General features: G+C 36.7%; 1 protein-coding gene across 1 annotated transcript; it reads right to left on the reverse strand.

Annotated features, from left to right (window-relative positions):
• Positions 1-6,305: 6,305 nt before the first annotated feature.
• Positions 6,306-60,368, reverse strand: DHX15 (DEAH-box helicase 15). Its single transcript, XM_004432317.3, has 14 exons — positions 60,194-60,368; positions 53,772-54,207; positions 48,651-48,844; positions 35,430-35,589; positions 33,226-33,444; positions 28,257-28,424; positions 20,881-20,967; positions 19,706-19,855; positions 19,194-19,302; positions 18,484-18,675; positions 15,490-15,612; positions 10,681-10,871; positions 8,118-8,287; positions 6,306-6,872 (listed from the first exon to the last, which is right to left on the reverse strand). Exons 1-14 carry the CDS (start codon positions 60,262-60,264, stop codon positions 6,755-6,757), a joined length of 2,388 nt encoding a protein of 795 aa, XP_004432374.1. The 5' UTR covers positions 60,265-60,368; the 3' UTR covers positions 6,306-6,754.
• Between the last annotated feature and the right edge of the window lie 11,721 nt (positions 60,369-72,089).

Below are 72,089 nucleotides of genomic sequence, written 5' to 3' on the forward strand. Positions count from 1 at the left end.
ACAAAAACTGGGGGAAATTTGGGCTTCAAAGACTGTTCTTATCCCTGACAAACAACACACCTTTTACCAAAATTGACATGAGCAAATCCAGATCATTACATTACTTTAAGGAGACATCTTTAAAGCATCATCACTTTCTATACAAACTCCTGTTTCTCTAAGGTAAATGTCTCTAAAAGGCAGGGGAAGTATAGACTCAGACATTCAAAGCTTAAAAATACCTTTAACGCCATCAGTCCAACCTCTCTTAAATGTAAAAAGGTAAACAATAACAAAATAAAATGTAAACTATATTTTAAATTACAAAAAATTCATTAATATAATTAATCTTGGAAAGCAATGATTACACAAAACAGCCAAATATAAAGCTTTAAGAATTCTTAAGTAAATATTTTACAAAAGTCTTCCGTATGTTTTTGTACTAAGCAGAACTGAAACTGTACAATAAAAAGCAAACATACTAATGTCATACACTCACTATTGCAATTCAGAGATGAAAAACTACTCATTTCTTTTACAAGTTACTGCACAAGTTTACCATTCCTTAAAAACTACAATGTTTCCCTTTTAAAGAAGAATGTAAGCACCGAGAAATCCTCTCTGTCTATCAAACACTAGGTTCTTTGATAAGGCACTAAATAATGCTAGTGCCATAAAGCCAAAATATTCCCCAGTGCATAATCTTAGCAATTCTACTTCTTTTTATAATCTAAAATAAAGCAACATACACTTCTGTAAGCATTAAAATAAATTTCCATTCATTAAGTCACTGCCTAAAACTGATCGCATGCTTCACTTCCCTCTGATCATGCCTCAGATTTCAGCTAAGTCAAAATTTCTTTCAACTGCCCAACAGTTCTTCATATAAATAACAAAACTATGAGCTGAAATGAAGACACTTCTCAGCAAAGATATCATATCTGTTACTGAGCATAGAATGTGTTCACCTATGCCACTAACCAAAACTCACAGGAGCACAAGGCATTAAGGAAAATTCACTGAGACTAGATGAGTTGATCCAAATCTAAATACACGAATGCATTAAACCTTAAGTATAAATAAAGAACATCTGCCTTGTCTAATGATTTTTTTAAATGGCAAGATCTTAAAGACTTCACCACTTTTCTCCATGCCTACTATACCCATCCTCAACCTGAGGTAACCTTCACCTTCTGTTTTCAGTTCCCAGGCTATAGAGATCACAGAAGAGGAACCTGAGGAAAGCCGATTCACTATCCAATTCCTAAGATCTAAACCCAACCCTGTGATGATCCCATGCTTATTCAAAATCAAACCACTTCCTAATTCTCTTTTGTACATTACTTCCCCTCCCTCAAGCCTTAACTTGATCCACCCTTACACTTAGATAAGCCAACAGACTGGGAAAACATTAGCAAAACACATATCTCATTAAGGACTAGGATCCAGAATACATAAAGAACTCTTAAACTCAACAATAAAACTAATTATAAAAAGGACTAAGGATATGACCAGTCACTTCACCAAAGAGATATGAACGGCTAATAGGCATATGAAAAGATGCTCAACACCACTGAAGATGAGTCATTAGTGAAACACAAATTAAAACCACAATGAGGTACACCTACATACCTACTAAAGTGGCTAAAATTTAAAATAAAAATGGATAATTACAAAATGTTGGCAATGAAGCAGAGCAAATGAAACACTTATACCTCGCTAGTGCGACAGCAAAGTGGTACAGCACTTTGAAAAACTGTTTGGCAATTTCTCATAAAATTAAACATGCACTTATCATACAGTCTTGCAATCTGATTCCTAGGTATTTACCCAAGAGAAAAAAAAACCTATATGCACACAAAGGCCCGTATGCAAACAGCTTTACTCATAATAGACAAAGGCTGGAAATAACCCAACTTTCTAGCAACTAGTGAATGCATGAACAAATACAGTACATACATAATGGACTACTATTCAGTAATAAAAAGGAACGTAATAACATATGCAATATGGATGAATCTTAAAAGCATTATGCCCAATGAAAGAAACCAGACACAAAACACTATACACAGTACAATTGCACTTATGACCCTCTGGAAAACGCAAAACTACAAGGACAGAAGATTCAGTGGTTGCCAAGCACTTGGAATGAGGGAAGAAGTTTAGCTACAAAGGGATGGGGGAAACCCTTTGGGGCAATGAAAATGTTGTGTGTCAACTGTGGTGATGACTACACAACTGTATAAATTTATCAAACTTCATCAAACTATAGACCTAAGAAGGTACAGTTTACTGTAAATTACACCTCAATTAAAGCAGAACTTTAAAACCTGTCTCTGAACCACGACTCTTGACCTGAAATGCTATTTATTAGCCATCCAAGAAATGCTTAGTGCCTGTTGAAATCCTAATATTTGTTTGAGGTCCAACTAAACCTCATCCACAAAATTTTCTCTGATTACTTAACCCAGAAGTTGCAAAGGGCTGCCCAGAATTTAAGAGTGAAGGAAAATATCTAAAATTTCTAATAGGGAGGTTTTACATATAAATTTGGATTTCCAGTGTTGTTTGAAATACCATCAGGCATTGTGACATAACAACTGGCGAGAGCCAGGGATGTGTGCTTCTCCCAGCCCTTAACCACCTCCAATGGCTCACACTTAGCCATTTAACTGATGTGGCTGCTTACTGACATCACTTTCCTCAATACTTGCCTGATTTTAACCCATCTCTCCTTTCTGATACCTATAGCTCTTTGAACTTTGTTACTACACCGTTATGCCTTGGTTTTATATTATAGATCTCTGTACACATTTTTTAAACCCCAATCAGACAATAATTCAAGACAGTCTCTGAATTATCAATCTATTTTTATAGCCTCACAAAATGCCTTCCAGAATTGGTGCTTAATAAAATGAAGAATGATCAGTGCCACTAAGCAATTTATACAGAAATTCTATAAAGGAACACCACTAACAAGTACAATAAAACTATCAGGGAGAAATGTTAAAAACAAGTTATATAAATGTGGTTTTCCAATGTTTGACTTCTCAATCGGGTTCCATTTACTACAGTCTATTAATCACAAATGAAGACTTTACAAAGAATAGCATATTTTCAAACAGAATAAAATATGCCCACATATTAATAAGAAAAATCTAAGACACTTGTCAAACATAAGTGACTCCCAGTTGAGCTAAACTAATAGAGGTGGCTAGAGAGAGCTGCTTTTGCTAGGTTAAGTTCATATACCCTAGAAATGAGCAATTATCTAGTCTAAACTAGAGAACTCACAGTAAGCGAAATAGGCAAGTTGCCATAATCTTGCCAGCGTATACCAATAGAAGTAATTAAAAAGTCACTGCAGCAAGAAATTCTCTAATAAACACGTTTGCCTCGGCAATGGCAAGACAGACTTGACCACTTGTGCGATGGTTAATCTACAAGGACATTTCATAGGTACTGGGGGCACCATTAAAAATGTCTGAGACCTGAACACAATCCTCTCCCCTACTTTATCTAACATAAAAAGAAACCGTAACATGCAAGTCAATGTTTAAGTAAGTATACGCCAAATCTGTTAACTTTATTTTTAAATTCAATATTGACAAAAACTGCATTTGAAAACAACGTATAGGTTAGTTCCTCAGTACAAGAATTCTGGAACTATTAGAAAACATGTATAATTAAGAGATTCCTATCCCAATTAGTTAAGAAGCAATTTTTAAAATGTCTCTAATTTTTAAAATGTTATTTGAAGAGCTATAGGTGCATTTAAATACATGAAGTCTCCAAAGATTAACAGGGCCCAAGGCCTGTAAGGGTTTTTTCTCAGCCCTGAGCCGCATCCAAACTATCACGTAATTGCATACCCTAAATGTACAGTAAGATTAATATGAGCCAAAAGTATGCTGGGGTTGCTTCCATGGTTAATGTATCATAAGTTGCATTAACAGAAGTGATGGCATGTCTGGTCCCCTGGGAAATACAAGTTCCAAGTTCCACTGTACTCTGCCCAATTTACACCATAGTATTGAATGCAATCCAAAGAATACCTGGGAGAAGTTAATCAGGAATGTGCAGCATATCTAGAAAGGATGTCAAAGAAGAAGGTCGAGGGGAAAACAGCCTATTTAGCCCAAATAAGAGTAAAGACAGATGACAGTTAACCCAAATGGCATCATGCAGTAGAACAAACAGCCTTATTTAACTAACTTTGCTCTAGAAGGAAGAATTAGAAACAATTAGTTACAAAGATAAGAGATTTTAGCTCAGCATTTCTAACACAACTATCAAGCTGTCTTCAAAAGTAATGGTTTTCTTTAAAGTATCTAAGTAGAGGGGATGCCTATTAAAATAATTCAGAAGAGAATCCCAGGTGCTTGTAGATACTTTATTAACCTAAAATTCAAGGACTAAGTCATATGCTATATAACACAGTTGAGTGTAGAACGCTTTCTGGTTTTTTGGATTCTGGCTAAATGGGTTGATTATAGAGTATATTTTATTCTGTCCTACGTCCCCTAAATTGTGTTCATTTCCTCAACTTTTACAGTCAAAGGTTCTACTTGCTGATGGCCTTCTTTCTGTATGCCACATTCACAACAAAAAGCAGCTCTACTATTTTAAGTGAGAGATAAAGAGACTTCTCCAGAAAACATTCAGAAAAGATTTTCTGAATATTATGGAGGGAATTTTAAATTTTAATTTTCTTGCTCTATACCTCAGAGGACTCATTTGATAGTTCTAACCACTTATGTAAACAAAGGAAATTGTAACCACTTTGATATTCAGTTGCCAAATCAATAAAATAAAGGGGTTGGAGAACACAAGTTTTAAAAGCCATACCTTTGTCAATAACATCAATGATTAAGAAACTCCCAGCTTTGGTCAGATGTGGCCAGCCTCCCAAAACTGTTGACAGTAGGGTAGGCAGAATAGTATGAAATAAAAACTCAGTTTGCTCTACTGTTTCCATGTAGCCACTCCCAATGCACACTCAACATTCACAAGATGGAAAGAGCACTTGTCATTCGAAACTGCCAAATACCAACCTTTGTTCTACATATCATGTTTCTCTCTAAGAAAACCTAACGGTCTAACTTCAGATTTTAAAAAGCACAAGATTAAACAACACATACACTACACTGGGACCTACATAAAATTGGATAGATGGTCAGATTATAAAGATACACAACTGATTTACAAACTGTATACTTGTGGCATAAATTTTAACAGGCAACATATTTCTTTGGCAAGAGCTGCCTTTTTAGTGAAAAGTCTGATCAAGTGCCTAGACTTTAACATAACCTAAAAAAATTCCAGCAGATAATGTTGCCAGTACTTAATGTACAATAAAATTTTAACCAATTTTAATGTAACCTGAAATATCAGCATGTAAATTATTTCATGGGAACGAAACTAGGCACTTAAGCAAGTATATTAACTCTTTCAAGCCACTAGGCATTATTTAGTAACAACAGCTACCTACACTAAAAGGTATCCCAGTAGCCTGAAAAACGCCTTAATTTGCCCAATTAACTCCCTTAAGCCACATACTAGAAATATGTTTCAAAGTATATTTAAACTCCAACTATGCAGGCCTATAAATTTCCTTTAACATTTAAATATTTTTAAAAGGGGGAGGGGGCAGAAGAGCAGAGTCCAGACATTAATGAATACAGTATTTAGTCTTCAAGTGAAAGGAAGTGATTTTTTTATAGACTCTTTAATGAGTTGCAACAAACACTTCATTTGTGGTTAAGAAAGGGCTATTAACTTGTCTACTGCCTGTTACAGGAAATGGAAAGTCAAATTCACATTTTAATACACTATACTAATTACTTGCTACACTGCCTACAACATCCAACTCTGAGAATTTAGTAAAACTGACCAAGATCTACAATACATTTCATTCCCTGTTTATAAACATTGGTTTCAAAGGCTAGAGTGCTTAGAGTGTTTCTCCAAGTGTAACAGAGATCTGCTAAAAATGTGGTAATAAAATAATCAGCCTTATGAAATAAACTTTAAGGTGAAAAGAAAGCTCTCCTTTCATCATTCTGTTTTTTGGGATCCAACTTTGAATAAAAACTATATACTTTATCCCATTAGATCACATCCTGATTAACCTAACAAAGTGCTAAGCTATGTTCTTAAAAATACTGCTGTAATGACTACTTTATCTGAGGAGTAGTCCTTGTGGAAAGATGCTAAATATGTAATCATAGTATACTTACAAAAAAAAAAAAAGCCCCACACCTGGGAACAGAAGCAGCCATACTTAAAGAGACTAGAACAAAGATATCAAAGTGCTTTGGCCGAAATTAGTATAAATAGACTTTATTGAAGTCAGTGCCTCTGTACTGAGACAGAAGATTGTGTCTACATAAGCACAAGTTGTAACATTTCACAACTTCTAAAAGGAATGTCAACAATTACAACGATCATGCATACCATGGTCGATAATCACATTTTAGAAGCATTTTCAACCATTTCTAAAGAAATGCTTATAACATTGTTATATATAGAACTACTTTCAATAAACTGCAAAACATTGATCGGCTTTTCCAGTATGAGCTACAGTGTCAACACAAAAGGGAGGCATAAATGTTTAATTTATGAAATCAGAATGGAATATTTACTGTAAAGAAAAATTAAAAAGCTTTCAAATAAAGGCCATTATTGAACCAACGTGAAGAGCACAACTTGAACTTTTGAGTTCATTCATCTTTTAAAGCTGTCCTCTGAATAACTTCAGTTCTAAGCATTGAATTCAGTACTGTGAATATTCCTTGGATTGAAGTTTGGCAATGATGCGGTCCAACTGTCTCTTTGCTTCACACTGAGGAAAATTGCTCATGTCATAATATTGAGGGGCAATTTTCACCAACCTGTCCAGAAGGGGGGGAAAAATTACCAAATTAACATTTAATTAAAGCACTGGAGTTGCTAACAGGATAGGCAGGCATTACTCAACATACCGATAAACAAAGGCAAATCTACAAATCCAAATCAATGTTAAAATTACAAATGCCTAATCCTTATAAATACAACTCTTAGAAACGTGTTATTCTAGTAAGCTGTGAATTTTCTCACATTGGACTTTCTATAAACTTAAAGAGAAAAAACCTTCAAAATAATTCTTTTAAAAACCCTTTCTTTACGTTAACATGATGATATTAACATAAGGTCCTTCATTTCTTCACTCTGAAACACTATTTTGACCAACTTCTCCAATGTTATAGTAAAACAGGTTCCATATAAGAAACATCTTGGTATTCAAATGATTAGATCTTCTCATTTCCAAAGTTTTAACAACTATAACTTCATACCCAAAAGAATACACTTGACTGAAATCGTCTATAATGTTTAGCCATACAATTTTTTCTCAACAAAGCATTTAAGATAAAATGGTAATGTCCTACACAATTTAAGTGTCAAAGTCATCAAGCAGTGTAGGAAAGAAGTCTCACAATACACAGCCAAGTGACATCAACTAAAATAAGTGCTTTCAGTCCTACCATTCTAGGCTGACGTTTCCTATCATAAGTTATAGAATGGACCCTGGTGCAAAAAAAAACAAAAAAAAAAACCCCACAAACACACATACAAAAAGGAGGGGAGGTAACTTTGCTTAAAATAACACAACCAATTTTGATTACATTTTCTAAGTCAAATTGCTAAGATACAAAGAGGTATAGTTTTTATGCTTTCTTAGTGCCTAAAGCACCAACTTACAAATAATAAATAGTTGAGAGCTAATTATAATGGGACAGATAAAATACAAAGACAGACTGACTGACTTCTGGAACCAGGGAAATTGAATTAATCACAACAGCAAGAGAAGGGCTCCAAAGACACTCTTGATGCTAGTCAATTGTAACCTTATCTTTGGCTCCAAATCCTGCCTATGCTCATACCAACAATCCCACTGTCCTCTTAGCAAAGCAAAGACTCTAAGAGATCAACCATATCCAAAGCCCCATATCTACACAATGGAGTATATATCCCTAGCTGATGAGAACACCAAGTTCCCCTATGAGTGAAAAGGAGGCTAGGACTTCTGTAACAAAGTCAGATTACATTCTGAGCAAAATGCTAATAAAAACTATTAGAAGAAAAAAGATGCTGCTTACCATTCTGGCTTGATATCTGTACACGTCCGGATGTAATTCTTTGTTGTAAGTACAAACTCATTATAAAGCACCCATTCAGGCTTGTGGTCAAGAACAGTGGAGGGATGCAACTGAACCACCTGGTTATCTTTCACAGTTAAGTAATGCCCTGTTCGCTCTAAATGTGCCACCTGAAACCAAAACCCAGCAAATTAATAAAACACTTCTGATGTACTAGTTACAAAAAAAAAAAGTGATGTAAAGCTACCTATATAATCAGGAATAGGCAGGTCTCACTTTTTGCTTTTTATTCCATGGCTATACTTATGTATCACTGCCTGATAAAGCAAGGATCAGCAAACTACTGCAGGCCAAATCTAACTCACTGCCTGTGTTTGCCAAGGCCTGTCAGCCAAAAATGGTTTATACATCTTTAAATGATTGGTGGGGAAAAATCAAAAGAAAAACATCCCGTGACAAGTAAAAATCATATGAAATGCAAATTTCAGTGTCCATAAGTGAAGTTCTACACGAACACAGAGATGACCATTTGTCCACGGCTGCTTCTGAGCTCTAGGAGCAGGCAGACTTGAGTAGTTGCACCAGGGACCTAATGGGCTCACAGAGCCTAATACCTACTATCAGCTCCTTCCATCGCCTTAGACCAACTAGAGTGGTTCTTTAGCACCAGGTGACAACTGTGCAGTAGATGAACAATCACTAGAAGATTCACATTTTAAGACAGAAAAATTTAAGAGAGCAAAAAGGGGTGAGAAGCAAAAGAGTAACCTACCAAGAAAAGGTAATAAAAGACTGGGGAAAAAGGAGAGAGAAAGTGCACGTGCTTCTTGGCTATTATTTCTTCTACCTATAATCAAACACACTGACTGGTGGCACTCATCTAATATTTAATTAGCAAATATTGAAGCAGATGATTATATGTCCTTTCAAATTCCAGAACTCTAGTAGCATAAAGAATGTGCACAAATAGAAATGAATAATTATTAATAAATAATAGAAAATGAACTCAATTTCAATTAATAAATATTTACTAAGCACCTACTAGGTGCCAGGTACTATACTGTAAACCCTGTTTCTAACAAATCTTTTTTTTTTTTTAAAGATTTTATTTATTTATTTTATTTCTCCCCAAAGCCCCAGTAGATAGTTGTATGTCACAGCTGCACATCCCTCCAGCTGCCGTATGTGGGACGCGGCCCCAGCACGGCCGGAGAAGCTGTGCGTCGGTGCACGCCCGGGATCGGAACCCGGGCTGCCAGCAGCGGAGCACACGCACTTAACCGCTAAGCCAAGGGGCCGGCCCTGTTTCTAACAAATCTTTATCTTAAGAGAGAATTAGGAATCCACAATGCTTGACTATGGCTTTGTTAATCTTTTTTGAATTATTAAAAGCAAATTTAAGAACACGTCAAAAAGAAGCTCGTGTACACTAGTACATATTAAATAAATATTAAGAATATAGTTAAGATTCTGGAGAAAGAATTTTCATACCTAACTCTATTATTCACCTAATTCTAATAAGTATAAGACCTTATAATAAGATGCCACAATAAATATTTTTACTGTTACTTTGATTTCACATACAGACAATGCACCAATCTACTTTTGTTTTGATTCAGTGCATTTAGGTCCATTCTATTTATTGAGCTTCCTTGGCCTCTAGGCAGGCCACATCTTGCTTAATAGACATAGCCAGGAGAAAGAATGAACAAACAAGCAAGAGATAGAAGAGAAAATTAAAATCAATCCCGAGTAATGGATTGATTCGCTTTCAATTTTATCACCAGAAATTTTTGAGTTTTTTTACAACATAATTTGTTTTAAATCCTTTAAAATAAAAGTTCACTATATTTACCTGACAAGTTTTACTTCAGTTTGTATAGCCTCCAAAACAACAAACTTAAAACTAAACGAAACAGTTTAAATTACTTTTCATCTTTATTACTTAACTCAAAAGACATTTTCGGTTTTTGCAGCACCAATGTGTCTTAGTTATAAATACCAATGATCTCCCATAGGAGATCACTGAATGAAATATAGTTGTTTGAATATCTGAATTTTGAGGTGATTAGTTTCTACATAAAGAGGAAAGTAAACTATACTTCTGGATCCATCCAGACAATTGCTTCCTTTCAGTACTCTGTTATGATTATGTGTCTCAAATGAAGACCTAGATTCAAAGAAACTTTTGAATACATTTATCAAAAGACAAGAGCTGAAATTTACATTGAAGAAATAGCTGCTAATCCTGCCTGAAAAATGGCTAGTATATCCATTTAGTATAAAAACCACTCCATTAATAAAAAAAAAGTAATTCTAAAACTGATTTCTACCCAACTGAACTACTAACTTTGCTATTTAGGGAATTAATTTGTTACTCATTAGACACACAAAATTTTTTAGCATATTAGTTCATTCGAGAATCTGGACATAACATTTAAGATCAATATTCATATGCATTCTTAAAATGACTTTTGTGTTTAAAGGGATTCAAAGGGCTATTATAGAAAGCAAACAACATTATGTAAAAATTTAATTACACATTCCCATATTAGCCACATACCTGCATAAAATACCCAGTAACCAAAGCTTTTCTTATATTAATATAATAGTCCCTGCTTGTAAAGTCAGTACTTCGACGAGGCAAATTAAATCTGTCCATAATTCGTGATAGCTGCTGGCGTACATTGTCTGCTGACATCAGGGACCTGTAGTTAATGAAGTTGTCATAACACCACTGAACTGATTCATGATCTACAAAGTTGGAAGGAGGGGAAAAAAAGAGGGGACATGAATCATCCAAACAGGTATATTATCTAATTAAAAAAGAAAACCATTATAAAGAGCAAGCTAAATAATCCAGAAAGGGAATTTACTCACATCATTTTTATAAATGAATCACAATGTTATCAATTTTCCTAAAAATCTGTAGTGAAGTTCAAAATCAGCAACAGCACTAAGGAATTTGGCAATGGGATGACAATGATTTGAATAAACTATTTTTAATGAACTATTTTACCCATGAACATCCACCTGGTTGTTTCTAATAGATGGTCTAACAGATAGGGGTGGGTTGAGGGGATCTGCTAAAATGCCATGTCTTTCTCATTTTCAAAGAAAAGACAGCCTTAGATTATCAAATACAATTTAAAATTTATAAAAGTGAACTTCAAATGACTATTGTGTATTTTTCTTTAATTATTCCTGAGCTAGAGCACCCTAAACCTAAAGTGTTTAAAGTTTTATTGTGATTAATGTGACCCTTAGCAGCAGACAAACAACGTTTAAAATAAAAGTGATACGGTTTTACAAGGATGTCTGGAACCGCCACTCATATGTTTAATAAATAAGGGTTATATCTAAGCAATTCAAGTAATTGCACTACAGGTATTTATTATCAAAGGGCTATTTCTCCACTGATGAATCTTTGACAAGCTTCCAACTAACCTAAGGTTGCTCATCTAAGAGCTCAAACTGCAGCATAATGTAAAATATTATAGTGACATCTTTTTTTTTTTTTTTTGCAAGGAAGGAGTCGCCCTGAGCCAACATCTGTGGCCAATCTTCCTCCTTTTTTTCTTCTTCTTCTCCCCAAAGCCCCAGTGCATGGTTATATATCCTGGTTCTAAGTCCTTCTAGCTCTTCTATCTGAGCCGCCACCACAGCATGGCAATTGACAGATGGGTGCCGTAGCTCCACGACCGCAAGGCAAACCCGGGCCGCCAAGGTAGAGAGTGCAGAACTTTTAACCACTAGACAATCTGGGCTGGCTCTACAGTGACATCTTTATATCCCAAAGACAGTCACAATGAGCCTCCCTTTTGATAAATAAACCTAAGAGGGTTATTGTGAAATAGGGGTAAAAAAATCTTAAAAAGTCAAACTGTGTTGATCCTTCTCCAGCTACTGTGATATACATTATTCTTTGGCATAGTCTTTTCTCCTTTAGTTCTAAGATTCTACCAATTAAAATATACAATCTTTTCTTAGTAGCTTTTCAGAGGAAAAACATATATTAATAAATGTTAACTTAATCATTAAAAAATGCAGCCACATTTCAGAAACAGTGTGGGTGGGCAGGTGGGGATCTTTAAATTGAAGAACTGATACGTTGTAACATCCATTAATTAACCCATTAATTAACCCATCTAGAAATAAAAGGTACCCATCTGAACTTACTGACATTTAAAACAAAGCATTGAATATCTTCAGGAGATGAAAGAGAGAGAAAGTATGCTTTAGAGGTATTTTTGCTTATGCTGATGCTCTGTAACAAGCTGAAAGGCGATGGAAATGTTGAAACCGAGATTAAAAAGGGCACTTTTGAAAAGGGTTGTTGATTTGCACTGATCTGGAACGTAGCTTTCTGAGGTTCTAAATTTTTTAAATTCATACACTAAAGAGTAACAAAATAGTTATTTAAGTTGTCAAGATAAACAATGTCTGATGGTTTTAATGAATATCTGAACTTGTGAGAAATAATTTGATAAATGGGAGGGACAGAATCTAAAAATGGGAACATCTGACTAAAATAATTCTAGCTATGTATTTCTCACCAATACAGTAAACTACTCTTAAGATCTAAAGCCAAACTATTTCAGAGTGAAATTACACATACACACACAGAAATTAAGGTGTTGCAAAATAATTTAAATCTAGTTTTGTTCCTCAAATAGTATTAAATTTTACCTTTACCATGTAATCAACCATTGTCTCTGATGAAATAGACTCTCGACTAATATTTGAAATACAGCTGCTATTTCTTCAAATATTCTTAGTGTTTCAACTAATAACACAGCATCCGTTAAAAATCATTCGATTCAATAAAAGGACATGAAATGTCCAAATATACGTGGAGGTCTGGAAGTTTAATAATATTTTTTAAATGGCTCTCCTTATTTGAAAAGGTGGCAGTCAGTGATGAAAGGCTAAATTCTTTGACTATTGGGGATAGTTCTATCAAGTCATTCTGTTCCCTTTGACTTCAGACAAGTGTAAAGAGCAAAAGGTCTAAAACCAACCAACAGCTTACCATTCCTATGGCAGTGAGAAGCATTTAGTAGAAAAGAATCATGCATCTAGTGAGTGAATGCTATCATTCTAACTCATGACACTCTCTCTAACTGCCAGTCCCATTTAGAAGGGGTAGGATTAAAGCTTTTGTAGATATCTACTGTTCAATATTTTCACAGAAAGGCCTTGACTATCAAATATGTGCATAAAGAACAAGCATCATTTAGCAATTTTATCATTTTTAAACCTTAAATTCCTTTAATTGCAAATATTGCATTTTTACATTTGTGTTTAAAATCAAAATACATAGTTCTAATAGCAATCCTAAATTTCATTTTCACAGCACAATTATGAAATCCAAATACGCTGCTGTGCTTAGTTATCAAAAGCTTAAATGACAACACAATCTCCTAATTTTTAAAGAATTATAATGTGAGAGTAATAGGGTAAAAAAAAAAAAAACCCATGCTGCTCCTTTAGAAATCTTTTAATTTCCACTTAAAATGATATCTTAATAATACCAAAGGATTTTGAGAACCAAGATGGACATGAACCTGTTCCTTCTCAAGGACTTCCCTTTACAGCAGTTATCACAGTCTGTTAATAGGTTATGTGTCTGGTGGTCACACAGTATCAACCGGTATGATACAGTTTGGCACACAACAGGAATACAGTAGATTTCTTGAACTGACCTATCCTATCAGGGATAAAGTCGGTAACATCATGCATTACCAATAATTTGGACACAAAAGAGAGATAAAATAAATGTTCTGAAGTAAACCATGTACTGGCCTTCATCTTTTGGTTTCTCAATCATTTTTCATTTACCTCCCTTATCTGCCCCAACTGTTAGACCTGGGCAAAGAAAAGTTCAATACTTTTTCTTAGCTGATAGACATCAGTTCTATTCAACTCATACCAGGGTTCATACGTATGACACATGTGCAGTACTTTGGCCGCTATGCTTTGTTCCATATACTGGCCCTCTAGCACTTGTAGACCCTGAGATGAATAAACTCACCCCCACCCCTACAGAGATGTGGCAAAGTCAGCAGACCGCTTTAGGAGTCTAAACAGAATTTCTATGAGATTGAGTTACAAATAAAACAAGACGTGCAAAATTTGAAAGTCAATGTCAGGAAACTAACTTCTTATTAGCAGAAACCACAAACAGAATGATTGAGAACCCCATATTTTTGATAAAGGGTAATGATGTGAGGCTATCAGTCTTTGATTACATATCATCCAACCTACTGACACGCAGAAATCAAACATTTTCAAAACCTGTTGCAGTTATTTCTGCATTTTTTCTCCTTTATTTAAATTTTCCTCTCATTTAGTTTTTAGAAACAGTGCATTCCAACAACAGCACCTGGCAATAACCTGATTATTATTACTTTGCTTCCTCATTTGCAAATAACTGAAAAATGTTTTCCATGTCACTAAATATTCTCTGAAAACATGATTTAAAGCTAGAACAATATTTCATCATTTGGCTGTAGCATAAATCACCAAACCATCTTTCTATTGGTGGACATTTAGGTAGTTTCTCTTTTTTTTCCAATATCATAAACAACTCTGGGAGGAAACCTTTAATCATGTCTGTGTTCACAGAATACTAAAAGATAATTTCATAGATTACTTCTGGGTTGAAGGGTATGAATTTGTTAAGGTTCTTGGTAACATAAAATCTACTGCTTTTCATAAAGACAACATCAATTTATTTTCCCACCTCTGGTGTATGATTGTTCCACTAAACCCTCTTCTACACAGCTAACGATTATTTAAAGTCTTTGCCAATTTTATAGGTGAGAAAATGGTACCTCTCAATAATAATGTATTTTTGAACTAAAAAGTAGAGTTGAATTTTCCCCCTCATGTTTACAGACCACTTTAGCCTGACTGAGAACAGCCATTCACATTCATTGCTCATTTTTCTATTTTAGTTTTATTTTTATGTTAAGAGCTATTAATTAGTAAAAATAATACAGTAATGATTCTATAAATGATACAGAACTATTCATAAAAAATAAAAAATGCAGAATGTATGGAAATAAATAGTAAAAGTAAGGAGATCAAAATCTGTATGTCAGTGGTAAATTTTATACATTTCATTTTATCGTCCTGTATTTTATAGCCTTCTATAATCGGTGCTTTCTCTCCGATTATAAAAGTAAACAACTTTGAAAAAGATCAGCAATTTCTATCTAAATGCTAGTCAGGAGTTTTCCCAAAAGTACCTCTGGGTTTCTAATGTAAAGTTGTCATGGATAATAAATGAAAGTGAGATGAAGAAACATCTTATATGCTGCGAGTGACATTTAGACAAAAGAGTGCCTTTAATCTAATTTACACTTACTTTGTTTAAAAGCGTGGTAGACATTCAGCAGTGTCAGATGATCTCCATCTATGTGGGCAAATCTCATCTTGGCCTCATCTGCGGCTTTCTTGGCCTCCGTGGGGCGAACAAAACACTGTGGGACTAAACAAGGTTGGTATGGGCCCAACACAAACGCCCATATCGATGAGTCACGCATTCACAGATAGAGGAACAAGGCCTAGCTAGGTCAGTTCACAGAGCATAGGGCAGGGCAGGATGGCCTCCAACTGCATCTTGGACTGTTTACTACCTTGATTTGGTACATCAACACCTAACCACATCTGTAAGACAAGAGGGTTTCAAAGCTACAGAGTACCTGATTATGTTAACTAGATCTAAAAGTAGGCATCAAAACAGCTATTCTGAAGGCCATCAAGATACTAGAAAGCTCAACTTATTTCAAAAACCAGTGCTGATAGCTCTACCAATAACCAGAATTATGGTGTCAACAGCCTTTTAGCTAAATGTAATTTTTCAAAAGGCCATTCACTAAATCCACTGAATGGCTATGAAAGTTATGAAGCTATACTTGCCACTCCAGGGCTAAAAACAACTTTCCAACCAGTCTACTGCCATAATTCTACAGTAATTTTTTCCCTAGTGCTGTGGCTATTACCAACTGGTGGGTATCACTATTAGCACCGGTGAGCAGAAGCAAATGAAACATAAAAAATATCATGAAATCTTGGGTTTTAAGGTAGCAGTAGTGGTGGAAGGTTAAACCGCCTTTGAATTAAGAAAATTCAAAAAGGCTGGGGATAGTCAGCCTAGTTTTCCAGCATTTTAAGAAAACGATCAGTAAAGTCTCAAGTTTTTTTTAAAAAACCTGTTATTTGAATCAAAATCTCAATATAAAAGCAAAATCCAATATTTAAAAAAGTTGACAATTAGTCTGAAACAGTCATTATTTCAAGGGTCATCAAAATATGTAACTATAGTATTTGTTTAGAGCCTGAATATTAATTCACATAAAACTTTAAGTTGTTACAAAGCATGCACTACATTTTTTGAAATACAACTTTCCTTAATTCACTTTAGCAATTCCATAGTCATAAAAGCAATATGAAAATAAAAATACTTAACAGCTTGGGACTTTGTTGACACATTTTTAAAGCTGTTAAAACCTTTTCAATTAAAAAATTATAAATTATCAGTTCAAATAGAAGATAATGGGAATAATTGACAATGAGATCAAATACAGTATCAAATTAGTCTTTCCCATACAGTTTCCCCTTTAAAAAGATGCCAAAGAAGCCAAATAGAGACAATGACACATGATCACAGTAAATATTAAAAGTCTTGCTTAATGTAATTGAAGCAAGGTAATTTATAAAAGTACAGAAACCTCTCATAGCTGTGAAAGTTAATGTGAACTAGCTACCAGAGTTCATAGTGGAAATAAGTAGCACTCCATAAGGCCCCTGATTTGCACTATTTATATCAGGACCTGAAAACTTTAGAAACTAAATGAAAAACATAGCATTACAAGCTTAGCAAACTGTTTTTGTTCCATGATTTCTTCCTCACCCTTTAACATTGTCCCCAACAAATACCATGCTTAATAACTGCTGCACACAAAAGTTCATTCTCTTGATATGCTAAAGATGACCAGTAAACCCTATGTTTTGCAGAACTCCTATTTAAACAAGACATGTAGTTGGAAGATTTTCAACTGCATCACAAAGACCAATTTTTTAAAGGGCTAATATTCTAAACTCAAACAATGGTAATTATATAGTATGCCTGATAAGAGAATCTGGAAGAATAAAAACTGGGCAAATAAATAAATACACAAATAATCTGTTAACTCTTGCCCTACAGTTTCTCTAAAAACCAAAATCTTAAAAGAATACAACTGGGAGAATCTAACAAAAACAACACATAAGAAAGGCAGACAACAACCTACCACCACCTCCGCAAGTGAGACTACAATTTAATTAAAATGATTCAATACTGCCCTGCCCATCTGCTCTGAGTCTGATCAGTCATAACTCTGCAAAAAACATTTTAGCTAGTTCTTAAATAAAAATTCACACCATTAAAATATATATCTACACTAAGCCAAAATTTTTATATTTATTATCCTTTAATTCTGTAAGATCCTGAATTATTTTGAGGCATTAAGTTATAATTAAGACCAATAAACCACTCTGCAACTAGAAGTCAATTCTCCCCAATACTGAAATTAGTATTACAGAGTACTCTGATGGTCAGTCAAAATTTAAGATGTCCTCTACAGTTAGCTACAATAATCAGTGTATATTTGTATGTTAACAATATTTCTTCTTTTTGGAAAATCTAATTTCCAACTTACTATTCATTTGTGGATTACATTTTACTGCTACTAAAAACAGTACTGTTTGTTTATTTTAATGTCTCAATTTTCAAAATTAGCAATTTTATCTATTAGATTTATTTCTTTTATCAAGTGTTTTTCTGCCATTGTAAAAGAATTATCATCAGATTAGATTTTAAGCCTAAAATTATACATTACTATTTCTATTTATTTGACACTAAGTTTGAAATTCATCTTTGTTTGACTGCGACTGGAATCTATATATATAGATAGAAGAAGCTCACTTGAAATGATAGTTTGGGTTTGTCTCAGGCTCACTTAATAGTGCCAAGTACTAGAACAAGTTCTTCTTGTACTTTCAGTAATAAACCGCAAAACTAAGGGACCTACTAGAGAACTCAGTTACAATTGTGTTCAAACTTATTCTTCTCTTATTGCAATTTTTATCTGCACTCAAGAGAGCCAATATTTTTACTATATTTTGTGCACAATAACTTACTTTACATAATACTATGTGATTATGAAGCTATTTACAAGATATTTAGAAAACAAAATGAATTCCTTAAAACCATCTATAAAATCCACTATCATACTAAACATTAAAAAACAAAACCATAAGTGAAGTCCACCCAAATTTTGAAGCGCGGGGCTTTTTTTAGTTCCTTTCCCTCTATTACCTGACAACATAGCAGTAATAGATAGGACCTCATTAGAACAGTTGTAGTCACAACTTGCAATAACCATTTTAGCGAGCTGTGGATCTAGAGGAAACTCGGCCATCATGGATCCCAATTCAGTCAGATCTCCATCATCATTTAAAGCAGCCAGATAATTCAAAAGTTCTAGGGCTCTCATCAGAGTTTCAGGAGCTAGGGGGAAAAGGCAATCTATTAGACAAGCTGACTTTAGCAAGCAAAAATATGACAAAGTACAAACTATTATAAGCAATCTCATTTTTCATTCTACAGTGGACCAAACTCAGGACTCAAACTGTCATCAAATTCAATTACAGAGATCTAGCAAACAATGAATCATACAAAACTGTGAAATTTTTCTGTACAGTAGTTAAAATTGTCATCTTCCTAAGTAAATTAATTGTTAACTCAACGTGTTTGTCAAACAATTTTTTCCTAAAAAATAAGGAAATTTCTCACATTTTCATGCCCAGTCAGTAATTGCCAGAATAATCTATTCTGAAGGGGAAAAAAAAAGCATTTGCTCATATAATTGTCACTCTTTTAGTTTTAATGCTAAGACACAGGACTTATCTTGATGTATACTGGAAAAAAAGGTAAAATGTACTTAATATATAAACTGAATAGGATGCAGAGAAAAAGAGTCAATTTTGGTTAAAAGGTTTGATAAAATACGCTTTGAGAATTCATACCTGGTGGATCCATAAAATCAAAATGCACCAAATCATCAATACCAAGTTTCTTCAACTGTAACACAACTGATCCTAAATTAGAACGTAAAATCTCAGGATAGGTGTTATCCTAGGAAAAAACAAAATTGTTTGCTCTGTTAAACATTCTTTAATCCTCTTGCTCCAGAAAATAAAACATATCTGTTCTCTGCCTCCTTAGCTGTTTACTTTGGCATTACTTCTATATTACTGACTCTGATAAGAAAAATACTTGTGGAATAGCCTAAAAAGCAATCAGATACTTTCTTCCAACTACCTTTATAGGATCTGAAGTGTTGCTGCTGCTATCCACCTTGACTTAGAACCGTAACAAAGAGTTGTATTGATAGATTACACCATAAATCTCACTCAAGGAAAAACTAAGGAGGTTATGGTGCCAAAAGGCAAGATGAAGTAAATGAAGCAATTTTCTTCTGGTAACAAATTCAACTTAACCTTCCAAACACACAGGACCGTACAGCAAAACCTCTTACCTGCATTTCTGTTTTATAAGCTTTCTCTGTGTAAAGTCTGAAGCATTTCCCAGGTCTGGTACGTCCAGCTCGACCAGCCCTTTGTTGAGCTGAAGCTTTACTAATAGCTGTCACCAAAAGGGACTCAACTCTGATTCGAGGATTGTACACCTATTAGAATGGAAATAAAATAAGGATGATTCTTTCTTCAGTTAAACACAATATTGCCATCCAAGAGAAGTACCCAACCCCCGCAGATAATGCCCAAATAAACATAGTAGTATCGATGACCACCTAAATCATGTTGCCAAAAAAAACACAGAATCGGGTCATCCTTTTGCCGTAACTTTCTTTCAGGTATTCTGAATCTATTGTTCTGAAAGACTCCAGCTATAACATGAAAAAGCTATTACCTAACATATAGATAGCTTCATCATCTTTACTCTTCCTAATTCAAAATAATTTCAGTTCTACCAGTTTCACCTTGCTTTTATATAGTGGATAGTGCTGACGGCTTTTGCCTGAAAAGAGTCTGTCAATTTCAACACCTGATGTTCACAGTGGGCATCAAGAAAAATATTTTGAACTTGGTCCAGAAGTCAGTTACATGCTTTCAGTTTAATGAAAAATTTTTCCATAAAAAAACATGTACTGTGCACAACAAATTCTCTCCATTATACCTATAAAATGTAATCAAAGATCTTTGAATAATAAAACATACACTGTATTTATTGAGTAGTCACTTCATTTGGCCAAAGTGCTTGGTATTCAGTATTAAACGAGAACTTAACATAATACCTTTCCTCAAATGCTATGCCTGGCACATAACAGAAACTCTAATTTAGTTGGATAACTGACTGATCTGCAGAGATGACAACCTTGTACTCTTATTACTATCCCTATATTCCTTAAATGAACATACAAACCAAAACACTCACCATCACTACATAGAAACAAAGAAACCAATGCAACCTTAAAAGAAAAAAAGCCTAGGATCAGACATTCAACACAGGCTTAATATGTGAGAGCCAGCTATATCACAAAGGGCTCATATCACAGAAGTCAGAAAATGAGGCACAAGAAAAAAGGAAAATAATTCTAAAAAGTAAATTTCAGCCATTAAATGATTAGGCAGTAAGTACTGTTAAGCTAACAGTAATTTATAAAGTATACAACTAAAGTACTAAAATATGTACCTTTTGTTTCGCAAATCCAGGATCAATCACAAATACCACACCATCTATTGTCAAAGATGTCTCTGCAATGTTAGTTGACACAACTACCTGTTCAGAAATAAAAAATATATAAATTATATTACAAGTCAAGTAAAATTCAAATGACAATAAGATTAGCCATTAACTTTCACTAACAAATCTAGTAAATAAACTAGAAATAAGGTTTGATTTTCAATGGCCAATGCTATAAAAAGACAGTATTTAAGAATTCAATATTTCATTTACCTCATCGTAACAACTTCCTTTTTCAACAAAAGCTATTACTTCAGGTTATCACTCAACCACATTACATTCTGATTATTCAAACAGAAGGGTAACATCAAAAGAAAAATATCGATAAAGCAGTATAAAGCTTACCTTACAGAGTGTCTCCCTAATAGAATACTCCTTGGTTAACATCCAAACTCCACACAACACGTACATCTTTCAATATTTTCAGGCAATATTTTACAAGGGAAAACTTTATATCACCAAAACTCAAAATTTTAACAAAATGGCACATGGGGGGAAAAAAATCTCAAGTTATAATCCAAGAGGAATTGGCAGATCATCAGAATCAAATGTAGATGTTTTGCAAAGTGTGCAGTCTCAAAAAGGATGACATGTAATATGTCACTGCATACAAAATAACTGTTGAGAATCAACTGAACTTTTTATTGACAGGGAATAATGTTTAAAGCATTTACAAACTAACATGATAGCTTTTTTTTTTTATGTAGTGTTTTACTGTATTTTAAAGGGTATGTTTTAGGAAATTGGTTAGGAGCTCGACAATGACATGTTCATTTCTCCTTTTTTATTTAAACAATGGGAAAATGGCATCCTTATTAGTATTTTTACCCAGAACACCTGATTTTCAAGAACAGATTATTGCCAATAAGTGGGAGATGCCTGTATATGAAGCAGTTGACACAGAAGATGAATCAGATACAGAGTGTGCTCTTATAGCTTTTACAGTTCATAAAGGAAAAGATTAGACATGGATAGAAAGTGTAATGACACCAAAGATGTGCTGTGAGATTTAAAAAGGGTTTACTTCCACAGCAAAGACAAGGAAAGCTTACTGAGAAAATGGCATTTAGGAGAGTAGCTGAAGCTAAGATGGGTACTACCCACAAGACAGAAGGGAAGAGCACCAGCAATAGAAGATTCAGCTTAAACAAGGGCATGCAGGCAAGAATGCTCATAAGCACAGATAAGAAACGAAAGGACTCATGCTGACAGGAAATCCTGGACTAGAATTACAGGATAATACTTTAGAATCATTTACATGTCTAAAACCAAAATACTTTCTTTTTGCACTGGCCACTTAAAAAGACTGCTAACCAGCAAATGGATAAGAAAACCACAGGTGGCTTGACATTACTGAAATACATTTTTCAGGATACTTAGATGATACTCACGTTCAATACTTAGAACGAAAGCAAACATAAACAAGGTATACAAGGTTGACAAGTGAACTTAAATAAATACAATGTTGAGTTTAATATTATTCTAGAAAGTCAGTGTATTGTAGTGGAAGTCGTCATGAATTTGGGGGTAAGTGGCAGAGCTAAAAAAAATCAAAGCTAAGTAGCTAAGCAATGGTGCAAAGGTTTTAACACCCTAAGCTTCAATTTCCTTTCATAACTCTTGTTTATTTGTCTAGCCAAGATGGGGGTTGTAAGAAATGAAATTAGGTAATGGATGTGGAACTGACTATAATGCTTGTGATTATATAAGAGGTTTTCTGGTTTTCCAAAATTCTGGGGTGAAAATTATCGTAGTTTTCTGGTTTTCCAAAATTCTGGGGTGAAAATTATTGTAGTTCTGGATAGATATTTAGGACATTGGAGGAAATTATTTTTAAAAAAGTTATTTTGGAAAAAAACACATTTCACATATTTCTTCTAGAACAGAATACAGTCAAGGTGATAAAAATGTGATGTGATCAGCTCTTTACAGAATTATTTAAAAATAGTTAATTTTTCTCCACAAAATAATTTCACTTGATGTGCATGTGGTTTTCTGTGTTTGTGTGACAAATTACAATACTTATACAGAGATGTGGATGTGTGATTCCACAAGTGTTTAAGAATCAGTGGCTACACCAACTTGGCAAGTCCCATGTCATTACTGATAGAGTCTACTGCCATCCAAAAGTCAAACTATAAAATAATGAGTGTTTAAAAAGACCTTAAAGCAACACGATTTTCGAGCTTTTTCCAAAGATTAAAAGTAAACTGGTTAAAAAGCTTTAAGGTAATAAAAACTTTTTTTGACTAGGACCTATCTACCAAACTGATTTAACAATTACTGAAATGTCCATCACCGTGAGAAAAAGGGCAGGGTTCTGAAACCATGAGCGGTAGGTTTGGGGACAAAAAGGGGGAAAATTCATGTAACAAACCGTACAACACTGAAGGTACTTCTACTGACTCTACCACTGAAGCTGGAGAAACAATACTAGCTAAGGCTAAATAAAACACACACACACAGATAATGCAAAAGAACAGACAAATAAATGAGATGATAAAAGTTATCTAGCTGCCTTGGAACCTTAGCAATGGGGATGAGGCAAGTACTAAGTATGTTCTAGATATAAGCGGCACATGATATAATTAGGAATTGGTCAGAACACAAAGTGATCCTGAATTTGTCAAGGGACTTGCATATGATCAATGGGAATATATATAAACGGTACAAGCTTTCTAGACTACATTTTGGCAATAAGTGTTCAAAGAGCCTTAAAAAGTGTTCAAACCTCATTGACCAAGTACCTATTCCAGGTAAATAACCACAAATACTATACAGAATTAACCCTATGATAAAAAGTTTGACATTACTGCCACTTTATGTTTTTTATATTTAGTGTGCTAAGAGTAAACTTTCATCTTCCCCTTCCCCCTCAATACTATGTCTTCTAATGAAATCCACTTTGATTTATTCCAATAATTCCACTTCAAAATAGTAAAACTCAGAGTACTGGAGTTGCTCTACCTGAATTCTATTTGGACACAATAATGCATTTAAGTTCAACTAGTTTGGAATTTTAGTCCCCAGGGAACTGTGTGGGTCTCCAATTCAGTAAGGACATTAACTTATTTGTTTGTAAACATCCCAGCAGCACCACACTAAGTTATCTTCAGATAGTGTATCATTAAGCCTCTCTTTCAAACTATACAATCATCTCCACAAGGGCCATTTCTCTTTTTTACTGAGCAATGTATGCTCTGAGCCATGTTAATCAGTAACATGTAAGATGAACTACAGAAAAATCAGTTATTTGTATGGACAAAAGTAATGAAAACTAAATAAAATCAAAGAATAGTTGCTGAATTTTAATAACAAAATCTATAAAACAGTAATTATATGTCTTAGTCAAAAGATGCACAGAAGTCACTTATTATGAGTAAACCTTAATGTATATACAAAAATACTGCTTTTGCTTAAAGTCAAATCCTTGAATAAACAGCAAGCATTGTCAAAACAGGTAAAAATATCTACCTTCACATAAATACATGTATTGCATTCGCAACCTTTCTTGATCATTAAAAACTTGAAATAGTTCACAAGCGGTACTATCAGAAGTCCACATAAAAGGAACTAAATAACTACTTGTAAAAGGAATGCTAGTTAAGTCCCCAGGTGCCTAAAGCTTGACCTTCAATATAGCCTACATTAAAAAAATTTAATACTGAAAAGCTTTTTTGTTAATTTTACCACAAATTATAAACTCTATTTTGCATAAATTAATACAAGGAGGAATAAGATAACAAATAAGGCACTACCTTACAAAAAGTACCCAAATATAAAGTAACGCAGAATTATAATTATTTTGGTGGAATTCTAAAAATTGTATTAAATATTCTTTGTTCTAAATCTTTCAATACTTATCATATTCTACTCTATGCTAGCTATTATCCTTATAGTAGAACAAAGTAAACAGTTTAACAAAAAATGAATCAAACTGTACTTTGTTTTACACAACTGGAAGCAGAGAATAAATCCCTAAGTGTTCCTATGTAGTTTTAAATTATTTGTGAATATCAGCGACAGTCACCCTTGAATGAAAGTTCCATTCTAGTAACTGGCACAGCAATGTTTAATGAATTCAGGACGTAAAAATCAAGCTTTGGCCTCTAATCCTTTATTTTATGAGGTAAACAGGATTTTACCAAAGTTGTGGCATTTTTTAAAGAGAATAGGAAAATAGCAACTTAACGTCAATTCTTCCTGTTCCAGTACCCACTCGTTTCCCATCTTAAAACCTGTGTGTGCCTTAATTCTTACCCTTCCTCCTTCCCCACAATCCCACCAATGCTCTCTCCCACTTACAGGGCGTGACAGGCCCTGGGTCTGATGGTCACCTACTCATCCTGCCTGCAAGTCAGTGCTTCGCCAGAGTGTATTTCAGCTATCTCACGTTTTCAGCTGGCACTCCTACCTCCTTCCAGGCAGCTTCCCTGCCCAGCATCAAAAATATTTGACTTGATAAGTGAATCTTTCTGTATAAACTAGCCTTCTATAGAAATTTTTCATTTTCCCTTAAACATGCTGGGCTTCAAAGTGTTTTTCCTCAAAATGAGAATGATGCATCAACTGCCAAGGAAGTCCTTCCTCCCTCCCAACGGGATCATCCAGGGAGACTATTACAGTGCTCTTCCCAACCTCTAAGATGAAGCTGACTCATGCCAAGAGATATCATGAATTCCCAGGAGAGGTCCTATAGCATTAGCTACATGAAACACCATCAATGGATGATGAAGGGGCATTATGATGGCCCTTAGTTGTAATTTTGAATTAAAAGTTCAGGATTGGATGCCAAGGTGAGCCCAATTCTTGGGGACCCCAATGGTCCCTCATAATCTGTGGCCATCATCACACATACATCCAACTGCAGCTCAATCACTCTTTTCAGTAAGACAAAATTCTCAATGTCCTTACAATTTACAAGAACACAAAAAGCAATAGTTAAAAAAAAGAATTATTTATACTCCATGGGCTTAAGCTGTAGATTCTACCAAATGTATCATGTATTGGATTGGCATCAGACTAATACTAATAGTTAACAGAACAAAGAAGGGCTCAGATGTAAGGTAAGTTTTAATAAATGTGGGCCCAATACTTCTCAAAGTAACTCAAAATGGAATGAAGAGAACTTCATGAAAAGACAGACAAACACGGTAAATCTTGCATACGCCAATTTTACTCAATGGCAAATAAACACACTTTTAAAATTAAAACAAATGCAGATATACAAAACGCACATGATTTCAAGAAAAATTAAATCCTCTGCCTGGAGGATGCATTAACTCCTCTTTACTATAGAAATGCTTCAGAAATAGCTATTTTATTATATACATCTGCTGATATACAATCAGTTAAAAACTCCACAGAGAATAAGTACTTTTAAAAGTCACCAAATCAACTTCAAAATTATATACTAAAGATAACACTTAAAACTTCCAAGTTTTCCCCTGAAGTTCACAATGCACACAAAGTAACAAGAGAAAAATGTTTTAACATGTTCTAGAGATAGCACTATGACAAAAATGATTGGAAAGTTCAATATAATGAAGTTATGATCAGACTATTTTTTAAGTCATATTCACTACTCTTGCTGATCTATGAAAAACTCAAAAGCTGATATTTTTCCCTATCAATCTCCTGTTAATTTATATTACACTAGGCTGGTGTTGCATACCCACTGACAAGTTCTCTCAATTTGAAAAATGTATCTGGTTCTTTTAACTTTTACACAGCCATGTAAAGAAATAATTAGCCATCATATATTAAATATCTTTATAATCTGTAATTTTTCAACAACCATCAAAAATACTGGTAAACAGATTGAAAAAATATAGCAAAAAAAGTTTTGAATCTGTTAGTCCTGAATATGGAAATAAAAAAGCAATAGATTCCAAATTTGACAAGTAAATCATAAGTGGGTAGTATTTCAGGTAAGACTTTTTTCTACAAATGAACTCAAGAAATTTCTATCGGCTACCATGACAGCCTAGTTTGTTCTAGATGTTAGTACTCTGTATACACCATGCTTAAATCCTTGAAAATCATCTCTCAAGGTGATAAAGGTAATAAATTATTTGTTGTTAGTGCCATCAAGTCGATTCTGACTCCTAGTGACCCTGTGTACAGTAGAGCAGAACTCTGCCAGGTCTTCTTGCGCCATCCTTTCACCTTCAGGCACTATAGTCGACAATGCTCCACCGCTGTTCATAGTGTTTTCAGGGCCAATTTTTTCAGAAGTGAGCGGCCAAGCCCTTCTTCTCAGTCCGTCTTAATCTGGAAGCTCCACTGAAACCTGCCCACCACAGGTGACCCTGCTGGTATTTGAAATACTGGTAGCACAGCTTTCAGCATCACGGCAACACACAGTCACCACAGTATGACAATCAACAGACAGGTAGTATGGTTCCCTGACAGGGAAATGAAACCTGGCCACGGTGGTGAGAGCACCGAATCTTAACCACCAGACCACCAAGGACAGGGAATAAATTATAACCATTTTAAAAAATGAAAACTTTTAAAACTAGAAATTAAGAATCTCACCAAAATTCACATGCAGCTATTATATTACCTAATAAATGGCTAGGCTTTAAAAAAAAAAGTCATGTTGGCTCCACTGTTCTAGTGGTTTTCAAACTTTTTCCAAAAAAATGCAATCTTATTTTCAAAGAATCTATTAGAACCCCCATCTCTTAAAAAACAAAAGCATAGCTGCTCTGTTTCAAACTGGAACTCAGATCCCCTATCCCATTCCCCCAACAAAGTGCCCAGAAACAGGGTTGGAAAACCCTTCCTCCCTTCCTGCACCAGGCACACATCCACACCAAAAGGACCCACAGCTCCTGCCCTCAGAAACCCATGTATTTACACAGTGACTAGTGCTGCTGTTATTAAAGATCTGTGCAGTCAACATTTCATACCTAATAAACATGACATTTGTTAGGTCTTGAAGAAAACTCTAAAGAGAAGTCAAGACACTGAAGAAAAAAATGCTTAGTTTTTGCCAAATGATTTAACGGAAAGAAAGACAGCAGGTGCCCATCTTCCACTTTTCTTAACCCACCCAAATCAACCTTTCATTTGCTAAGGAGGGACCTCTAGTGTGGGGTGTAAGCAGAACCTGCTCTTTCTCTAAGGTCAAAAGATATGCAAAACTCCACCCAAAATACATTTTTTCTATTTACTTTTGAAATGCAGATTATTTCGTAGCGTACAATCCAGTTCACAACCACCCATAACTTAGTCCTTTTTAATTCAATATAGTTTGATATCTCAAAGACAATTTTTCAGCATTAATGAAATGTTTATAGAGAACATGTCTATGCTACCTTTCTTCCAATTGCTCCATTCTGTTTTTTTGGAGGCGGAGGTTCAAAAATGCGTTGCTGCTGCTGAGGTGGGAGTGTAGAGTACAATGGAATGATTTTAATGTCACCAACTTCAGGGCCCAAATCATCAACCTCACGCTTTATTCTCTTACAGGCTTCATCAATTTCCTACAAAATAAAAGTTTGCGTCTGAAAACAAAACGAATACACACTGAAATATTTTAAGTATTTATCATAATTCTAGTGCTATGAGGCTTAGCAAATTTCACTGGGATTTCCAAAATAATCCAAGAAACTTTAATTTCTGTAGTCAAATAAACACACAACTGCTTTATTGGCATTCCACATCTTTCTTCTTACAGTCGGATGTCCCAATTAATTCTCAATAAATTGTACTAAAACTGAAGTTTCTCACCCAGGAATATTTTAACGGTAATCATAACCTTTTCAATTTTCACAATCTAAAAGAAATTCATGTGCCAGATATTTTACATAAGCCAATTAGGCTTTAATGTCACATATCAGTAAGGCAATTATATGGAAGATTTGCTTCATTGTGCCTAATGAGAACAAACACCTTTATACTATCAACATAGATATTTAAAACTAGGTTAACCCAAATATCTTAAGCATCTTCAAAAATTTCCCTACCACTGAAAATTGCTTCAATGCATCTGCATTCAACCCCAGGTTTAAAGAGAGGACACACACAATGAATACCGAAAGAGTGAGAGGGAGGTAGGTGGAGGCTCTAGGGGGTGGCAAAGGGACTTAAAAAATGAGAAGGGGGACATATTTTAAATATTTCTGAAGCATTAATTCAGTTAAACTCTGAAGTATGTTAAACAATGACTTGGCAACCTGTCCAATGAACAACCCAATCAGAGGCTATTCTTATCAATACAAATTTTGTTTTATTCAAACGACAGAATGATTTAAAAAAAAAAAAAGGAAAAAATTTATCAGGTAAACTAGAATAAATTTCCTTGAAATGTTAAGTCAAAGTGCTTTGTTTCTGTGTTACAGAATACAAAGTTCTTGGATACTCAAGAACAAAAATTTTTTTTCCATCTATTTCAAACATACTAGTTTACTTAAATAACAGATAACGTCTTAAAAATTGTAACAGAAAATTACTACTAAGGATTGGATCTTAATAGTTCCCTTTGAGACCTCAAGTTTCTAAAAGAAAACGAAAGAATGCTATTCATTGAAAGAAAAAAAATATAACAAACGAAAATATTTTTAGAAAAAAACTGCTTTCAAATGCTGTATCTAGATTAGAATGCCCCCTGCTGGTATGCAAATACAAAATGGGATCTCTTCCAAATAAAAAACAAAAGACAAATATAAATCCAAAACAAGATTTTTCTAAAGTAAAAAAATAAGGGAAAATTGACACCAATATTCAGAATACTTGAATTTTGTTAATTAACCATATATTTGACTAGAAAATAAATGGTCAGAAGTCATTTAACCTCCATATTTCACTTACTAGAAAATATAAGTGCCCAAAATCATACACTTGCAAATTCCAGAATGTTAACAAGATTCCACCTTTACTTGGGACTAGAATATCCAATCTGCTAAGCACATGTGGAACTAAAATAAAATCACTACTGCATGGGCTATAAAGACATCTCTAAAGAGGGGAGGAAAAAAACCCACACCACTAATGTTTTTATATAAACAAGGTTCTGAAACAGTAAGTTGTAAAACTCTGCAACAAAATTTTTCCCTAAAATTTACCAAACTGTCATAAAATCAACACTGTCAGTTTAAAAGACCACGAAACTCACTGATATTCATCAACACAAAGCAACCATCAGCTTAGTTATGAGCAATACTGAGAACTGAGACAGACGTTCAGGAGTTTCTGATTTGAGGAAAGACTTTCAGGTCCAATGTTAGGAATTAATTTCAACCGTAATAATTTAAATAGGCTGAACTCACTGAATGTGGAAAAGACATTTTACTCAGCAAAATTAAAGATAAAAGAACGTGCAGCTTACAGAATGAAGAGTTTTAACATTTTCAAGTATCCATTTACAAACAACTGATATTTCAAATATAATCATTCTTATCTAATTCAGTAGTATAGCTCCACTAAGGAAGCTCCATTAAGGACTTCTACTAGGCAACATTTAATTTTAATCATAGGTCCAGACTTTATGCATTAACATAAAAAACATTCTAGAATTCAAATTTTCCCCAACCTTCACCAATTAAAACTAGTCTCTCCCACTCTCTAACTCAGATGACTACAGAAGCACTATTGTTTAAGTGGTCAAAACAGCAATACTAAAATTTCAAGATAACTAAATTTTATGGATGCTATTCATACGAAGACAAGAGTATTTAATTCCCAGAATCTACCATTTAACTGACCAAATAAAAATAACAAAGGTTCACAGACATGATAAATAATAATATTTTACATATCTTTAAATCAGCTCTACTAAATACAACCAATGAAACAAAATACATTAGGTATTCTGCTACCTTCTCCCTAGGTCTTCAAATTCAAGACTAGTCATCTAAAGGAAGCTTAAAAATCTAACAGGACACATTTAAATCCAGTTCACAACTACAGGAACACTTTATTCAAAGGCATAAACTCCCACCAGCATACATTTGAAAACCACAGGGCTTACTCCCCTTTTCTCCTCAGATAGGAGATAGTTGCCAAAATATGAATTGAATGAAATAAACTCATAGGAAAAAAAAGCCTTTTAGTCCTCACCATGAGGCCATCTGATATATATGATAGAATTTTAATATGCTTGGTTATTTGAACATAATGACTATTTTAAATAGTCATTTAAGAAAATGTGCTACGTACTTTGGAGGAAGTGAGAAACTATAAAGACCAGACACAAAGGACAAAATGCATACCTCAACAGCCTCAACACTGTATTACAGAATAAATACTGTTTATATGCCATCAAAAAAGCATTTGGTACTCTTGCTTATAAAATAGATAGACATTCTTCCATTCCATTCAAAATGCATAAAAAGGAAGACTAATACCAACAAAGGTTTATCTGTAAAACTGAATTTGCAACACATCTTATTTCCCAAAAGAACGAGCATGATTCTCTACTGGGAATGATTTCACATCCCTCAGGGGACATTTGGCAATATCTGCAGACATTTTTGGGTAGAGGCCAGAGATAATACTAAACATCCTGCAACCCACAACAAAGAATTAATCAGCCTACAAGGAAAATAGTGCTGAGGTTAAAAAACTCTGCTCTACAGAAAAGAAACTATGACCAATGGGGCACAAATCATAAACCATATGGACAATAAAAGAAATGCAAGGATTTTAAAAAATTACTAGCCATTTATAGTTCTTAACGCAATAGCATTTGCTCAAATATTAGATATCAAGCATCCCTGTAGAAACAGAAGACAAATAAGATAGTTCACATTCTAGTGGAGGCAGGTGGTCACATAGGAGACCTCCAATTTTGGTATCTAAGAGAACTAGGGCAATTTCCCACACTGTTTAGGCTGGTCTCATTAATGTACCACAGGCATTATACTAGCTAAAACCTTCCTCTGGAGCAGTGACCTTTAAACCTAAGGGAATATAAAAATGGCCTAAGGAGCTGGTTGAAGATGCAGATTCCTATATTTCACTCTCAAATTTCACCATTTCAGCAAGTCTGGGACAGAGCCAAGAACCTGCTTTGTTTTAACAAACTCTCCTCCCCTAGGCAGGTAATCCACTGACCACACTTGAGAAAAAACGTTCTGGAGCAGGGGTCAGATCTTCTACTATAAAAGGCCAAAATATTTTGGGTTTTGCATCCACATACCATCTCTATTGCATATTTTTTGTTTTTATTTACCACCCTTTAAAAATGTAAAAACAATTCTTAACTAATGGGCCATACAAAAACTAAAACAAGAGGGTCAGCCCATGTAGCTATTTAAATTTAAATTAATCAAAATTCTGTAAAATCAAAATTTAGTCCCTCCTCTCACTAGCCACATTTCAAATACCCAAAAGCCACATGTTGCTGGTAGCCACCATACTGAACAGCAGAGACAGCACATTTCCAGCATTGAAGAAAGTTCTAACGAGACAGCACTGCTTTAGAACCTTGCTACTCAACCCTTGAAAGCTTCAGCATTACTTGAAAGCTTGTTCGAAATACAGAATCTCAGAACCCACCTGACCTACTAAATCAGAATCTACAAGTTTTCTAAATGATCTGCATGTATGTTAGTTTGAGAAGCACAATCTACAAAATTCACAAAGCCTATTAGAGCAAATAATAAGCTCTAAGAAAACCTCTAGTAAATAGCTTTTTCTAAAACTGTTTTATCCAGATAACTTTTCCTGAACTTATTTAGCCACTCAAGAAGTTTACAGCACACCTATAAAAATCCTGTCGGAAACAAGTTTAGAAAATGCTGCACCTGAGAATAAAATTCGTATCTTAAAACAAGGTAAAAATTCTAACTAAGGAATTTCGGTGATTCCTTCCAATCCCTGGTGAGCACGTGGAAGAAGACAAAAACAAAATACAAACATTCATTTTGATGGTGGATGGGCACCCGAGTTCACTCACAAGCTAAATAACTGACTATAACCTGATTTCACAGCAGCTATGATTCAAATTCATGCCTCAGCAAAACTGTAAATTACCACACACCACTCACCACGCAGGTCTCTCCAAGGCTGGGACTACAACTGCTAAATCTTGAAATTCTAAAAGCATTCAACATTCTTAAGATAATTAACTAGAACACAAACACTAGTGGTATAAAAGCTATTTCCAGATAAGATAAAGGAAGTTATATAGTTCATACATAAATATAATCAGGTTGAAGAAAAACTTTAAACATTGGGATAAGAAATATATGGTTAATATATGCCAAGTTCTTAAGTTTAAAGTTGTTGCATAATAAAAATAATATGCCAAAGGTTAAATAATGAAGCAAATAATAACCATACCTCTTGACCAGTTAAGAAAAGTAAAAGATCTCCTTCTTCCTCTTCACACATATGAATTTGGATCACTGTTCGAATTGCTGCTTCAAGATAATCTCTCTCTGGTTCGGGAGTATAAAAGATCTCAACAGGATGCGTGCGCCCAGGAATAGTTAAGAGAGGACAGTTATCAAAGTAAATCTGGAATTTTCCTGCATCTAGAGTAGCGCTCATAACTATAACCTGAAAAGAAAATAGTCAATTATCTGAAACTGTCTTCAAGGATTCTTAAAACAGACAAGTACAGTAATGTTTACTATTCTAAATTTATTAGTTATAAAGAAGCCTGCAAAAATCTTCATACAAGTGTGATTAAAAAATCAAATACAGAAAGACTGAGCTATAGGAAGAGCTTTTTATATTTTAAAAATTAGAAATAAACCTGACATCCAATAAATAAATAAACTACAATATATCTTCATGAAATAATACTTTAAAAACCAAAGTTTAGGGGGCCAGCCCAGTGGTGCAAGTGGTTAAGTGCACACGCTCCGCTGCTGTGGCCCAGGGTCCGCAGGTTCGGATCCTGGGTGCGCACCACCACACCGCTTGTCAAGCCATGCTGTGGCGGTGTCCCATATAAAGTGGAGGAAGATGGGTATGGATGTTAGCCCAGGGCCAGTCTTCCTCAGCAAAAAGAGGAGGATTGGCAGATGTTAGCTCAGGGCCAGTCTTCCTCAAAAAACAAACAAACAACCAAAGTTTATAACGGATTGGTAAACAACAACATCAATATGTAGGATGATTACTGCTGTTTATTAAAACACAACATGACAACCTTGTACATAGGGAAAAACAGGAAGAAAGTGCAAAAAAAAAAAAAAAAAGAAAAATCGATGTCCAATATAAATTTCTTCCCTTCTTCCAAATCATCTTTAATAAGCATGACTTGACAACAATTTCTAAAATAAGCACGGGTTTTCTGTAATGTTGTAAAAAGCCACAGCTACAAAAGTTTGCTCAGGTGCAGGGCTGCATGATTGTGTAGTCACCCTCCCTCTATGTAAATCATACATTATATAACCCATTAAAAATTTACTTAAGGGGCCGGCCCTGTGGCGTACTGGTTAAGTTCATGTGCTCTGCTTTGGCAGCCCAGGGTTTGTGGGTTTGGATCCCAGGCGTGGACCTACACACCGCTCATCAAGCCATGCTGTGGCAGCATCCCACATCCAAAATAGAGGAAAATGAGCACAGATGGTAGCTCAGGGACAGTCGTCCTCACCAAAAAAAAAAAAAAAAAAAAATTTACTTAAATAGAAGGCTCACCCATAAAACATTCTACCACAGAGTTCTTAATTTCTACTTTGAGTTTCTCCCTAAAACTTCAATAGCTCATAAGGTTTAATCAATAATGATAGTACTCATATAGTTCGTCAAATATAGTCTTTAAAAATATAAACTTTTATAAGCAAAAACATATCAATTTTTTGAAGACCCAGAATCTTTCTGTCCAGTGTACAACCACTCTGTAACAGATATACTACTAACACAGGATAATGAGTCTAAGGTCCAATGAATCAATGGTAAGCAAACACACAAACAATACAAAAAGGGGAACTTCATAAACTTTAGGAGACAAAAATGGCAGAATATTCCGTCAGTTTTAAGCCCTTATCAACACAGTAACACTGGCCAGGGTATAAGTGGTACAACAGACAGAAAAATAAACCAAGACACTAGCCTAAGTTTGCGTTCTGGGTACAGTTATTCTCACTGTTAGGAGCAGTTTGCGTTCTGGGTACAGTTATTCTCAACCTCCGGCATTAGGAGTTATAACAGGTGTGTTTGTGTTGGGACAAGGACAAAGATTTGATGGCTCAAGGAGGCATCTGTACTTTATAAAGGGTAGGGTGAGCAGCAGGGTTACAAAAATACCATGCCAACAGATCATTAAAAAAAACAAAACTGGGTTAGTTAGAAATTGAAAAGATTTGGCTTAAAAATACATTACTAAAAGGTGGAAGTATACTTAAGTCTAAAACAAAGACACGGCAAAGTAGCTTAGAAAGAAAGAAAAACACCAATGTAGGTACTTGTCGGTAGCTTCTTTTACAGCTGACTATTTTTTATAGTTCATTACAGTGATCAGCATATGTTCCTGGGTTTTTATATATACATACATATATATATTTTATGAACTAAATGAGTAAAGGAAATTACTTCACCTTTAAATCTGATCTCTGTCTTACAACTTCCTTCAGAACACCCATGAGAATATCTGTAGCCAATGTCCTTTCATGAGCCTCATCAAGAATTATTACACCATAACGCTCCAGAAGGGGATCATTCATAGCTTCACGAAGTAACATCCCATCAGTCATATACCTGCGTTCACAAAGAACACACTAGTCAAGGTTCATTTTAGGGCATTTTAAAACTAAACTTCATGACCTAAAAATGAGATGCAAAGACATCGGGTAAACTGAAATTAAACCTTTGCCCAAAACAAATATACTATTGTTTCATAAATCAATTACAAAATTAAGCTTCAAGAAAAATTTTTTAAGAGTATATACCAAACAAGTTGCACATTATCAAATCTTGTCAAGTGTGACCGTAATACTGAAAATGCACTGAGAAAATAAGGCTGATCACGGAATGTAACCATCACATGGTTTCACACAAATGCCAAAGCAAAATTTGTCACTTAAATAAATGAATTCCTCAAAAACAAAATTTAAAACATACAAATATTCAACCTCTAACATAAAACTAAGAAACCATTTTAAATTGCTTCATAATATCACTTCACTAAAATGTTACCACATGCAAATATACATTTCTTTAAAGTCTTAATAATTCCCCACTTAAGCTAACAGGCTTCCTCCTGGTTCAAAGGGAGAGCATCTACCATCTTTTCCCCCCACCCCACCCAATTCAGTGAAGTGATCTTAAAGAAGCACAAAAAGGAATACATTAATGGAATGAGGGGTGACATTAGCACTATAGAAATGCTGATAAATATACATTGAAGAGAAAAGGCAAATGACGTCAGCTTGATCAACGAACCAAAAAGAGAGGGAAACCAGGCTTAGGTATGGCTCAAGAGAAGACAGCTAATAGGAATCCAGGCACTCAGATAAACGGTGGCTGCAGAATGGTTGTAGGGATCAGTCATCTCCTGTCCATTCCATTCTAGCTGCTGCTGTCACTAATACAAAACAATTATCCTCAGTTTGGCAGCTGGACAAAACAAAGTCTGCTGGCAAATGCTGAAGTCACAGCTCATTCAGTTAAATACAAATTTATGATTTTATTTACAGATTTAAAATCGGTACAAAAGTCTGAAGTCATCATTTATGACTTCACAGTTTTGGCTCTGTTTTTCACGAATGAGCCTAACCTAATCTTTCATGGACCAACTTGATATTTTTAGCTAATGCCATCTGTTGGAGCAATAAGTTCAGCAAATTGACAGCACACAACAGAAGTGAATCCTTCTCTTTATTTCACTTGAACTTAATTCTAAATTTATCAAGACTTTTGGCAAATAACTCCCTGTATATATTTTATGCTTCTTTCTTCTTTGGTCATATTTTTTAAAGTAAGCTACCACATTTCTGGAATCAACACAGAATAACCTGCAAGATTATTTTATATTAAGATCATGAAACAAAAAACAGTACCAATTAAATTATGACTCAATACCTTAACAACAGTGCAGCACAGTGCATGAATCAGCTGCAGTATAGCCTCTAGTTGCTTTGAGCTATCTTTGATCTGAGGACATTTGGTAATTTCTCCTGCCTTCAGATGTCATTACTGACATGATAGGCAATCCTTTTGCACGTTATCTCAGCAGCAAAACAAGTTTCATCTACTTGTGGGTAACTTCCTTAGATTCAACAAAGCTCGTCTGTTGCCTCGTGAGGCAAAAAAACTAAACTGATCACTCTTCCAACAACAAATATTTACTTCAATACTATCAAATTTATACCCTACTGCTCAGTTTCCAAGTCTACTCATTTCAACATGGAATTCTAGTGTAATATTTCTGAAGGCATTTTAATTAGCAAATAAACTCAAGACACGTAGTTCAAACAATGCACAGTATTTATTTCAAGTGACAAGATGTACAGCTAGATCAAGTTCAAGCATTCATAGGCAATGCCAAACTGCCACCAGTTTATAAGACCTTCACAGATTGAAGGATACATCCCAATTTCACATACTAAAAATGAGAAAAAAAGTCACAGAACTGATAAAGTATCAGAATTTAACTGGAAAATTCCTTAAAACTCATTTTAAAAAACCACCTTATTCTGCTCTTTTTCCTTCTCACATTCAAGCTTCAGACAACCACAACATCATGGGGATTCAAAAGCAGAGCTGACCCAAATACTCATTCATTTATATTTTTCTGAGAAGAGGAGAAATGTTACAAATAATTATAAATATTGCCAATTAGATTAATGGAACTATTATTTGCCTTGTTTTATTAACAACTATGCATATTACATGTACTAAGTTAAATGGTCAACTAAACCTGAATCTCTGACTTCCAGAATCCAGAGACAGACTCCAAATAGTTCCTCAATATTAATTAGATCACCCCCCAGTGATCAAATGTCATGAGATGCTACAGTTACATATCTCCTGCACCACCAGTTAATATGGGAAGTTTGCCGTTTGTACAACAGACAGACACAGCTTCAGGAAAACCGACATTTTTAAAATTGGAAGGCCTCTTAAAGATACAGTCAAATTTGCTGCTTTTCCAGTGATGAAAACTGAATATCAGCAGCTAACTTTTCCACGGTCTCAAAACCAGTTAAATAGCTTACGAAGACTAGGTTTCAGCGTACTGATTCCCAATCCTGGGCTTCTCCTACACTAACACACTCTCCTTAAAGTCCCAGATAAATACATGTATATTTATCATAGCAAACAGCTACCTGACAATTTGCTGTACTCCTAGACGTATGCCCTTTGCTTAAAAAATAAACTAATGAGACACAGAGCACAGAAAAGGCAGAACCAGGTCTGATGGTCCTATAAAAACCATAGCATTTTCCTTTACCCTAAGTCAAATTTTACTACCTTTCATAGTAGTAATGAAATATTTACCCAGCCTAAGGGGTGAGTCACAAGAATATGGTATCACAATAATTAAACTGTGATTACATAATTTTGAAGTTTTAATAATGGACTAGTAAACAAAACTTACATATGACAATCAAACTCTACATTTTACTAGGTACCCCATAATCCACAATGTTTTTCTGTTTTGGGTCAAAGATTCACTTAAGTCATCCACATCACCTGGGAACTGGTTAGAAATAAACAACTGTGGCCTCACCCCACATCTACTTAATCAGAAATTTTGAAAGTTGAGGCATAGCAATCTGTGTTCTAACAAGCTTTCATATGAATCTGATGCTTGCTAAAGTGTGAGAAGCGCTAGTCTAAATTAATTAAGTTAAACAAGAGAAAGATTAAGCAAAGTAGATGCCTAAAGCAGCAAAAACATCCTTGGAGTGAGTCAGAAACAGTTCATATTCCCAACCATGACTGTTTAATTAATAAAGTAAAATAAACCAAAAAAACCCAGAGTGCTGAGTAGTACCAACTTAGCTTAAGTATTTTTTTCCACAGGGCACACGTAGACGGCTTATAACTAACTACAAGCCAACTGTCAACTTTGATCTCAGCCATTGTCACCAATTCTGAGTGAATAAAGTATGGTAAAATATTACACACTGCAAGAGTAGTATTTGTTTCTAGTTTTGTGTTTACATACATTTATAATTTTTTGAAACATCTCAAGTTGTATGCTTCAAATAAAAATCATGAACAGAGAAAGGAAAAAAGATCCACAGAAAGATGAAAACTGTTTTCCAAAATGAACACCAGAAATTTTTAAATTGTTAGCAATATAATATATATGAAATTATTCATAACTTTAATGAATGTCAATGACTAATGCTCAAGTTATTAGTAACGAAAAAACTGTGTCTACGGTGGGGAAGCAGTCCCCAACAACTTCATGTCACGTTATTTGGTACAAGGGTGTATGCGTATGCGTAAGAGAGAGGGGGAGAGAAAAAGAAAGAGAAACTTCCTGAATCCCTAGGTTGAACCTTACAACCCCCTAAAAAAATTTCAATTGATCGAAGATGTTTAAAACAATAACTAAATACTAGAATACATAGATTAAATTATTTAAAACAATCCTGGGCAGGGTATGATGCAAACTCCAATGTTAAAAAAGAAGTGGTTACTTAAATAGTTGTATAAAATTCAAGTTTCTGCATGGCAGGAAGTGTCTAAACAAAGTAAAGAAACAAACAGCAAACTGGGCAAAAACTCTAACTTAGATCCAGAGTGTCAATTTTGTTAAAGCTCCTACAAATCAATAAGAAAAAGGCTAACCAACCATAGAAAGATGGGCAAAGAACACGGATCTCAAATTTCATCAATACTGTACATTTTCTCAAATTTAACTTCTCTATGATTGGGATGCATTTCAAAATAGCAACTTAACAAATGACTGTCAACCGGTAGCAATACTTCAGGAAAGATGGGAAAAGCACCAGTCCCAGATTCCAAAAAGAAATACAAATGGCTAATACATGTAAAGATGCTCAATTTCTTACAAAAGAAATGTAAATTAAAACCATAATGAGATTCAATTTTTCACTTACAATATTGACAAGATAAAAAAAAAAAAAAAAGTTCCACAACACAGTGTTGGCAAGGGTAGAGAAACAGACACTCATTTTGCTCATTCCTTATTGGTCAGAGTAAATAAAATCTCTACAGGTAAAATGCCCTACAGAGGGCAATCTGGCGACAGCTAATAAAATCCACACACACCCTTTGACCCAACTAATTTCACTTGTAGAGAATTCATTTCACAGATATACATCTGTGCATGTGTGCAAAACACGTGTACAAGTGTAAAAAAGTAGTAAGGGCAGCAATTGTTTGTTTTTCTTTTTAATTGATATCTTAATAGTTTATAACTGTGAAATTGTGGTCGTACATGTTTGTTTGTCAATCACCATACACGTCTCCCTTCACCCCTTGTGCCCACCTCCCCCCACTGCCCCTGGTAACCACAATACAGTTTTCTCTGTCCATGTGTTGGTTTATATTCCACAGGAGAGAGAGATCATACAGTGTTTGTCTTTCTCTTTCTGGCTTATTTCACTTAACACAACACCCTCCAGGTCCATCTATGTTGTTGCAAATGGGACAATTTTGTCCTTTTTTTATGGCTGAGTAGTATTCCATCAGCAATTTTTTTTAATAGCAAAAACTGCAAATGTGAGTGCCCATCAACAGAATTAGTGAAATAAACTATGCAGCCATTAAAAGAAATAAGGCAACTTGGTATTTACTATTCTAGAACATTATGTCCAAGACACAATGTAAATGAAATCAGCAGCCATGTCTTGAACCAGCCCTACTATAAACACTGAAGAAGTTAATCTGCTCTGAAAATCCTAGTTACGTAGTGCTATTCCAATACTGTTAGGATCTGGTTACCTTTCAAAGCATAGGCTTTATCCTGGCATAACTAAATATGCAGACAAATCAAAACTGTCTCTAAAGAATGCAAAACTTGACTCAGCATAATCCAAAGAAATTCTTGGTATCTGCTTCAAAGGGAATCTATTAGAAATGACTGGCATTGTTTAATCTGAGTAATTAGATTTACTGCTTTCCATATTACCTAGGAAAACTTTACAAATACACATAGAGAATTATGTGGAGATGTGGAATGAGGATGGAGAACAGTAATAACACATACAGTGGTTATGAACACATCCTTGTTGCAAGACAAACTTAGGTCCAAGTCCCTGCTTTCTTATTAGTGTCTGAATTTGAACAAGTTCAACCTCTCTAATGCTCCATTTGTAAAATGACAATACAGTGGCAACTGTTTTAATTAAACAAAACAATGTATAAAGCACCTAGTACATCAACTGCCTGGCACTTGTTAAGTATTCAACACAGAACTCTACACTACACTCTTAACTAACCTGTATTTAACTAATAAACCCTTGAGATAACCTTACCCTCTATAAAACATACTGTATAGTATGTTTTATACAGTATAGCCACATTTCTGTCTCTACCAGTCGGGTCAACATAATCATATATGACATGAAATGATAAACTCAGCACAGAAAAGAGAATTGTATATACATACCCTAGGTTGTATGCTTCAGAAAAGCTTGGAAAAAGATGAGTCACACACACAAAAACCTATCAAATGTGTGAGAGAACTGTAGAAGAGTGAAACGGGTCTGGAGTTGAATTCCAGAAAAGCAACACCTGTGAATTTTGCAAGTATTTGAAGTTTAAATCCCACCTTTGGAAGCAAACATTTTATTGCATAACGGAACTCCAAACAAAAGGCCCATATTCAAGGAAATGGTGTTGATCTTACATTAACAGATTGATAAATGAATACACAGGTTTTAAGTTAAAATAAAATGTTTAAGGTTTGTAAAAATTTTCTATTTACCACTAAGTTTTTAGACTGACTCACTACAATTCAGTCAAGTCACATGAGTGCCTCTATTAAAGAAAAGTGAATTATATTAAAATGCCTACACAAACAGGTTTGTCTGTGGTAATTTCTTTCAAGTTTTAATGGATCAAGACTTCTGAAAGAGACAATGACCAAAAGAAATATTTACTCATTTTTATTTTCCCTAACATATAATTCATTTTTATTTAAAGCCCCTAACAGTAGAATACTCTTTTTGAATGACAAAAGTAAGGAATAGAAGAATGACAAAGAGAAAACAGTTTTCACTTATCAGGAACTATATTAGAAGACAAAACTATACTATACTATATTAGTGATTTTTAAAATATAGTTCTTTTCACTACTAAATATGGTGAGACTGAACACCTACCCATTCTTCACGCCAACACTATGAAATGCTCAATTATCAAAAAAGCAATTTTTAAACAAACTCACAGTGAATGCTATTATACTTATTCAATAGCCACTGATAAAAAGTCATCAAATTACCTTCTTCCATCAAAACAACTTCTTCCAATATCAGTTATTTCTGTATGCCATGGGTAAAAAAAAAAGAATTAATCATCTATTCTAAGTATATGTCTCCTTAAAATGAAGTTAGTTACATTTTTTAAGTGATCTAGCTATTTTTGGACTCATCACTAACTTAAGAACGTCTCCTATGCCTGTCCAAAACAGCTAGAACTTTATTTCTCAATTTATACAGTACTTATTAAGTTGTTAGGACTGAACTACTAAATAAATGGAATTCCAAGTTATTTCTTTAGGCCTAGGGTGCCCTGAAAAAATTACTGAGACATTAAGCATGCTGTGAACCAAGGCAGCATGGGAACTTCCTCTACTCTACTTAAAACCTAGCTCATTTATCTAGTTAATTTGCCTAAGTCTCTCCATCCGTCTCAGCTCAGAAGAAATATCTCTCCCTCTGTGAAATCATCCACAGAATTCATGTGATACTCAAACAACCTACCTTCTTAATTGTGTCACAGCTTACCTCCCCAACCAACTCAGAGCACGGCTCCTTTATATACTTAATGTTCTTTTCATTGGTAAAGGGATAAACAAAGATTTATATAGACTCAAGTTCAACGATACATTCTTAGCAAAAACATCACAAAGTATGAACAACACTAATCTTACTATAATCACAACAGCACTCTAGCATATTAGGTACAATGAAAACAAACTACCAGATGTAAACAGTCACATGGAAAGGCACTGTATAGTAAATTGTAAAAGGGACAAAAAGAAAGCAAAAAGAAAACATCAAACCCCATTTGTAACATGTGTAGTTTCATACTTCTTAGCTGAAATGCTTAAGATCAGCAGCCAAACTATACAGTTTTATTCTGGCTAACAGCTAAAACACATTTGGTATGTGTTTCCGAGTTAGATATGTAATCAAGCAAAAGAAATGCCTAAAATATTAACAGGGGAAAAAAATGCAACTAAATCATTCTTTCAAGGTATAGTGCCCATTCCTCAAATTTTCACAAGCTTTGAAGGAAATGCTTTACCATCCTCAACAGAATTCAGAGAAAGCTAGAACGAAAATGTAGGTCCTATTTAACATTTTGTAAGATGTTGGCATTGTAAACAAAGAGAGCCTTCTACAACCAATCCCAAGCAAATGCTTAAGTATACACACAAAGGTCAAATGTAATAACATATGTTGACCTTTAAGAAATCAAGTTAGCTTTCTATGAATTAACAAAAGCCAACAGAATTCTAATTCTAGGATTAATCAGTTTTTAGTCTCTCTGGTAGGAACTGCTTAAATGGTAAATAACCCACATTTATTCTTTATTCCCACTCCTTTCTAAAGGTCCACTAAAACTACCTTCCTAACTTCAGTGCTACACTTGAATTAGAACAAAGCCTATCACATAATAAATGTCCACTAAATTATAGCTTATAATTAATGTTTGTATAATTAATGGTCTTTAAAGTACCAGACCCTTTATCTAGATCTTACCTCCAGCCCTAAATGAATATTTGGATTCACCCATTCATTTCACAGTGACAAGTAATGTCAAGGTTTAATTCAAGTTAAAACTCCCAAATTGTAATTCAACTGTTGTGTTAGAAGGAAGTTTATTAAATTGGTTTTATAAGTCCCTTTTTAATTGGTTAACTGGTTAATAAGATCCAATAATTTCTCAAACTACCACCACTATCAGCAACAGCAAGAGTAGCAGTGCTGACTTAGCACTTGCTGGGTGCCAAGAATTACTCTAAGGGTTGTATACAAATTAATGTACTTGATCTCAGAGCAATCCTATGAGTTAGCTGTTATTATCAGATCCATCTTCTGAAAAAGCAATAAGCGCAGGGAGGTTAATTAATGTAGCCAAGATCATCGCTACTAAGTGGCAGAGCTAGGACACAACTCAGGCACTGTGATCCTAGAGTCTGTGCTCTTGGACCCAGTTCCTTTTGATTCTCTTCTCAAGTCATTTATTTTAAAATGAGGCTGCCTTGTTGGAAACCCACTTTGGAATCTCCAAGTAGTCCTTGTGCAGTTGTTGCTTCAAACTTGTTTTCAGGAGCCCCAAAGAATCTGCTACAGGAATCTGCTATGGCAATACTTGGTAATTCTCCCCAGTGTCAACTTTAAAAAGTTCCTTCCGTACCAGCCAGCTCCTTATTGTAGCAGTGTTTGTACTGGGCTCTTTTATTTGTTAAATATTTTTGGATTCTCCTTCATCTTCTTGCCTTTCGGAGATTAAAAAATTCTACAAGTTTCTGATCCATATCGTGTGGAGTGGTACATCTTTGGCAGATTTGTTCAAAACTTCTCTCCCTCAAGCCTTACAGGGGGCTTATCACACCTTGAAACCCAAGACTGTTCATTTCTCCCTGTCGCTCAATTACAGATTTCAACCACATCCTCTGTCTTTAATCGTTCTTGATTTTCTAGTAGATTGCCCTGAAGTTATATAGAAGATAAACCTCTCAGGATGGTGCAGTCTTACGGAACTAACAAACATATGTCCTCCAAGAAAGAGCTACAACCCTTTCCGCTTCATAAACATTACTTCAGATTGGGTCCTCAGCTTTGACAGATTCCAAAAGTGAAAGGAATCTGATACCCAAAAGTGAAAGATTCAGAATAAAAGACAAATTACGTACACCAAATCACTCTATCACTATACTCTCTCCGCCAAGAGAAGTTTTAACAAATCAGGGAAAATGTCTTCCCCTGAAAAAAATCTACCTCCTTTTCATGATGTTGAAGATTCACCCACAGTCCACACTGTAGCAACAAATTTCACACTCCTCTGTTGCCCCTTCCACCTCCCTCATATTAAAAAGATTCCAAGCACAAGGCAAGTATACAGTTACAGATACAAACTCTGTCCCCAAAGAGTTTATGCTCCAATTAGCCAAGACAGAGCAACCAATGTTTGATCATCCATACTTTTGGCCATAAACCAGTCCTGTAACATCTTAAAAGTGATGTGGCATGGAAACACTGACCTACACAAATCAGTTGGCTACTTAAAGAATATACAGACTATAGCGCCTTCTCAAGGATAATATTTTTCCCTGTAGAAAAGAAATCTGAAAAAAATGCTATTCTATCTGCCTAGAAAGCTAAGTTCCCTGTGCCCCAATCTCTACTCTAGCAAACCACTACTTTCAATTCAGGACTTAACTTAAATTTCACCTTCTCTTTTCCATTCTAAATTGAATTCTCAAATCAGGCTTTCACATAAACCCTAATATTCTCTTTCAGAAGCCTAATCACAATTTGAAATTTTATATTTACATTTTTATTTGCTTTATGGGGACAGGGACCAGATTTACTTTTTATTACTATACCTAGCACTGCCCAATACATAGAAAGGACTCAATTATTAGCTGACGGAATGACTAAGCATTACTTGTGTAAATTACTGGATTCTCTCAAAATCAAAATATCTCAGTAATTTTGCAGCTTTGGGGAAAAAAACCAAAAGAAACCTTATCACCTAAAATAATAGTGAAACTGGCTACCAAATTAACAACTTCAAATATAATGATGTTTTCCCAAAGGTTCAAGACTATCAAACTGTCTTATTCCCTAAAAAATTATCAGCTTCCTCAAAAAAATGGATTTCTTAAAATGTTATAACTCCAACTACAAAATCTTTCTTAAAATCCACTGCAAAAGTATATCAACCTCTTCTTTCTTACATTAAAATGAATTAAGATATTTTTCACTGACTAGTCATAAATTTGGCAACATATCGCTCACTGACTGGTCTGCTCTTTAGCTACCTACCTCATTGGTTCTTTGTTTCTTCCTAACTCCCACTCCAAGACGGCAAAAGGAACAAATATATTGCAAAGGGACTACTTCAGGAAAGACAAGATGGGGGCAGGCAAAGACACAATAAATGAAATATAAAAACCAGCGGTAGTTTTGAAAACTAACTTGCCTACTAGGACAGGATAGCTATTTAAGGCTAGTCTAACAGAGTGTGCACTAATTTATGCTAGATCCAACCCTCTGAAAATAGCACAATATTAAACCTAGAACCTAGAATTTATGCACATGTCCCAAACACTAAAGAAACTATATTTGAACACTTAATCTGTATAGAGACGATTTAAAGATACACTAATTTAGCTAAAATACTCTCAAACTTATTGAACTAGTAAACAAGTATCTGTTTAGAGCTAACATTCAATCAGGAAGTATCAATATGGTTCAATTCTGAGTCCCTCAAGCAGAATCTGCAGAAGTTAGTCTTCTTTACCCTTCCTTCTATGGTGAAAATTAAAGGTTTCTTCTGGTTACACAATGGATACATAGTCATTTTATTTCTATATATGAAAGTAGCTAATGGAGACTACTGAGAGTTATCTGATGTATTTCACTCTTCCTACTCAGTTAACTATGTAACTGATCCTCATTAAGTTAAGGCTTTAGCTCTTTTTAACATCTGGGTTCTCAAGAAATCAGTTGATAGATGACTACACAAAATGTATTCAGGGATTCATAAAACACTGCATTTAATAAAGCATTCCCATTAGTCAAAACTACCACTAGTCCCGTACTATAAAATAGGATTTAATATCACTTAAATATAACTCTAGGTTGGCTTCTAGCGCTTCAAAAGATTCTAGAAGAAATCTCAACAAGCTTACCCTGTCCGGAGTAAGATTTTTTTAAAAAGTTGTTACAGCCTCTGCAAACTATTCCACAAGAAAACACGGCAATGAAAAAACACTTTCACTTTGAGCTATTAAATCTATTTATGTTGTCACTCCCTATTAATTGAACCAAAATCTTTCAGAAACATACATCTTTTGAAAGCCTATCACTTCCTACTACATACACACACACACCTGCCCTAAGTGCATACAACTTGCTCATCTCCCAATTTCCAAATACTGTTCTCTCTGATCAACTGTAGCTTACCAAGAAAAATTTAACGTGTAGTGAATCAAATGTCAGAATATTATTCCTCCTAAATGAGTAAAATTTGCCCTTCATTAAATCCTCAAGTCCTTGATATTATCTGCATTTTAAAGTAGTATAAAATGGCAAGTTACGATTTTGCTTATGTAATTGTTTTGTCAATTACAACATAATTACAAGTGATCAATAAAGTGATTATCACTAAAAGGATTTATTCAATGAACACTAAAATTTAAGCCAAAATCATGTCTTACGAAGTCATAAAGACAAGCTGTCTGAAGTAAATACTTAAGTCCCATTGCTATTAAAAATGATACTGAATTCATTCATCTAAAGTTCTAATAAAATATTTATCAAAAAGCTAGAAAAAACTGACATGAAACTTGAAGAGTGACTGGATACTTTAAGGAAATTTTTTTTAGTTGTGATATCATAGTTATATTTTAACAAATCTTATCTTTGAGAGAGATACACTGAAATATTTACAGATGAAATTTATGTCTAGGATTTGCTTCAAATCATATAGGACAAGGAAAAGGTTGGGATATAGACGAAACAAGATTGGCTATGGGTGAAGATGCGTAAACACCTGGGAGTTCATTATACTATTCCACTTCTGCATACATTTGAAAATTTCTATAAAATACATAGTTTTCTCACATAACACTGTATATATCTATCTCTGCCACCAAAGACTCATGTCACTGCCTATGTAATGTTTTGTTCCAAAATTGTCTTTTAAAATTTTTAAAACTCAGGGAGAAGGTTGTATCATGACAAAGAAAACATTTTTTTTAAATGATTTAAATGTCACACATATACAGAATAAACAGAAGCAACAAAAGGGGATGATTTTCAAAAGAATTACCACCAGGTAACATATATAGATAGAACTACTTACGCAGAATGCAAGGATAAGATGAAGATTAAAAAATTAGGAAAGTTAAACAAAATGTCAGAAAGCAGCTCAATATAGGAGTCAATCAGGTGCACCACAACTATAATGAAGAGCAACAAGGACTCTGAGGAGACTCCAAGGGTATATTACAGAAGAAGAGTCCTCCTTTTAGCTCATAACATATGCATGGTAATAGCTGTATAATTAACATTAAAAGCTCTTTCCCCCAAATAAACAAGGTGCCATCCCACACATTATTCTCTTCTAAAAGTAACTGTCTTTTACAAAGCTTTATCGCTTTACTTTTCTATCACATTTAAATGATACAACATTTCACCTAAGATAAGCACCAAGTAACTAAAATCTGACCTTTACCTTCAGTTTCTACTGAATAAGCTATACGTATCACTACCAAGAAAAAGAATCCACATAAAATGTCACCTACTAAGTCTAAGAAGGTCTACTCAAGACTACTCTAAGTTTGGTTGACTCGAGGCTCCATTAGCAAAGTCCCCTATTCCAGTCACAGAAAACTAAAAGCAAAGAAAGTGTCCATTTTTAAAGATAGTACTTACTTAAGAATGGTTTTTGCACTACTGCAGTCTTCAAATCGAATGGAGTACCCAACTTCCTGGCCCAACATCACATCCATTTCATCAGCAACTCTCTGAGCCACACTCATTGCAGCCACTCTCCTGGGTTGGGTACAGGCAACTCCTCTCTTGGGTCCTGGTAATGATCGCATGTACTCCACACACCACTGTGGAATCTATCAAATAATTTCACATTTAAATTAATTCTACTCTGCCTGCATATCAGGTATATTTAACATAAAGTGTTTTTATCTCATTCCAATCATTTAAAACAATTCAATTAAATACACCACAAATTATTTGACTCAAACTTACAATAGCATGAGCTTCCCAAGTCAAAGAAGGGTAATATATAACATTGATATGACATAATTGTACTCCTGAATGGGCTAGGTCCACTGAGTCTTTGCCGAATATGCTCTACAGTGTGAACCATTCCATCAATAAGCATTTCTCTATGCAGAAGGGTAAAAAAAAAATCCAACTTATGAAAAATTCTACTCTATAACATGTTAGTTTTCAAATATATTCTAAGAAACTGTAACAAATTCCTATACAATTCAACCTCAAAATGCAGGTAAAAGTAGAAATCATACCCCCTTGCAGTTTTAAAACTGTATCTTTTGTTTCAATTCAAATTTGGTTTGTAAGCCAGCAGAATCTAACTACTACCCTTCTCCCCTCAGGAGAGGTATGCACAAGGGCAACACCTTAGGTACCATCTTAAAAGTCAGTTTTAGTAATGGCCAATCTCACAATCAACAGGATCCAGAGAAGCAGCAGCAGTTCCCTGAAGAAGGGAGGGCAGTCAAGTAGAAAGACGGAAAAAACACCAACAAGCACAAGTCGGTTGGTTGCTATGATGACAGTGCAATTCCTCCCTGTTCCATTATCAACAGAAGCTAATCCAGCCTCTAATTTCCTAGTTCGTCTCCAGTCACTTACTTGGAAAAGAACCATGGGAAAAAATCTAAGTGCTCACTACATTAAATGGGAATCCACTGCTACAAGAAGGTATGATGGGTCTCCACCAAAGCCTCCACAAGCCTATGACTCTAATGCTACAGAAAATGTGTTTTGTTTTCGTTTGTACAGGATTTGTACAATAATAGCTGTTGAAGAATATTGGTTACTGCACACTATTACTACATTTTAGTTAGGTTACTTCTGCAATCTTGGGATAACCGCTGTCATTGACAAATAGCTGAAAGGGGAGCGGGGTGATTATGCTGCTTCTCTAGGAATGTAACATTTTGAATCTTTAAAGGATTCAAAATGAACAAAAACACTAAACTAAAATAGCAGGATCTCCTTGGGTCTATAGACCCACAGACAAAGTTGAAGTGGTTTTGCAGCACAGCTTTAGGTATATCTGTATTTCAGCAAGCCTCTTACAAAGGCAAAATGCACTTTAAAAGACCAAGCAAAATGAAATTCAAAACATTCACTGGTCAATTAAAGCTATTTAAAGTTAATTCAGAATTCTCAAGGCAGAATGTTCACAGATTTTTTAATGTACTCCAGTGAAATGGATAGCTTACTCTCACTTTAAAAATAAGACATAAACAATTTTGGCTAATTTAGCAGTTTTTGAACTTTTGATCTCAGCACCTGTTTACACTCTCAAAATAACCAAGGATGCCAAACAACTAACAGATTTACTACACTAGGAAATTAAAACCAAAAAATTCTTAAAATATTAATTCCTAACAATAAACACCCATTCTACGTTAATATAAACATTTTCTATGAGAAAGAACTACAACTTCCAACCAAAAAATTTTTAGAAAGAAAAGTAGTTTTACATTTTTGCATATCTCTAACATCTAGCTTAATAGAAGACAGTTGGATTCTCTTATCTGCTTCTATTTTGATTGTGTTGCAATCTTTTTGTTTCATTTGAAGTATATGAAGAAAACCCCAGGACCTTTAAAAGGGTTTCAGGGATTTTCAAAGGGTTCCCAGACAATATTTGGAGAATGGCTCAGTGGATGCATCTTTTCATATTTCTAAGAATAGCATTAAGAAGAGAAACAGGTACTGAAATATGCAGACTCCTGGCTTGTTCAAGCTACGGATAAGTTCTTCTAAAGCTATTCTTTCCTTTCAGCTTCCACCCTTCCTCCATTTGAGGCCATCTTCCTAAAAACTGATCCTAAGCCCTCTAGCCTTGTTTCATTACATTATCCTGAGTGATCTTATTTATTCTCCTGACTTCTAATGCTACCTACCATATATCAATGTCAATCCTAACTCTAGTTCCCATCCCCAACCTAGTGGTCATTTCTACCCGAAGAATGAATACTTTATTGGTATCCCAAATGAAACAAGTTCAAAACCAAAACCATTTCTCACCTTCTTTGAAATCCTTAATTCTTCCCATGTACCCCACTCAACGATAATAACATTCTAACTCCAATCTATCCTTTATCCTCCATTTTACCACCCTATACAGAGTCAAAACTTTTGTTATGACCTCCTACATAGCCTATCATCAATATTATCGCTAAACACGACATTTCTGTAAAAAATCCTTGTCACTCCCTTCCAATTAAAAAGCTAGGATGGGTCCCCGATCTGTAGCAAGGCCCAGCCTACTGTTCCAGTCTCACTCGCCCTACCTCCCTCTTCATACATACCCTATACTCTGTCAGGGCATACAATGCTTTCCTTTCTCTGAAACTTGTGCCCTTGCTCATGCTGTCCCCTTTGGCTGAACTAGTTTCAGTTTCTTATATATGCATGTAAGTATGTGCATACCAAGCTGCAATGTGAAATCTATTTACTGAGTCTCAGTCAAAAGTTAAAGTCATTACTTCAGATTTTATTTGGAGGATTTCATTTTCTGATAGGCACAAAAAGATAACCAAAAATATGGCTGACTACTCTTAATAGTTTTGAGTCAAAGTTTAGCAAGAGTATGCCAAAAAGCATTTGAGTGAAATTCACTATTTAAACTGTTCAATTTCTCTTTAAATCCCCCAAATGCCCAGCAATCCTACGTATCCAAGTATTTTACATATCCAAAAAAAGGGGCCAAATATTAATCCAAATAATCACAAGCCTCTTGATTTGAGTTGACCTGACCTTCTTCTACACTAACTGCTACTAAATAAACTCATCTCTGAAATAAGATTAAGCATATAAGACCACAGAATAGCAGTATGAAATAAATCTAACTTTGGCTATGAAACAAAAGAACAAAGTTTTAAATACTGAGCCCACCTAAATCCATAACTATGTAACCTAGGGCAACCTACTAAACCTCTCTGAGATTCTCATTAAATCTAAGCCTCATTTTGCTCATCAGTAAAATGGTGATTAGCAACTTCCTTGCAAGGTTGTTAAAAAACTTCAATGAGATAATACGTACAAAGTACACAGTGCCTGGCTTTTTCCAATTGCTAATTAAATAGGTGCTGTTAATATTATGCAAACTGGATAAACCATTTGAAATATTAAAAATACTATGATATTGAGAAATTTAGTTATATCTTTTCATGTATTTAATTCTTTAAATTTCCATAAGATGATAAAAATAAACCAAGTTTATATTTCCTACATTAACACTACATTTTCCCTCACTAAAAGTTGTACTCACTAGCGCTCAGTCTCTAATAAAGCTTATCATTTTGGCTGCTACTATAGCCTTCAAAATGTCTCCATGAAATACTCAAATTTATAGATTTGTGGTATATGTAACAAAAAAAAAGGTGTGTAACTTAAAAAAAGGATAACTTGTATACTCAGTTTGCTCAATTATAAACATGTATCATAGACGCATAAACATGGAAAATAGGCCCATAGGAAATACAACATAATATTTCTGCACAGTAAGATAAGCAATCATTAAATTCACTTCGACACACTCCTGAATTTTCTAAATTTTCTACAATGGCCAGGGACAGCTACTTTTGTAATCTCTATGAAATGTTTAACTGATGGGTCAGGCTCAAGCATATGAAAATATGGTTAACCTCACAGCAAGAAAATGCAAACTAAAAACTACACTGAAATACTACTTTTCCCCATCAGATTTATAAAAATTTAAGTTCAGCAGTACATTCTAATGGTTTCCCACATATGTTCTCATATGTGCTCATCGAAGGGTAAACTGATCATGTTCCCTACGGAAGGCTATTTGCTGTGTGTATCACAATTACAAACAATCCTCTGACCCAGCAATATCCACTTCTGGGAATTTATCCTACATATACACTTGCCTATGCAAAACAACCATTAGAAGCAGCCTAGATGTCTATAACATGGGGCCAGGAAATAATGGCTCATCCATGCTTGAAAAAAATCCTAGCTATATTACTAATGAGACCCTAACGTTTAGTTCTTTTTTTTTTTTTTTTTTAAAGATTTTATTTATTTTATTTTTTTCCCCCCAAAGCCCCAGTAGATAGTTGTATGTCATAGCTGCACATCCTTCTAGTTGCTGTATGTGGGACTCGGCCTCAGGATGGACGGAGAAGTGGTGCCTCGATGCACACCCGGGATCCGAACCCGGGCCACCAGCATCGCAGCGCGCGCACTTAACCACCAAGCCACAGGGCCGGCCCCTAACGTTTAGTTCTGTGTGTGTGTGTAGGAGGTAACTAGATGGATGGAGGTCAGGGGTAAAGAGACTTTACTATATGCCTTTTAACTCTTCCATTTTTTTTTAAAGAATAGACAATATTCACATTTCAAAACAATTATAACAAAATCATAAAAACTGAAACAAAGAAACAAACAAGAATGACAAAACCACTCCAATGGCTCACATCTCTCCACCCAAGCACTGGAAAACAAATCTTGTACCCCCAAATCTGTACTAACCCAGAGTGAAAGTGAGTGGGAGAGCATCACTCTGCCATACTTAACTAACAAAACTGGAAAAAACAGCACTATTTTCCCCTACAGACTCAGGAAGATATGGACTCCCTACAGGATTCCCTCTCTCTAAGTCACTTAAGAGTACCAAACATCAAAGCAGCTATTCTTTCAGATGTTCTACCAGACAGACAAACAATGGGAATTATCACCAGGATCAAATTAAGCAACACAGTAAACTTAAACATTAATAAAATATATATTATGGTAACATTAACTCACCTGCGTTGTTTTACCAGACCCAGTCTCACCAACCAGTACAAAGGACTGATGTCTAACCAGAATATCTGTAAACCTATCCTTGTATTCCCAAACAGGGAGCTGAAGCCGTTTCTTCAGAATATCATAGTATCGAGGAGTATGGGGTAAGTTGGTAAATGGATTAATGCACTGTGGAAGTGATGTGTGTCCTGCATGTCCAGTGTGTGTTGAATGGGCAGAATGTGTCGAATGTGTTGAATGTGCCGAGTGAGTTGAGTGAGCTGAATGAGAAGCTTTTAAAGGTGGTAATCCAGCACTGATAAGCATAGCATTTGTCGAAGCTCGCAATTCCTTCTCCTTTTCTTTCTCCCTCTCCCGCTCTCTATCTCCTCTATCACGTTCTCGGTCTCGATCTTTAGACCGATCTTCACGATCCCGGTCACGGTCTCGATCCTTCCTAAAAATAAAAATTTAGAATTCAGATTCTGAACTTTAAGCAATATGTTCATGGCAGCATTATAGTCACAAAGAAAATAAACGTCCAAGAACCAAATGAATAAACTGAAATAAAACTTGATGAATTACATAAGTATGAGAAATAATGAAAAAGAACTTAAAATCAAGGATTTGCCACGCTTCACCCACAAACATCTTTCCCTTCCTTGATGATGCCTCAAATTCTGTTAAGGGACAGTTTCTCCTCACAACCTTTAGCCATCAGCTAACATAACACAAGAACTCAGTCTTCTGCAGGTAAAATCCCTTCCTACTTAGTAGAACTTAAAGACTGAGTGCAGGGTGGGGAAAAGATAGGGCCAAATCAGGCAAAAAGAGGATGGCATCACAATCTTTCCCAGATTCTCCTTCAAGTTACATGAAAGGTATTTTTTGCACTGAAAGTATATACAAAATTTAGCAAGAACACTGCTACTGGACACAAAGACAATTGTACCTCACGTTAGTTATAGCAATACAAATATAAATACGAGTTAAAGGATTTTAGGCGAAGTTGTTTTAAGTTACATTTTCCGACACTTTCCCAATTTTGTTCAATTAGCATATATTGCTCTAGAATGAGAAAAACTATAATTAAAACTTTTTATTCTTTTGTTTTCATTGTTTACTCTTGCACGATAGCTTTAATATCAATAGTAAACACTGGACGTACGTCATAAACCTATGTACACTTTGGTCAATCATAAAGTGAAATACAGGCAATTAAAAACAAGTGTCATTGAACACTATTCAGTTATTTAAAATCTTAAAATTATGCAGATGGCCACCATATTAAACTTAGTCAATTCTATTATCTACTTCTAGTTATTAGAGATGATCTCTAATTCAATAACAATTTTAAAATAATCTATGCTTATTCATTCTACTAATCCAGTTTACTTCAGACCAAGTCATATAGCAAACTTGCCACAAGGTGTTTGGATCCAGACTTGAAATAGTGAGGCAACATGGAGCTATGACACAAGCCACTAAACATGTTATTGTTCCTCATCCATAATACACATAAGAGATACAAATTTCCCATGCCCACCGTTATCAGTAGCAGAGTAGGAAAGACCAGTCATTCTCTATAATAGCACATCAGCTGGGCAACAGTAACTCCTCTTGGTAGAATACAACTAAAAGGCTCAACTCCAGCACGAGTTAGGAACAGTTCCCCAATTACAGAAACTGTGAGGTGATCAATTATATTTGATTGTCCTTCCTGAAACACATAATTCTATTCCATAGGAATTTACTTAAAGACAGAAAAGCCTTATGATACATATACACTTTTCACAAATATATAATCCCTTTTCATATACGTATATATGAAATACATGAAAAGTGATTCTCCCTTCTCCCATCCCAAGGCTCAACTTCTACAGAATCACAGGACATACAAGCTGGGACTGAAGCCTCTCATCCCACCTGGATAAAGAAAAAGGAAATCAAAGGGAAAAAGAACCCAAAGGATAACCCAATATACATACAAGATTAAGTTTCACAATTCAAGACTCGAGCTTCCTGGTCTATCTCTGAAATATGCCATCAACCATCCTTTCTTCGCTTCTCTCGTTCTGCCTCTGGTTGAAGGTGCTCATTAATTAAAAATGTATACTGCCCCAAAATGTGATTTAGGAACAGTTTATAACAGGGTACATAGCAATGCGCCCAGCAAAGTGAGAAGTACTGTAGCCACAAATGGTTCCAAGACTAAACATCTTAAAGATCATGGAACATAAAGGAACCCTTAAAAAACTTCTGGTCTAAATAAAAAGGATTCACACTTCTAGTTCTCACTCTACTGTGGCAGGAGGGTGGGGGTGGGGGCAAAAAACAAAGTTTAATGAACTTCTCCTATACTTCCAGAGCAGTACCAGATACTTAACATATGGACCTAACGTTTCAAGAGTTACAATACATGGAGGATGGAGAATGATGAACAAAGTAAATCATATACCACTTTGCTTTGTTACAGTAATACTAACAAAGATGTTTTTCAAGGATGCACTTCATTACCAAAAATAATTACAGCATAGGAAGCATAAAATACATTCTGAGGACAAAGATTAGCTGCTGACCAAGAAAGGGGGGTAACTGTGATATAAGAGTAAAAGGAGCATTAGTATCACAGTTGTGTAACCATTGGCAAGGCATAAGCCTCAATTTGCTAATCTGCAAAGTGAAGAGTATTAATGAAATAGTCTCTTAGATTAAAATGAGAAAACAGGAAGGATGCAGAAGGCAAATCAATCACCTCGAAATGTTGCCTATGACTCAAACTATCTTCAATGGGGGAGGGGAGGATTAAAAATTAAAGGTCAGTTAAGGGGGGGCTCAAACCCAAAGCTTCAAAAATATGTATAGACTATTGTAAATATTCATGTTTTCTTTTTTTAAACAGGTACTTTTACTGAAAGAAGTTTTGTTAGAAAGATTTACTAATTGAGGTATAATGCTTAAAAAACACTCATCACCAAAGCAGTGCTTTATAATCACTTGGCCACAACACTGGCAGAGAGACACAAGATGACACAGTTGTTGAGCACATGGTTCTGTACTCTGTCTCAGCTCAATCCTGGCTCAGCACTTAAGATAACTATAGCCAGAGTTATTTCTTTCCTCATCTATAAAATGTGGCTATTCATACGTCTTGTGGGGTACTGCAAGGATTAAATGAGTAATATGTAAAGTGCTTAATGTAGTGCCTGAAACATAGTTAATGCCCAACAAATATTGCTTATCATTAGTTTCTTTTTTTTAATTTAAAACACCATGTTAAAATTCTACATGGAATAATAGGAACTAAAGTACTGCTAATGAAGATGTAAACTGGTCACCAAAATCAGAATATTTTAAATAAGCATTGCTTTTTACCTGGCAATCTCACTTCCAGGTACTTCTCTTAAGTGTGCAAATATGTACATAGAAAGATGTTCATCATACTTTTCACTTACAAAATAACAAACACTGGGAACTACCTAAACATCAATGAACAGAAAATTGGTTCAATAAGTTATGATACTCCTTTACAAGTGCAATACTATGCAGCCAATGAAAACGGTAATGTATATCTATTCTACAGGTGATAACATATTTCTGAGTGAATAAAAATCAAAGCACAAAACAACACATATTGAAATATCCCATTGATATTATTATAGTTCACATTTGTGAATAAAATGCAGAGATCTAAAAAAATGTTCCTCAAGGGACTAAGCATAAGCATAAAGACTTCAGGAAATTTTTTGCCTTTTCCTTTATATCTTTGTGTATGGACATTTCTTGCGTTCCCTGGGTCAAGTTACTTAACATCACCTACCTATATCACAAGAATGTAGTGAAAATGTGCTTATACACATAAAGCACCTAGAATAGTTTCAGGAGCACAGTATATTTTCAAAGTTTTTTCCATACTTCACTAGTAAGTTGTCTTTTGGTAATAATTTTATATAGAAAATTTTGTGGGATGATAGAAAAAGGAATAAGGTCACTATGTAACAGAAACCTTTAACTTCTCTACCTGACCCCAAAATTAAAATGTATCAGGAATAAATAAAGCCATATATAGTTTGGGAGCTTGAATATGAGTGAAATCTCCCAAGGAATTACCTTCCCCTCTCAGTAGTGGGGAAATGGGACAGCAGTGTTTGGCAGTGGAGTTCACAAGACCAACAAGCCTACCCGCTCAGTAAAAACCACCTGCTAACTACCAGGACTTAAAAAACAAACAAACAAAAAACTTGCAAGATTGCAGGGCAGTCAGCGAAAGCGACTTCTTAAATTATCAAATATTAAGGAAAAAAAGACCTGAACACTAATAAACATTGTAAGCACAGTGCTAAAGAAAATTAGTTCTATGAGAAATGACATTCAAGTGACACAGAATTGAGTATACAAACTTCCCTCCAGAACCTCAGAACTCGGACTTTATTCCAAAGATGAACTCTCCTTCACCTACAGGTAGATGCCACATAATATCCAAGAGAATCATAAGATCTAAAAAGTCCACATTTTTACTTAGGATATCTGTTTTGCAAGAGAAAGCGAGCAAGCCCACATATATATGGGACCACCAATCCCAAAAAAGCATTTCAGTGGTGCACATACACACATTTATGAGTTAGTGAATTCATTCCTTCCCAGCATGTTTTGTTCCAATCTTAACTGTTGTGAGAGCTATCAGTTGCATCTTAGCCAGCAGACAAGCAATTTATTTTTGCTTCACAGAAACCAAGAACCAAGTGTTCCCTACTTTAACAACCCATTCTAAATGTCATTAAAATCGGCTGTAATGACTCTTAACTACAGTAATAGACTGTGTGCTGTAATGGAAAAAGCAAGAGGCTAAGAGTGAATATGAAAAGATCAAGGTTCCAGATCCAGCTGTAAACGATGTAAATTTGCACAAGCCACCTTAACAACTCTGAGTCTCCATTTCTAAGTCATTTCCAGCTCTAATGAGTCTGTGAGTGTAGCTCAAATGAGCTGAAGTATTGGAGTGGGAGAGGAGACAGCCTGAGAGACAGAAAACTAATGTCTAACATTGAAAACCAAAAACCTTACAAGGCTAAAATGTTACATACTGTTGCTCTCCATATTCAACACATAGGAAGGTATCAAAAAATACACTCTATCCCAGCTTATACTCTCGACATTAAACAAATACCTGGAAATCAACCCAAATGAAGGACTTTGGGTGAACAAAAATTCATATAAGTTACACAGACGACCTGACACAGTGATTCTGTACACGTACACACACAATAAAATGATAAAATTATGCTAAATATTTGGCTATTCAGACTCTTCTATTTTTGCCTGAGTTATCCAAATAAATCTCTGTTACTTCAGGAATGAACACATATACCGGAGAAGACAAGATTCTGATGCAACTGCTCAAGTCAATTGTTAAATTCCCCTATACGTTTAAGGAAACGCTCAAGGAAAGGAATCTGAAACACTACGAGTCTGAGTATTTCAACTCACAACCTCCCCAAGGGCGCTATTTTTCCATAAATACCAGAAACACTTTAGAAAAGCATCGGGTTTCAAAAGATGGTTATGAACGTGGGTGGGGGTGGGGGGTTAGAAAACAAGAACTTATTGGAAAAAATGAATGCCTTCTAACGCTTATCCCAGAGATCCTCCGAAACCACTGTTTTAGCCAAAGCAGGAAATAAAGGAGATGGCGGGAGCGTAGGCAGAGAGCGGAAGTTTGCCTAGTATCTTCTTTGAAGTGTTTGAATGGACCGAGGCACGCGGTCTCCCGCCAAACTATAAACTCAGAGGCTCCAAACAAGCAGCCTTCCAGCCCATCAGGTATACTCCACGTTTTCCTTTCTCCCGGCAGGCCCTCGACTCTCCCTTCCCCCGAGAACTCCTGGTCTGCACGCCTCACTCAACTCCCGCCACCCCCATCCCAGCCTTCACGAGAATCCAAGCGCTTCTCTCACTTTCCGCCCCCGTCTTTCCCTTGCTGGCCCCCCAGCCGCCCGTCGAGGCCCTCTCCCCGGCCCCTCTGCCTGAGGAGCACCTGGTGTCCTTGGAAGTGAATACTCCCGCCGCGCCCTCCCCCACCCTGCTCGCCGGCCCCAGGCCTTACCCGGGAAGCCAGGCCACGCGGTCCGCGGTTCCCTCCCGCCCGCTCCCCTCGAAGCGACTGCCGCTTGGTTCGGCCCGGGGAGGAGGCGTCCTCGTGGCCACAGCAGGCCTCACCCCGCTCCCGACTGGGCCGGGCGGCGGCCGCGCCACACATCCCGCGCCCTTGCCGGGCCAAACGTCGGGAGTGGCGCCGCTGTCCCCGACCCGCCGCCTTGAGCCGAGCCCAGAGGGAACAAAGGGTCGGGCTCCGGGGCCCGCTCGGCCCGGCCGGTCCTGGCCCGCTCCCCGCCGGGACCCCAACAAAGCCCGAGCCACTGCCTCGCGCCCCCGGCCTGGCTTACCCATCGGTCCCCGCACGCTTCTTGCCGGAGGGGTAATCCTCCCCCAGGTCCAACCGGTGCCGCTTGGACATCTTCGGACTCTTCGAGCGGACGGTCGAGAAGAAAGACAAAAAGAGAAGCTGGCGGCTGGATGGGCGCAGTCGAGGGCAGCTACTTAACTCCGGAGGACCCCCCCCACCCCTCCCGCTACAACAGCTTACACCGTGCGGCCGGAACCAGGAGCTAAAATGGCGGCGGCGACGAGGGCTGGGCCTGCGCGCGCGCTTCCGGAGCGTGCTCTGCGTGCGCGCGTAGCGCGCGCACGCATCGGAGGCGGGCACTCCCGCCTCGCCTGTGGCTTCTTTGGCCCGCCCTTTTTCGGGTGCTTTCCGCCATCTGAGAAGCTGCTCTGTGGCGTGGGCATTCGCGCACCTCTGTTTTAGGAAATTGAGAGGCGGGGAAGTGTAGTCCTATCTGTCTGTATTACCCTGGCTTTAGGGGACTCTGAGACCCGGAGAGGTTTAGAAACTAATCAAGATCACACAACTGATAAGAGACAGAGTGCCAGGATTGGAACCCAACTATTTTATAACTCCAGATCTAGAACTTGCAGCCACTGACCAGATGCTCTCAGTTGCAGTTAAGAAACTAAGGTGAGAAAAATCTCAAGACTTGCCATAATCCATTTTGGCCTTATTTTACCCACCACGGGCAACATGCAGTCAACATTGGTGTAATTTTTACTGGAATAGAGAAAATTGACAGTAAGGGCATAATAAGCTTTTTATTTCTGTGTGCCTATTATGGGCTTTCACAGTGTTAACCCGAGCTCTGTCCTCATTGTTACAGGAACCCTGCAAGGTAGGTGTTATTTTATACATGTGGACACTAAGCCTGAGGGAGATTAAGAAGTCACACAGCCATTAGGGCTGTCCTTAAAGCCATAGCAAAGTGATGGGGTAAGATGACATGATTTTTGTGGATCTCTCCAACCGGAACCTATTTGCTTGCTCAGTTGCAATCATTCCCAGAAGAAATGCACAAGAAAAAGATCTGTGGACCAGCCCAAGCTGGGTCATCTATGTAGTTCATGAAATGGCTGTTTGGCTACCCTGGAAGACCGTATTCAGGTTCTTATCAAGTCCTCAGAACTGCAATCGCTAAGATTAAATACAACTTTAATATTGCAACTGATAAAGAGGGTTTTTATTTTTGAAGCAAATCCACATTCCAAAGTCAGTGCGAAGAAAAGTGAATATTTTCACGTAAAATATTCACTGCTACTTTCTACCCTAAATGTACATTAACAGTATGTATACTGACTTTAGTCAGAGATCATGATGCATAATCACTGAATTGTAAACCTGGAAAAGAATTTCCAGCTGATTTTCTGCAACATTTTACATACAAGAAAACCTGAGCCCCTAGGTCATGCCCACGTTCATGCAGCGAGTTAGTGTCAAAGTCAGAACTAAAATCCAGATTTCACTCTATGCCAGTCCCAGGTCTCCAGATTCCCAGTTTGAGGGTTTCTATAAAGTACTCTAAAATTTTGGCAAAATAATGAGGGAAAAGTTTAGAATTCTACCTGCAGAAGTGCCCCCACCCTAAGAGGCATCAGCAGGGAGACTTGGTAAAGGAGGAACTGAAATCAGAGTAATAAGACTTCCTCCTTGGGCTTAGGGTATATCTAAAGAAAAGTGTAACCTAATCAATTTTGGTGTAACCTGAATAACTGAAGAAAGGCCATATTTACCAAAGGATAGTGCCCTTTCTGGAATCTACAACAAGGGGAACCAAGGGCCAGAATCTGCCAGGATGTTCACGCTCCCTGAGGTCTAGATGACTTACTCTGGATTTTCAGGCAGAATTGTCCCTATAGCAGAGAAGAACCATCCATCAAGGTCCCCTACAGCTTCCTGGAAATGTTACCAGAGAATATTTCCTTTACTCTTACTCTTTGTCTATTAGACAACCCTCTGATCTGTTATTTGGTCTGTGGCATGAATTTATTCAAATAGAGAAAATGTCTTATGCAGCTAACCAGCTCTAGGTGTCAAGCCAGAGGTGTCTCCCAACCTAAATTAATAAACAATAATGATTATGGCAAACACATAGAAAGCACTTACTGGGTACCAGACACTGTTTCTTATATATTTTAACCTATTTGATCCTTACAACAACTTTGACACTCGTTTACAGGTGAGGAAACTGCTGTACAAAGATGCCAAGTATTGTGGCAAAGATGACAGTTCTAGGATTCATCTCATATAGTTTGTGTGCTTAAGTGCTACGCTGTGCCACTGATGATGAATAAGTATTCTTATTCCACATTATTCTCCGAGGTTTTTGAGGATAAGTTCCCTCAATCTGACGAACTCAGTGTGAACTGATAAACTGAAGTTTCTACGTTGTCCAAGGGGAGGACTCATTTACACAGCTCTCGATGGACAAGTCAAGATTTAAAGGATTTGAATCCAGTAAGACTCCAGAGCCACACTATTAACCACTACCCTGTATCACTACTATCTATCCTTTAATTACTTCATTTGCTTATTCACTCACCAAATATTTATTAAAGCCCCATGTCAGGCATTGAATTAAGAGCTGGGGAGAGAGGAAAGAACAAAATAGCCACAGTTCCTGCCTTCATGGCACTTATCAGAGGGACAGAGACAGGCATTAAACAACTAAACACATAACTACATTGTTACAGCTCAGATAAGTGCTAAAAAGGCCATCTAAAGGGGACAGGTGCTATGAGAGCATGTAACAGGTGGCCCTGATCCAGAGTGAGGGTTAGGGAAGACCTCTCTGAGAAAGGGACATTTAAACAAAGACCTAAAAAATGAGTACAAATTTGTCAGGTGAAGAGGAAGGAAAGTATTCCAGGCAGAGGGCACAGCCTGTGCAAAGGCCCTGAGACTTTAAAAAGTCAGGTGCAATCCATAGACAGAACAACATGAGTGCAATGAGATGAAGATGACATGATCTTGCAGATGCAAGAAGGGGCCGTATCATGCAGAGCCTGAGGAGTCCTGCTAAGGATATTAAGAGTTTATCCTTCCCGGGCCGGCCCCGTGGCTTAGTGGTTAAGTGCGTGCGCTCTGCTGCTGGCAGCCCGGGTTCAGATCCCGGGCGCGCACTGACACACCGCTTCTCCGGCCACGCTGAGGCCGCGTCCCACATACAGCAACTAGAAGAATGTGCAGCTATGACATACAACTATCTACTGGGGATTTGGGGGGAAAAAATAAATAAATAAAATCTTTAAAAAAAAAAAAAAAGAGTTTATCCTTCCCAAGAGCAATAAGAAGACATCAAAAGGGTTTAAGTGGGACAACGATATGATCACTCAGGATTTGCCAGGATCATCCCACCAATCTCACTCTGAATTCTCTTCAGCTGCAAAATGCTTACAAATTCAAAAGAATCTCCACTACTGCTTTTAATCACCCTATCCTCACTCTACCATTTAATAGATAGAAATAGTTACAAAGTGCGGTCGGCACTGTGACTTGGCATGGAAATCCTGCTTCAAGAATGAAAAACATCCCTCACTTCCTGGGAGTGCTACCTGCAGACAACCTTCAGCTGTCAGCTCCCTTCAAGAACTTCGTTGGCTAAAGAGAGCTGCCCAAGGGCAGTCTGAATACATTGTGGAGGTATAAGCGCCTAGCCCCTCTCCCCAGCTTGGGACAACTGTGAGCTTCAGAGCATCAGAGCTCTCTGTGGGATCATCTCAGGCCATTGTTATAATGGTATCTTCTGTACTGCAATGCAGTTTGGTCACTAACCACCCAGAGGTAGCTCAGACCCCACAAGTTGGGAGCACAGTCCCCAACAAGACTGCCCTCACTCCAGATGCCATCCACAAGTTCAGGAGTCCCCAGGCCACCTACCCTTCTCACCAACTGGCTACAAATTCCCACAAGACCCTCAGGTTCACTGATTTGCTAGAATGACTCACAGAACTCAGGAAAGTGCTATACTTGTGATTACAGTTTTATTATTATGGATACAAATCAGGACCAGCCAAATGAAAAGACACATAGGGTGAGATCTGGGAGGGTCCTGAACACAGAGCTTCTGTATCTTCTTCCTGTGGAATTAGGATATGTCACCCTCCTGGCACTTCAACATGTTCAGAAACCAGGAAGTTCCACTGAGCTTCAGTATCCAGAGTTTTTATTGGGGTTTCATTACCTAGCTATAATTGATTGAATCATTGGCCCTATGATTGAACTCAATCACCAGCCCCCTTCCCCTCGCTGGAGGTCAGGAATTCAGGCTGATATCACAAGGCTCAAAGCTTCAACCCTTTAATCACATGGTTGATCTTTCTCACATGACCAGCCCTCATCCTGAATCGTTTCAGTAGCATAAACTCAGATGTGGTCCAAAGACCCACCATAAATAACAAAGACACTCCTATCACTTGGGAAATTACAGAGGTTTAAAAGTTACCTCTCAGGAACCGGGGACAAAAGCCAGTCAAATCATTTATTATACAATAGCATCACAGCACAATTTTTCCCTCTGTCTGATCCTGCCTTCATCTCTTCCCTTCCACTGGTGTTGATCGTTGTGGACTCCTTAATAAACTTCGTGAATCCTAATCTTTTCCTCATGTGTACTTTTCATGGAACTCAACCTAAAAGATTTGGTGCCAGGAATGGTCCAAGAAAGCAGACACTATGACTGGATTTGGGGGTTGGCCACTGGTTGCTGGCCCACAAGGAATCAGTGGTGGCAGGTAGAATATAGCTACCACAAGAAAGCAGGGCAGTTGTTAAAAGTTTCAGCTGTGGGAAAGAGCATGTGGTGTGCAGCGAAAGAGCATGCGTTGTTCTCAAAGTATGGGGGAAAGAGTAACTATAAGCACATTGGAATTTGACGGCTATTGCTATGTGGAATTGATACTTTGGAGGGAGGTAATGAAAGGCTGAGAGTGATTAATCTGCAATTCAAAGCTAAGTGTGAAAACCAGAAGACCTTCTGGGGAGTGTGTAAAGAGGTTCTCATCTCCTGCAGTGGGAAGACAGAGAAAACTGAGGACCGGTCCCAGGACTTAAATATAACAGTAGCAGAAAACCAAGTGGGAACTTCTAAAGAAGGTTAAACTCACCACTTAGGCAGGCATGATGTCAAGGTTAGGGCCCTGGTTGGGAAAGGGTGGGACTCTGACACAGGGGATGGGGACATTTAGGTTGATATACCCAAAAAGTCTTGAATCCCTAAATTCCCTTCAACCTGCTGAGCCTGTTGAAATGCTCCACTCCTCCCTATTAAAAGCTAGTCCTCCTTCCTTGTGAGATAATGAGAGGCCTCTTCTCTGCAGGATATTAAGCACTTCCCCCAGGACACACCCCCACTTCCCCTGATGACCACTAGGCAATCACAAGTCACAACATCATATTCTAGGGACATCTTAGGGCTGATAATATTGGAAAGTGACCATACCCCAAAGAAGCTGTAAGACCTAGCTGATAGGTACCAGCAGGAGCCAGGGGAGTATGCATGGGACTGAATTCTGAAGGTTCTAAATAAAGAAGGGAGGTGGGAGGTAGAACATAAAGTTAGATAAGGGAGAATTATCAACTTGGGTGTACTGTCCCAGGATACAGGATTTAACACTCAAGAACCCCAGATGATGGCAGGAACACACTTGGGATATCATCTAGAAGCATGGGAAAAGTAATGGCCCACAGTGTATCAAATTAGGTAGAAATGCCAGAACTGCTGTGGTTGACAGTGTAAGAGAGGATTAAACAGCTCAAAGAAAGAAACATGCTAGAGTGAAAATATTTATATAAAGGAGGAAAACTCAGCAGATGCATATATTCCATAAGAAAGTTCAGAGGATACACCACTTACCAAATCAATAAGGAATTTTCTGATAAGAGAGGCATCAACATCATTCAGAAGTTCAGTGGTGGCTCTCCCTGTAGTCCAGGGCTGAAGGTAGAAGTTGCCGTTTCAGAACTGGGCTCCCTGAAAGCAGTAGCAATGATAGGACCCGTAACATAGAGGTCGCCTGGTGGCATTTAAACATCAGAAGCCAGGTGGACGTGACAATGCAGGAGTGCAGTCAAGGGGGCTTGACCCACAGAGGTTATAGAGACGGTAAATAGAAGAAGACATCTAGGGCAAAATAGGTAGGCAGCTATCTGAGGAAGTCCTCAGTCTGAACAACCAAAATAAGTCAGTAATGGGTGATCAAGAGGTTGAGGGCAGTTGCCCTGATGAAAACTTGCCCAGCTTCTGGACTTGAACCGTGTCGAAAACCAAACTCTGCACACTGAGTAAAACAAAGCAGAAAAATGAGTTTATTGCAAAGGTTTCGACCTGCAAGCCAGGAAACTCAAGGCTATGGGGGAGCAATGAGTTCTGAGTTGCTCATGGACTAAAGGGTTTTTATGGGATAAATGCAGAAGTTTGGCTTTTTCAGCTGATTGGTTGCCTTGTGGTCTTCTCCCCTATTTGTATCAAGGTAGCTGAGTCAGGGAACAAGGAAGTACAAAATGGCGTGAACAGACTTGGCATTTGGGGATTGGCTGGTGTCCTCTGGTGATTTCTGAAAAGAGCTGTAAATTTCTGCAACTTACGTTAGGTAAGGTTAAGTTTTATTTTTCTCTAATGCACCTGCATTGGTCAAATCCATTTTGTCCCCAACATTTGGTTCTACACCAGATTTTGGACCTAGAATATATTGATTAAGGGAGAATTCATGTTCCCAAGAGAAAGGACTCTACAACACCATAACAAGTGTGCACAGTGATAATTCCCTGAGTCCTTTCCCCAAGTGATTTATAGCCATGTACTTAGGTAGCCATACACTGGGGAAAAGAGAATACCCAAACATTTCAAGGACAATTGGATGTAGAATCTGAACTGACATTGACACTGAGAGACTTAAATTGTCATTATGGACCCCCTGTTAGAGTAGGGGCAGAGGGTATCCTGGAATGGAGGTCTAGCCCAGGCCCAGCTCATAGTAGTTTTCCTGGGTTGTCAAACCCACCCATTTGTCACGTCCCCAATCTACAAATGTACACTTAGGATACACATCCTTGGCAGTTTGCACAACCCCCATATTGAATTCTTGGCCTTTAAGGCGTAAGAGCTATCCAAGTAGAAGCTTATGAAACTGCCCCCTCCCCACCCCATTCCAGCCGAGATACTAAATAAGAAACAACCTGGGGAGGAATTTCCACTTAGACTTCCAGCATGTAGAGTTTAGAAGTTATCACTTCCATTCTTAGAAGAAAAAGATGAACAAACTGAAAACAAATGACTGTTCTTGGAGCCATTAGAAAACTGAGGTTGCTGGATGAATTGCCACCCTGAAGTCTGGAGAGACAAGCAAGTCTAAAGATTCACAGCAAAGATGTGCTTACCTGGAGCAGAAGTTGCTGGAGTCATAAACTGGTTGGAACACTCAAATGGTCATTTTGACAGATTGCTAAAGGTTGAGTGTGGACTACCTACAGAGTGAGAAACTCTTGTGGGCCTTGGTCTTAGGGAGGCTCCCACATTTTCACAGGTTTTAACTCCAGGAATCTCACTAAGTTTTCACAGTAAAAAGCCAAGAAAGTTATGCTTGTGGCTCTGGCAGAGAAAGGGGAAGATTAACCGTTGTGAAATATGCCCAGTACATTCTCCATAACAAGGGCTTACTTTCCATGAGAGAAGACTTTACCAGAGCTTTGTCTCAGCTGAGGAGAGGGCACTTCCACTCCAACCCCTTCTAGCCTTCCTGTCTCACCTAACAGGGTAAAAAAAAAAGCTGAGAAACACTTGTGAAGGTCACAGCTGTAGGAACACAGCGCATTAAAAGACTGAGTTTCAATCATAAGATTGTAGAACACTTCCCCTCCCCACTCCTTACCAACACATCAACAGGAGTCCAGTATAATAGGGGACTGCAGCTGAAAGAGCTGCAAGATGCAGACTCTAACCGAGGAAGATTTTCTAAGGAAACCCAGAGTCAACAGGGGACACTAAATAGGGACACTGGAGGAATTTGAAACCCCTAGCACCTACAGACACAGGAAACATTAAACACAGCCTGACTTCTAGCCAAATTACCATAAAACCTCACACTGAAGTCTTGCTGTTTACTTCAGTTCCTATTATCCAAAGCATTGTGCTGGCTTTCAACAAAAAATTACGAGGCATGCTAAAAGACAAGAGAAAGCATAATCTGAAAAGACAAAGAAAGTATTAGAACCAAACTCAGATATGACACAGATTTTGGAATTATCAGACAGGGAATTTAAAATAAGTATGATTAATATGCTAAGGGGTCTAATGGAAAAGGAGATAATGTATGAGAGCAGATGGGTATTATAAGTAAAGAGATGGATACTCTAAAAAAGAATCAAAAGGAAATGTTAGAAATCAAAAACAGTGTAACAGAAATGAAGAATGCCTTGCAAAAAATATTAACAGAAGTTCTTCAGGGAAAAGGAAATGATATAGGTCAGAAACTCAGAGCTACATAAAGGAAAGAAGAGCGTTGGAAGGAAGAAATGAAGGTAAAGTAAAAGTTTTTATGTTCTTATTCTTAATTGATCTAACAGATATCAGTTTGTTTAAAGTAACAATAGCAACAAGGTATTGGGTGATTATAGCAAATGGAGAAATGAAATGAATGACAGCAATGTCTTAAGGGATGGGAGGGAGGAATTGGGGATATTCTATGTTACCCGCACTATGCATGAAGCAGTATAGTGTTATTCGAAGATGGCCTTAGATAAGTTAAAATGTACATTGAAAACTCTAAGGAAACCACTAAATTTTTTTAAAAGTATAATTGATATGCTAAGAGAGGAGCTAAAATGAAGTCATATAAAATGCTCAAGTAAAACAAGAGAAGACAGAAAAAGAAGAGGTGAAAAAACAAATAAAGAACAAATACAAGTAATAGAAAATAGTTACAAAATCAACCTAGGGAAACAACAAAAAACAAGCAACTCACTTAAAAAATGGGTAAAGGATTTGAATAGACATTTCCCAAAGAAGACATATGGATGACCAATATGCACATGAAAAGATGCTCAACATCACTAATCATTAGGAAAATGCAGATCAAAACCACAAAGAGAAACCACTTTTATATTCATTAGGATGGCTATTGTAAAAAACAAACAGAGTATAACAAATGTTGGTGAAGATGTGGAGAAATTGGAACCTGTGTGCATTGCTGTTGGGAATGTAAAATGGTGCAGCCACCATGGAAAACAGTATCGTGATTCCTCAAAAAAACTAAACATTGGGCCTGTCTGGTGGTGTACTGGTTAAGTTCGCACGCTCCGCTTTGGCGGCCCCACGTTCTTGGGTTTGGATCCTGGGCGATCCCAGGCGTGGACTTAACACACCACTCATCAAGTTATGCTGTGGCAGGATCCTATATACAAAGTAGAGGGAGATAGGCACAGATGTTAGCGTAGGGAACATCTTCCTCACCAAAAAACCAAAAAAACCAAAAAACAAAAAAACCCCTAAACATTGAATTATCATATGATCCAGCAATTGCACTTCTGAGTATACACCCAAAAGAACTGAAAGCAGGAACTTGAACAGTCATCTGTACACCCATATTCATAACAGCACTATTTACTTCGTCACAGTGTTATTCACAATAGCCAAAATCTGGAAACAACCCAAATGTTCATTGACGAATGAATAGACAAAGAAAATGTGATATGTACATATAATGGAATATTATTTAACCTTAATAAGGAATGAAAATATGACACATGTACAACGTGGATGAACCTTGAAGACATTATGCTGAGTGAAATGAGATGCTGAGAGTTCTGGAGATGAATGGTGGTGGTTGCACAATAATGTGAATGTACTTAACGCCACTGAAGTGTATACTTAAGAATGGCTAAAATGGTAAATTTTATGTTATATACATTTTACTACATTAAAAAAAAACTGAAAGGGGCCGGCCCGCCCGCTACTTAACCAGTAGCGGTTAAGTGCGCGCGCTCCGCTACTAGTGGCCCGGGGTTCAGATCCCGGGCGCGCACCGACGCTCTGCTTCTCCGGCCATGCTGAGGCCGCGTCCCACGTACAGCAACCAGAAGGATGTGCAGCTATGACATACAACTACCTACTGGGGCTTTGGGGGAAAAATAAATAAATAAAATTAAAAAAAAAAAAAAGAAAGAAAGGGGCCGGCCCGATGGCACAAGCGGTTAAGTGCGCCCGCTCTGCTGCGGCGGCCCGGGGTTGCCGGTTTGGATTCCGGGTGCTCACCGACGCACCGCTTGTCAAGCCATGCTGTGGGGTGTCCCATATAAAGTGGAGGAAGATGGGCACGGATGTTAGCCCAGGGCCAGTCTTCCTCAGCAAAAAAAGAGGAGGATTGGCAGATGTTAGCTCAGGGCTGAGCTTCATCACACACACAAAAAAAAAACTGAAAGAAAAAAGGTAAAAATGATTGCCTCCTTTAAAGGCCTAAAAGATGGGCAGTGGTGGTCCCCATCATACTGCCATTTAATTTTCTTGTCTGACCTCTACAAAATCCAGACATATCGTAGAGAATGGCAATGGACTATCACAAACCTAACCAAATAGCATCCCTAATTGCAGCTGCTGTGTCAGGTGTGTTATCTTTGCTAGAGACCATTAGAATGGACTCAAGTACATAATATGTGGCCAATGATCTGGCAAATCGACTCTTTTTTATCCCTATCAAAAAGGGAATCAGAAACAATTCACATTCCTTTGGAATGTGCAACAGTATCCATTTATAGCCTTGCCTCAAAGCTTTGTTAACTCTGCTGTCCTCTGTCACAACGTTGTCTGAAGAGACATAGACCAGCTGGACACCCCACAGAATATTACACTGGTAATATTTGGTAAATTGATGACATCATACTAGTTGGACCAACTGAACAAGAAGTGGCTAGGAGGTTGGAGGCCTTGGTAATTCACATGCACTCTTGAAGGAGATAAACCTTAAAATATTCAGGATCCTTCCACATAAGTAATTATTAAGAGTCTAGTGATCTTGGGTATGCTGGAACATCTCATCCAAAGTTAAGGAGAAATTACTGCATCTGTAGCTCCTGCCCTTTACAAGTAAGGCAGCACAATGCCTGCCAGGTAGGCCTCTTCAGGTTCTGGAAGCAATATATTCTCAGAAGAACTGCTCCAACTGACATACCAGGTGATACACAAGGATGTCATTTTTTCAGTGGGGTCCATGACAGGAACGGACTCTGCAACAGGTCCAGGCTGCAGGTCAAACAGCTCACCTCTTGGACCAAACAGCCCAGCAGACCCTATAATATTAGTATCAGTGGTGGGAAAAGATGACATGTGGATTTTATGTCAAGACCCAATAGAGAATCAGAGTGTAGATCCATAGGAATCAAAGCCATACCAGCTGCAACAGAGAATTATACACCTTTCATAAAACAGCTCTTGGCCAGGCCCTGATAGAGACAAGTGCCTCACCACAGAGCATCAATTGACTGTGACACCAGAGCCAACCCTCATGAGCTAGGTTCTATCACACTCTCTAAGCCATAAGGTGTGGGCCCAGATGAAAGTGGTATATCTACAATTGAACGTCAATAAAACCAGAGGACACAAGCAAGCTGCAAGAGCAGGGGGCATGCAGGTAGCTCGTATCATCCACCACTCTTACACGGCACCTGGTGTTATGCTGGAGCTAGTCTGTACCAGGTCATGAGAGCTCATTGTTAAATTTTCAGGAAAGCTGACACCCTGTTGACATCACATTGGTAGTTTGAAATTGACCATATTGGAAGTATTTACACCACGAAAATTAGCTGATATTTTTTTCTCCTTTTCAGAAAGCTGGTTGTTAAATATTTACCAGTACACCATTGCCCAGCTCACCTCTCTTACTGCATGGGAGGATCTTTGATGA

Source organism: Ceratotherium simum, chromosome 8 (assembly GCF_057802395.1).
Source record: "Ceratotherium simum simum isolate JZ-2026a chromosome 8, ASM5780239v1, whole genome shotgun sequence".
Taxonomy (NCBI): Eukaryota; Metazoa; Chordata; class Mammalia; order Perissodactyla; family Rhinocerotidae; genus Ceratotherium; species Ceratotherium simum.

Excerpts from the sequence above, each read along its gene's own strand:
- DHX15 (XM_004432317.3), bottom strand. The coding sequence starts at position 60,264 with ATGTCCAAGCGGCACCGGTTGGACCTGGGGGAGGATTACCCCTCCGGC. Across the intron at positions 15,613-18,483 it reads TATTACTGCTATGTTGTCAG|TCCCACAGTGTTTTGTTCGC; the intron begins GTAATAGAGGGA and ends AACCTTGTTTAG. Across the intron at positions 10,872-15,489 it reads CTACCACGCTTTTAAACAAA|ATCATGAATCAGTTCAGTGG; the intron begins GTAAGTGTAAAT and ends CCAACTTTGTAG.